The following is a 72089-nucleotide window of genomic DNA, read 5'->3' on the forward strand; positions in this document are numbered from 1 at the left end:
GAATTGTAATAGAAATTAGACCTGTAATTTTCATTGTAAAAGTGCCAATTGACATGATATGATCTCTTTATTATAATAAAGGGCTTCAGGCGCGAGACCCGGATAGCAACGGGCAAGCCGTCGCTCCGGGTCTCGTACCAAAGGGGGCGTGCTGTCGATGGTGAGTGACAGCACGCCCCCTTTGGTGGGCGTGCCGGGGGCGTGGCTGCCCAGACGGAGGCGTTCCCATGGGAACGCCTACCGTCTGGGGCCGGCCCCACTGACATCACAAGTGATGTCAGTGGGAGTGCTCTCGGCTCTGATAGAGCCGAAAGCACTCCAGGGCTTGCGGCAATGAGACCCTACCACAAGGGTCTTGTCGCAAGCCCGATGGTCACGATGGACTTGACCATCGTGACCATCTTCCTGGCCGCTCACTATAGCTGTGGGTGGTCACCCACAGCTATACGAGCGGCCAGGAGGCCGCTCTAAAAATTAAGAAGGACGGCCCTGATTCAGAGCGAGCGCTCTGTCACAGCGTCTGGCTCTGAATCAGGCCCAAAATACCTAATATACTTGTCCAAAGTCAGTCTACTTACCTCTTTACCTCTCTGTACCCAAGAAAGAACCTAGAAACTTCATTCTTATGTATGCCCTGTGTTAGGGGGTGTTACAATAGTATGCATTAATGAGTGTTTGAAGACAATTCTAGTTACTATGTAATGGTTATTGAATGATTCTCGCATGGTCAAAGTGTGTAATTACTGTGCTGGGTTCTTGGGGGTCTCCTGTCTCTCTGTTGTGATAGGAGGAGCCTGAAAGAGGAACTGCACTGATCCACACTCAAGCAAGTTCCAGAAGAACAGCCAGTACGATCCACTCAGTGACAGTTAATGCCACCTTGAGATAGTGGCCCCCATTTAACAACGGTGTTCAAACGGACCTGGCATGTCTGCGTTTCTCTGACCACTCCCCAGTCACCACTCCCAAACGCTGTCATCCTCTCACTCTGTGATGGCTTTCTTTTTGCGTGAGTGATCACAGTGCAATCGCAATGTTATCATGTGCACTGCAGTGCATACGCAATATGCACCATCAGTTGCGGGGGCGTTTTAAGAGAGGAGGGGGCCCGTGTGCAGCCTCCGTTTGGGCCCCCTCCTCTCTGACGGCAGCTCAGCAGCACTGAGCGCTGTAGATTATGGCTTCATGCCAGAATCTACAGTGCATGCGCGGGTCTCCAGGAAAATGGTGCCCGTGCCTACTTTCCTGAGGATATCTTTTCTGCGCATGCGCAGATCACTGGACAAATGGCCGCCACCATTTTCCCACTGAGTGTTTGCTGCTCTACAGCTCCAGTTCGGTGCTGCAGAGCAGCTCTTCAGTAATCGACGGAGAGGTAAGTATAATTACCTATGGGGCCCTGTGGACCACACCGCACACCTTGCACCCATTATAAAGACACCTATGATTGGTCGATCTGCGTACGTGGTTGCAATTGCGATCCATACTGTATCAGGCCCTATATCCATTATATATAGGAACTTCTAAATGGGTGATTTATTGTACAGACTACAGTGTTGTCCATGAAAAGCCCTCTGCTAAACTGTCATATGCTGTTCAAGAATTTCCCATCAGCAGTCTCTAGAATAAATTTACATGCATCTGTGATCTTTAACAAGATGGCTGCCACAGCAACACATTGACCTTTAAACTCACTAATGTGTATTATCGTGTTCCATATAACAACCTTCTTAAATACAATGTAACTTTTAAACTTTTAAAAATAAAGACACAGACAACAGTGTTGGCGTTTAAATATTTTGTAAAATTTATTTTTGACAAGTCATTCAATTTTACTATAAGTTAATACTAATAATGGTGACGGCACAAAAAGAATGCACAGGACAATAACAACCAAACAGCTCAAACAAACACATACACAAGCCAAGCATTGGTGATCAACTCTCCTTTACCTTCAACCATATGTCCAGGTGGTATAGCCATTTCCCGTCCAGGACAATTGGCTGTGGCCTTACTCCACTTTAATGAGAGCGCATCCACTAAGCCTAACTAATAACATAAACTGACTCCAAGTGTTGTTCTTTTCTGCCAAGCGAGGCCTAAACTGACGCACCGCCACCATAACTCAACCCTGTAATAAGAAATATCTCAACCAGCAGAAAATTTCCTATCAGAAAAAATATCCAAACCCGCAGGAGTAAAATGCCACTCCACGAAACAAATGTGCATCCCGGAATTGGATCAAAACATGTTCCACTACACCACCATCTTTATCCACATGTACTTCACCACTGCAGTATTGACCTTCCTCCTAGACACATCCAACCATGCACCAGAACCAGCACACCTACAAACACTTTGTTGACAATGAAGGAAGACAACAACTTGCAGCAAGGCAGAGCTTCCACTATCAAATGGATACACCGACAATAGAGCGCAAATCCAACACAGTGCGCTGACCTAAAAGATTCCCACATAGAATCAGCACCTTATAATACGGAAAGAAAAAACACAAACAAAGCAGTCACACCACAGACATACCATACCGACAAGACATGGAAAATGTAACAAAGTGCAGGGAAGGGGGAGGGGGACAACGTAGCTAACGAGACATGAGGCAAAAAACATAAAAAAACCCCGGAGTAAACTAACCATCATGCCATAGCATATAATTCAGAAGCCAATTGAGGCCCCCGGGAGAAAATAAAAAATTCCTCATAGACTCCAGCAGTAGGTCGGCGAGTGGTTAGGCCTCCGGTGAGCTACGTTGGAGCAAAAATAGCTAAACCCGGACGAATATAACGTTGGAACGCAGCAGAATGTCCCCGCTTGGATATCCCCATTGGATAAGCCAGCAGAAGCCACAGATGAAGCAGCTTCTATTCTAAATGAGTGAGTACCGAACTCGCTCAGCTCGAGCTCTGACAAAAGCCAAACAACGCTGCAAAAACCATGACAAAACTGGTATTTCGTAACCGGGATACATCCATGTGCATCAACCATTCCCGATCCCATCGCCATGCATCTGCTCAAAGGCAGCGCTTGTGACCGGGTCTGAATCAGGCCCACTGTCTACATGATATTTATGTTTTACATGTAAATGAAAGTACCATCGACTGGGACCAACTGACATATAGGGGACCCCAATATCAGCATAATTGGGAAGTATTCCATAATTCATATTTTGGCACCGTGCGCACTTGAAATGTCACAGTAATGTTTTCGTTACATATATTTTGAGTATCTTGGGGTGGTACTTTTTTGCCGTTTTATCTGCAGCCATATTCAAGTGCCATAGGCGCCAAGGATGACTGCTAATCATATTTTGTGTTCCCACCTGCCAGAGCAGCCTGAGGGGCTAATTCCTTGAACGGCAACAGTGCATCCGCAATCCCAATCTGTATACCAGGCACATGTCTGACAACAAATTGGACTTTAAGCAGCAGGCAACACAAAACAATTCATGCTAGCAAACGAACAACCGGAAGAGAGGTCAAGTGCCTGCAACGTGCCCAGGTTGTCGCAACCAAAATCATACTCCCGTTACCCAAGCAGTCACCCAAGAGTTCTAGAGCAACCACAATGGGAAACACCTCAAGCAACAGCATGTTCTTAGTGAACCCCTATGCAACCCTTGTCAACGGCCAAAGTGAAGCACACTTTTTTTTTGTAGATATTCAATGACATTCAAATGTTCCTGAGGGCGGGTTACAGGGTAGCATGCCGCAAATATAAAGAAAAAATGCCTGCCAATTATGGTAGGAGCAATAGGCCTCCTCACCCATGCCACCCACTTCCCCCTGAACAGCAAGATGCTGGCCATCCAATGGACCCGGCTATGTCTGAACACGAGAAGGCAATGGGGATGAGCAACTGCTGATGACTGATCAATTGATGACCCAGGCGTGGAAGACTGTGATGCTAGCAAAGGGGTTCAAAACCGCTGGCCCGAGATGACTGCGTATGGAGGGCAGCAATAGCAGCAGCTGGGTCAGAGGCGGGCGCCACAGAAGACAATGCACCCAGGCACAGGTGTAACAACCAGGGGAGTAGCGAGGGTGGTTACAGAGGAACATGAAATGGACAGAGGGTGCCATCCAGAGCTCCAGAATTCATGGGGTCAATACATAGTATGACGGCCGCCTGTTAGTTTTATCTCGGTTAGTTTGCACTATACCCTAAATAAGATACGGATATTTTAAAAAAATTATTAGGAGACCTGGAATAATAATAATGATGGTAGACAGAACATGATTACTAGTACCCACATTAATATAGGGCAATGTATATTTGTGAATTAGGAGCATAGCTGAGAAGGGAGCTTCCCATAGGTGTTCCCACTCCAGTGATAGCTGCTTGGGGCAGTGATTGCAGTAATAAGCTGTGCACCATGTGGAATTTCACTGTAGCACATGTATTCTGTCAATTTCTAAGTTAAATGCTCAGAATATATTATACAATCTCCTCTATTGACTGATAACAATGATTCAAAGGAGATAAAAGCTAGATCCTAGGTGCAATACATAAATAAAGCAGTGTCAAAGCAGCTACCCCTTAATGTCAGATAGCGCATCACTAAAGCATTCTATTCCCCCAATGGGACCTCAATGCCCAGCATAAAACTGCCACTGTTTGCTGTTTTTTTCTTCTTCACTCCAGTATTCCCCCAATAGCACAGTTCAGTACAGGGAGTTGGGAGAGGGGGGTGGGATTGTGGGGCTGCCTAGCTCCATGCATGAGGGACTAAATAACTTGGAGTAACAGCAGGGGAATTGGCACCCCGGCCCCGAGCACCCACAGCAGCTGATGCACTTGTCGCTGCTGCGGTGGTGGAGAGCCCACCGCTACTAGACACTTACGCAACCTCTTCGCTATAAAGCAGGGGCCCGCCTGCACCTCCCACTTGGGCAATCCTAACAGCCCTTGTTTGTAAAGGGACAGGGCTCAGTGGAAAATGCAGAATTTCTACAGAGGGGTTTCCAAATGCTTGAATTTAACATTATCTACCATTAAGAGGGCATAATCAGCACTTAAACCAGCTGTACTATACATCATACGAATTAACTGAATGAAATAATTCTGGCATATACAGGATCAGCAAACACAGTAAGCAATTATATGCAGAAGTAAAGCCATCCTGACTGAGCTGAATGTTTTTATTTCATATGTTGGCTCCATTACAGATCATTTGAGCAAGTTGGGGAATCTGGGGGAGGGCAGAAAAAGAAACAGTGCACTGCCCTGGACATACAGATGGGCCAACTAGTTTGTTGCTCATAGCGCGCTATTCAGGCCTCTGTGTCGCGTCATGGAACATTACATGAAGAATACCATGGTATTTTTCAACGAAAGATAAACTACGGCATGTAATACACCGCTTAACCACTGGGTGGCGAGTGCTCCACTGATGTAATTTGTACTGAATACCAAACTGTTAAAATGGATAGATATCACATTCACGCAGTGTATGCATGTTCGCACAACCAATCTTTTTAATATCACATAAGCTCTTAGAACGGGATGCAAATCAGTACACCTACTGTGCATACAGTAGCTGTACAGTAGTGTAATTGCCATGTTCTTATAATGGTATTTCCGATACTATACATTAATGAGATGCACCCACAGCTTTCAATGAGACAGGATGAATTATTCTCTAATGGTGGGGTACTGTGTATATATGTACTAGTATAATATTTTGAAAGGAAGACATTTTTTATTATTAAAAACATCAGCGGGTGGGTGGAATGCATAAGGATGAGCCCGCTATTGATATTGTACACATTGCCTGCTGTAATTCGCAGACGTCACATCATATACACAACAGGTGTGGTTCTTGACATGGTTGGCATGTGGGTTAGTGGTTAGGTGATCGCCTTTCAACGGTGCTTATTCTGGGTTCGAGACCTGGAAAATATATATTTTTTTAAATCTTCACTACAGAATTTAGTGATATAGTGGTTTCATTAATTCAGAAACTGGTAGTGGGCTCTGTTTGAAAGAGGGGTCTCTATATTACAAACTGAGTTTACATTTTAAAGCACAAACTTGCGGCACTGTCGGCACATCGGCGCTGTGGTGGCTGCCAGATCTAGGGGTTGCAATGAGATATCTAGCACATGCCCAGTGGAGCCACTCCATATGCCAGTCTAGCTATGCCTTGGCGTATGGAGGATCATTGCACTGCGCACGCCCAGTGGATCGGGAGCCACACACAGTGAAAGTGCAATCTCTGTATTAGAAACTGTGCGGTTGAAGTTGCACACTTGCAGCACTGTCTGCGCTGTCCCAGACTCAGGCCCTGATTCAGAGGCGCTCGCTATTTGCAAGCACTCGCTCTGAATCAGGGCGGGCCATTTTTTTTTTCACCAGCCTCCAGGCCGCTCGCTAAGTGGGTGGCCTGGCGATGGTCACGATTATCGCGACCATCGGGCTTGCGACGAGACCCTTGTGGTAGAGTCTCGTCCACCGCAAGCCCCAGTGAACTTCCTGCTCTAATAGAGCAGGAAGTTCACTACTGACATCACTGGTGATGTCAGTAGGGCCAGCCACAAGTGGCTCTGTTTGTCCAGGCACCCCCTTTGCACGCCAGCAAAATGGGGCGAGCTGTCAATCACAATCGACAACCACCCCGTCTTGTGGTGAGTCCCGCAGTGAGTGAAAATTCATTCGCTACGGGGCTCACGCACACGCAGTGCGCACGCCACGTGCGCACTGCCCGGCCATTGACTTGCTTGCGAGTGCTATGCGCTCGCGAGCAGGTCTGAATCAGGCCCTTAGACACTGTAGTGATTTCATGACTTTAGAAACTAGTAGTGGGCTCTGTTTAAAAGTGAGGTCTCTGTATTACAAACTGTACGTTTTAAAGCGCAAACTTGCAGCACTGTCGGCACGTCGGCGCTGCGGTGGCTGCCAGATCTGGGGGTTGCAATGGGATCTCTGGTGCATGCCCAGTGGAGCCGCTCCATACGCCAATTGTGCTATGCCATGGCATATGGAGGATCATAGCACTGTGCATGCCAAGTGGGTCGGGAGTCACACACAGTGAAAGTGGGATCTCTGGGCCTGATTCAGACCAGGACGCTATGCTGTGCTCACTCGCATTGAGCGATTTTTCGCAATCTGCGCATGCGTATGAGTCGCAATGCGCGTGCGAGAACCAGACATTGCGATGGGAAAGTGCATGCCCTATTTTGAGTGACAGTGCAGTTTGTGGGTGGTAATAGGGGAAGGTGCTTGTAAACGGGGGTGTGGACGTGCGAACGCAGGTGTGCCCGACCGTCAGAACGGCGTTTAATGGGTGTGCATAATTAGCAAAGTAGTGTCATTACACATGTGACTGGGTTGTATTTTAGCCAGAACTGCTCGCAATGTTGTGGTGGGAAAAGGCTACCACAAGCGCTGCGAGCATCTCCGATGGCTCTCGATGTTCCCGATTAATCCTACAACTGCCGGAGATGACGTGTGTTGCGAATGACAAAGGGGCGTCTTTACACAGGTACGAGCGCATAGTGTGGCCGCTCGCTATTACTTAGTGGGCGGCTTTACGCGACGCAGTGCGAGCACATGATTTAAATAGCCGGCCCCTTTTAGCCAGTGAGCGGCCGCAAATAGCGTCCGGGTCTGAATCAGGCCCACTGTATTATAAACTGACTGTGCGGTTGAAGTTGCACACTTGCAGCAATGTTGCCGCTGTCCCAGACTTAGACACTGTAGTGATTTCATGACTTTAGAAACTAGTGTGCTCTGTTTAAAAGTGAGGTCTCTGTATTACAAACTAAGGGCCTGATTCAGAGCTGAATGCTCTGACCAGAGCGCTCGCTCTGAATCAGGGCCCTCCTCCATGAAAATGGAGCGGCCTCCTGGCCGCTCGCATAGCTGTGGGTGACCACCCACAGCATATGCAAGCGGCCAAAAAGATGGTCGCGATGGTCTTGACCGTCGCGACCATCGGACTTGCGACAGAGACCCTGCGATAGGGTCTCCCTGCCACAAGCCCTGGAGTGATTTTGGCTCTATCAGAGCCAAAATCACTCCCACTGACATCACTAGTGATGTCAGTGGGGCCGGCTTCAGACGGTAGGCGTTGCGCGCCCCCGGCACGCCCACCAAAGGGGGCGTGCTGTCAATCAACATCGACAGCACGCCCCCTTTGGTGCGAGACCCGGAGCGATGGAAAGCCCGTCGCTCCCCGGGTCTCGCACATGCGCACGATGGAGCTCCCTCCGTCGTGCGCATGCGCAGTGGGGAACATCGACCCGCTTGCGAGCGTACTGCCGCTCACAAACGGATCTGAATGACCCCCTAAGGCTCTAATTCAGAGTCGAATGCTCTGACAGAGCGCTCGCTCTGAATCAGGGCGTCTTTTTTTTTTTATGGAGCGGTTGCCACCCACAGCTAATGCGAGCGGCCAGGATGATGGTCGCGATGGTCAAGACCATCGGGCTTGCGACGAGACCCTTGTGGTAGGGTCTTGTGGCTGCAAGCCCCAGAGAGCTTTTGGCTCAAACAGAGCCGAAAGCTCTCCCACTGACATCACTCGTGATGTCAGTGAGACCGCCCCCAAACGGTAGGCGTTCTCATGGGAATGCCTCCATCCGGGCAGCCACCCCCGGGCCCGCCCACCAAAGGGGGCGTGCTGTCACTCAACATCGACAGCACGCCTCCTTTGGTGCGAGACCCAGAGCGATGGATTGCCCGTCGCTATCCAGGTCTCGCGCATGCGTACGGAGCCGGCTCCGTCATGCGCATGCGCTCTGGGCCACCATTGACCCGGTTGCGAGCGCTTGCGACCGGGTCTGAATCAGGCCCTGAGTGTGCATTTTATAGCACAAACTTGCGTCATTGTTGGCGCTGTGGTGGCTGCCAGATGTGGGAGTTGCAATGGGATCTCTTGTGCATGCCCAGTGGAGCTGCTCCATACGCCAGTTGCGCTATGCCATGGCATATGGAGGATCATAGCACTGCGCATGCCCAGTGGGTCGGGAGTCACACACAGTGCATCAGGTCCCTTCCCCCAAAGCAAGCAAGAGCCTTTCATTACCATAATAAAGGACGCTCTGTTAGCCATTTACTGTAAGCTGTCAGCTCAAGGTTTGCCCTTGTGTCCTGAAAAGGTCGAGAAATGGTCACCATTGCCAAGGACACCATCCCCCATCTACTTGGACAACTAATATGCCACTATGAATGTGTTGGTTTCTTATAACCTGAATGTGCATTTTAAGATGCACACTCGCGGCACTGCCGGCACTGTGCCAGACTTAGGCCCTCATTCAGAGCCACTCGCTATTTGCGGTCGTTCGTTCTAAAACAAGGGGTGGCTATTCAAATGAACCGTTCGCTGTTTGCGGTCTGTTCACACCTCTAGGTCTGAACGAGCGAACAAAACTTGCGGTCGTTTTTTGAAAAAATACGCCCCCTGGCCGCTCGCATCCTACGTCATGTCCGCTATTTATTAGATTAATCGAGTACATCGACCAGGGTATGAACTGCTCGCTTTTCTTGGGGCTGGTGTTTGCTACCACAATTTTGCGAGCAGTTCTGGCTCTAAAATAACCCAGTGACGTGGTCAATGACGCTGCTGTTTTAAATAGGCACACCCATAAAATGCCCGTTTTGACCTTTAAGCACGCCTGCGATCGGATCTCCACTCCCCGTTTTCAAGCCCCTTCCCCTGTTACCACCCACATACGCCTCTTTCTGTCACTCAAATTATCAGGCATTCGCTATTTTGCGAGCACATGAATTTCGGCCGCACTGAGTTGTTTGCGCATGCGTATAACGATCCGTACGCATGCGCAGTTGGGCAAACATCGCTCGGAACGAACGAGCAGCGACTTGCGTCCGGCTCTGAATCAGGGCCTTAGACACTACAGTGATTTCATAACTTTGGAAACTAGTAGTGGGCTGTTTAAAAGTGAGGTCTCTTTTTTACAAACTGATTGTGCATTTTAAAATGCAAACTTGCGGCATCGTCAGCGCTTTGGTGGCTGTCAGCTCTGGGGGGTTACAATGGGATCTCTGGCACATGCCCAGTGGAGCCACTCCTTAGCCATGTAGCGCCCTGCTAGTCGTGCTATGCTGTGGCGTAAGGAGGCTCATGCAGTAGCACTGCACATGCCCAGTGGTTCAGGAGTCACACACAGTGCATCAAGTCCCTTCCCCCAAAGCAAGCAAGAGCCTTTCATTACCATAATAAAGGACGCTCTGTTAGCCATTTACTATAAGCAGTCGGCTCAAGGTTTGCCCTTGTGTACTGAAAAGGCGAGGAATGGTCACCATTGCCAAGGACACCATCCTCCATGTGCTTGGACAACTAATATGCCGCAATGAATGTGTCGGTTTCTTATAACCTGAATGTGCATTTTAAGACACACACTTGATGCTGCTGGCACTGTACCAGACTTAGACACTAGTTTAAAAGTGAGGTCTCTGTATTACAAACTGATTGTGCATTTTAAAACACACACTTGCAGCACTGTCTGCGCTGTCCCAGACTTAAACACTATAGTGATTTCATGACTTCAGACACTGGTAGTGGGCTCTGTTTGAAAGAGGTGACGTACACTTGCGGCACTGTCGGCACGTCGGCGCTGTGGTGGCTGCCAGCTCTGGGACTTGCACAAGGGATCTCCGGCGCATGCCCAGTGGAGCTGTTCCATAGCCATGTAGTACTATGCTGTGGCGTAAGGAGGCTCATATAGTAGTAATATGCATGCCCAGTGGGTCAGGAGTAACACACAGAGCATTACCATAATAAAGGACGCTCTGTTAGCTATTTACTGTAAGCAGTCAGCTCAACGTTTGCCCTTGTGTCCTGAAAAGGCGAGGAATGGTAACAAAATGATAATTAAGAAAAATAAAAAATTGTAGCCTTCCAGGATTCGAACCCGGGACATCCACATTGCCTTGCGCTCTCCTAACCACTTCACCATAGTTCCGCAAACCACAGTGCCCCAGCCCCCCCCCCCGCCCAGGAGGACAGAGCCGGCCCCTGCAGCCCCTTTAGGCTTTGTAAGTACTGTACACTACATTGTCTTCTTCACTCTACTATTTTTCCTTTTCACAGTGTCTCTCTCCCTCCTGTACTCCAAAGACCCATCTTCAACATCTTCTCCTTACACACATTCTTTGTGTTTTTTGTTATTTCAGTACTGCACAGTATGTTTCGGTGACCTGTCTTAAGGGGCTTACACACTAGATGATGAATGATAACAATATCGTTCAATGATACAGTAAACAGTATTGTTCATATGGTCTCTAGTGTGTATGCAGTAAATGATCAATGTGCATGCTTGCTCCCTCGGGTCATCAACAATATCCCCAGTGGGCTGTATCTGCAGCCCAATCTGGGGATATCGTTAACCATGCCATGCTGGTGAATGCAACATGACCTCCCCTCCCACCCCCGTCATCGTTCCTCGCTGCCAGCATCAGCAAGTGTGCATACACTTGACAATGCCGACACCGCTGCTGGGCCTGTGGCTCACATACAGTGGATACTACAGTGGCATAACTAGGGATTTTGGAGCCCAGGGGAAATTTAAAAACAGCAACCCCAACCCCATCAAGTAATAATCTATAAAATCCAATTATTAGCCCCACACAACCTGTAAGGGTCACATCAAATCTAATAACATGTAGCTGAAACCATACCATAAGGAATATGTCCAAAACTATACAATAGGAAAATTTAATACTCCAAAAATTACACTGGGGGTAGTTTAATTCAAACACCTGTACAGATAGGGAGATAATGTTTTTTTATTTTTCATTCCAATATATATTTCATTTATAACACTTACTATATCGCAAACCGCTGGTGTTAATTTATTTATGCAAAGAACACAGGTAAAGAGCACAAACATTGCATCAGTAACAAAAAAGATGCATTCTGGGTAAAATAATTAACATATGTAGAAATGATGCTTAGAAATAATGCACTATGCTTTTATTTTAACGACTTATGCATAAATAACAATTATGGTGCATTCTGGGTAAATGTTATTCACATATATCACAATTATGGTACCTATAATGCACTCTGCTACCATCACGCATATGTTAATATCCTTGGAGAAATAGTAATGACAACTTATTAGGATAATGTCCACCCGGCATATGCCCGTGTATTCAATTTAAGGCGAAAAGTCCTTATCTTCGATACTTTTTCGCCGATGACGTCATTTTCACCTGTTGTGACTTTCCGCCGTATTCAATTTGAAAGACTTTCTGCCTAGGTGGAAAGTCAATGTAATGTAATAGGCAGAAAAGTTTCGCCTATGAATAGCAGGCGGAAAAAAGTGCAGAATTGGGGTTTTGGGGTGCAATGTTGTGGGAACCCCCGTGCAGCCTTCAGACAGTCCCCCAAAGGTAAACTGTGTCAAAACATTTTTTAAAAACACTTAAGGACACCCCAAAAATCGCTTTGAATTTGGGGGCGAAAAAAAAAAATGTTGGTGGACAAAGTTAAAAACTAGCGAACTTGACTCTGGGGGGGTCCCCAAGTATGCCCCATGTGTTTTCCTCATTGCAGAAGATTGCGGCAGGAGGTCTTTTCACGATTTTTTTTAACTTAACTTAGCAACTTTAAAATATGCTGTCCCCCATTTTCAAGTACCCCAAATTTGCTGGGATGTTATTTTCTGCAAAAAAACCTCCTAAATACTATTCTGCACCACTTATTCAAAAACGCTATTTAGCAGCTATTGAGCCCGTTTAAAAACACCAAATACCTTCAGCAAGCCAAATCGGGGGGTACCATAGTTAACCCCCATGTCAGAGCATCTTTTGGGGGGTCTCAAGCTGATTTCCCCAAATCTGACATGACTTTCCGCTTGTTTAAGTTTCACCGAGTCCCGTTTTCGCGTACTTTCAAATTGAATACGGGGTAAAGCAGGCACGCACACGATACTTTTCCGCGTACAAAACACACGATATAGGCGAAAAGTCTGGGAGGCAGAAAAGTATCGCAGGTCCGCTCAAATTGAATACGGATCTAAATTGGAAAAATGGTAGCCCATAAGGGTCACATTCAATTCTCCATATCGCAGTGAAGACAATCCATAAGGATCATCACCACATTATAGAAAGCCCAAAAGGATCATATCCAATTTCCCACATTGAGGAAAAATTCAGAGACAAGAGCAGAGGATACAGGGGGAAGACTGGTGATTATTTGCTTCTGACGTTTACATCTGCAGTGGCAGACAGCGCCCCCCCCCCCCCCCCTTCTGTCAGCTCCCAGGGCATGTGCCCTGCTCGACCCCCCTTAGTTACGCCACTGGGATACTGGCAATAAAGTGTAATAATATTAATAGTACTGTCATGCTGAATTGATTGACATTATTTCCACATTTTTTTAAGGCAAAATGCCATATTTTTTATTTCTACAATTCCAGAAACCGAAGGGGTCCAGCACTCCCCGGCCCAGGAGTCATCAGATAGTGGTAATGATTAGTATTGTAAGGGGGGAGAGGCCGACGTGCTTGCATCCCGCTACCCATCTCTCACCCATAAAGTAGACTCAGAGACAAGGTTTTGGGATACCAATCTGGCCACAACTTTATTTTACAACTCCATTAGCATACATTGCAGGGCACCAAAATAAGCAGTGGGCAAGGCTTGCTTAACTTCACCCAATCATTTGCCGGGGCGTGCCCCGCCTACCCTGTAGGTGTCCAGGCTACGCCCATTCTGGGAACCCACCCCTGTGGCGCATATCACGCTCGTATGGCACGCCGCCCCAGCGGCCCAACCGTCTCATGCTGGAACCGAGCGTGCGGCCATTCGTTGAGGGTGAATCTGCAAACCTCGGCTGGCTCCCCCTTTACCTCTGCCTTGCGCTCTGCTTGTTTCCGGTGCCTGCTGTGACAAAATTTGACAAAACATAGCATAACAAAATGAAATAACATGCATGATACTGCAAAACACTCCAACCATAAGAAAATTATATTTTACAGAAAACACACTAATGGTCAACAGACCAAACGCCACCCTTTTCCTTTTTTTATTTTTTATTTTATGGATTACCTTGCCAACCTATGGGATGGGTGGGTGGGAAACGCTTTGTGCGCTGTTCCCGGCGAACTGCCTTGGCCCCCTCCCTCCCCCTGACTTTATACCCCTGTGCTCTGCCCAGGCTCCTGACGGCCCCTACTGGCTGCAGCCACAAGTGTGAAAAGGGCAGGCCAGGCATACCTGCCCACCCCCTCCTATTCCCACCACTTGTCCTGCAGGCCAGAGTGCGCCCCTTAAATAGCTCCGGTGCCATTTTTCGGCACCTCGGCTCCCGTAAGGGGGGAGAGGCCGACCTGCTTGTGTCCCGCTACCCATCTCTCCCCCATAAAGTGGATTCGGAGACAAGGTTTTGGGATACCAATCTGGCCAGAGCTTTATTTTACAACTCCATTAGCATATGTTGCAGGGCATCAAAATAGGCAGTGGGCAAGGCGCCCCTGTGGCGCATATCACACTCGCCTGGCACGCCACCCCAGTGGCCCAACCGTCTCAAACTGGAACCGAGCATGTGGCCATTCGCCGAGGGTGAATCTGCAAATCTCGGCTGGCTCCCCCTTTACCTCTGCCTTGTGCACTGCTTGTCTCCGCCACCCGAGGTTCTGTGGCCCGCCTCAGGACCGAAGCCCCCACCCTGCATCTCGCGCCTCATGACCGTCTCGAGCGCTTCCTGGAATGCATTGTTAAATAGCTCTATGCCGACCTCCGACAGATGCACCCCGTCCTTCCTGTATATGCCTTCTCTATTGTTCGCTATGTCCCCATATAGTATGACATCACCCCCCACAGAGGTGACCAGCTTTCTGACTGCTGTGTTTACCTTTTTCCTGGCTCTCTCCACCCCCGCTCCGTGCCATTCCTTGTCAGCCTGGGTATGATAATAGACCAGATAATGTGCACCACACTCCAGCGATCTCTAATCCATGTCAAATCCTCCTGCCAGCAGGTCGAGGGACCTGACCTTGCCCAGGTCGTCGCCTTATAGGTGCAGCACTATCGCATCTGGCCAGCCTGCCACCTCTTCTGTGAGCAATAGAGCTCTTCTTAGCTCGTACCATCTCATTCCCCCCTTCCCATAACAGAATACCTTCCCGATGTCGACTGGCAGCCTCAATTGCTTACCAAAGGGCTTGGTGGCGGCCCTGGCTGCCGCCCAATAGATAAAGGAGTGCCTGACCATCCATATCCGCCTCCCTCTGTCGTACCCTGCGGAAAATTGGGGGGGGGGGGTGTTACGGAGATATTTGCTTATTCGTTTCCTGCCGTGCTATCTCCTACAGGTCTGATATAAGCCTTGTAACTGTTAGACCTCCACCTGCTCAATGCCTTTATATTGTCCGCCGTACACCCTTCGCTTGCTGCTGAGGTTGCCGCCCCTATCCTGAAAGAGTGGGTAACAAAATTTTTTGACACATTTCTTAAATACAGCTGCAAACTGAAACTTAGTGGAGTTGCATCCTTGTGGGCGAGAAAGTTGTCGCCCTCCCTGGGTCTACTGGCTAGAAATTCCGTAACCACCATCACCGGACACGCTGTACCCTTAACTGGACCCATCTGCCCCTGCCGGCTTGGTCAGTTTTTGACCTCTGTATCTTGCACAGCACTGTGTTTTCGGCTAATCTCACATTAATGCTGTGCAGACCTGAGCCGCGGGAACACTTGAACTCTGCCACCAGTTCACTGACCGTGAGAGCTACCCTGAAAGCCATGATGAAAACTGTCTTAAACAATGTGGCCTCGCCTGCGTCTCTACATACCACTGGCACTATGCCCGCTAACTTCGGTAGACTCTCGATTCTCACTGGTTCCCTACTGTCCGGCCTCCGTACTTCTGCTCTGGCCCACCCTTTCATTACTGTGCGGACCACAGAGTCTTTGGTCACATCCATTTCCCCTATTAGCTTTGCAAAAAATGATATGCCGCGCAGGGTCGTATTCGCCCTTGCCCTGGAAAACTGTTTACCTAGGAAATCCAGCACTTTCTGGTGTGGGTCCTTACCCTCCAGTCCTCTAGCACTTGAAAATCGCTGCCACTTCTCCCAGGTGGCCTTGTATGCTCTCTATGCACCGGCACCAGGGACCGTACAACGAGGGCACTCAGGTCATGATCGGCTCGACTATCTGCCAAAGATTGGAGGGGCATGTTAAGCCTGTCACTTGGGCCTGTGGCGCTACTGCTCTGAATGCTAGATAACGCATCCGCTATCACGTTCTGCTCCCCAGGCACATGCCTGGCTTTGAACATGATGTTGTGCCCCAGGCAGGCCACCACTAACCTCCTCACTAACCTGATAACCGGTGGGGATGATGCGTGTTGATTGTTTGCAATCTGCACAACCCCCATGTTGTCGCACCAAAATTGTATCCGTCTGTTGGCCAGCCTGTGGCCACAGATGCTCACTGCTACCACTATTGGAAACAATTCCAACACTGCCAGCTTTCTGGTGAGCCCCGTGATCACCCATCTGGCCGGCCACCGCTGGGCGCACCATTCCCCTTGCAGATAGGCCCCAAAACCTGTTGCCCCAGCCGCGTCTGTGAATAACTGCAGTACCTGGTTGCACGCGGTTGGTGCCGGCCAGATACAAACGCCATTAAAATGCAGGATGAATTCCTCCCACATTCACAGGTCATCTCTAAGCTCTTTAGAGATGCGGATAAAATTATGTTTTTTCTTAGTGTCTGACGTGGCCTGCTCCAGGTGCCTTTTAAAAATCCTGCCCATGGGTATCACCCGGCATGCAAAATTGAGCCATTATGCCATTACTGTCTTCGGCCCCTCCATCTTTTCTCGCGCGATGGGGACGCCAAACTCCCCTAGCATGTTCTGCAGCTCCTGCAGAAGCTGGCCGCACTGATCTGACCGTGGGGGGCCTGATAGCAGGAAGTCGTCTAAATAATGCCCTATGGACCTTGAACCTGTGCATTCCTGCAAACACCACTGCAAGAAGGAGCAGAAGATCTCAAAGAAAGCGCAACCCATGGGCAAGCACTTGTCTATGAAAAAGTATCCATCAAAACGGAAACCCATGACTCTAAAGCTATCGGGGTGTAGGGGCAGCAATCTAAAAGCGGATTCAATGTCCAGCTTCGCCATGAGTGCTCCCTTGCCCTGGCTTTTCACCATCCGCATTGCTCTTTGTTTTTTTCCAATATATGTTTATTAGATTTAGTACAACACAATCGTAGAGGAAAAAGGGGACATAGTATAAATCACCAGAAGTCATATCATTAAAATAACCTCATATACATACAGAAATATGTAAATAGCATTACAATAATAAAAAAAAATTCTCAGCAGAAACCAAAAAGCTAAACAAACAACACTTAGACAACACAAAGGAAGGGAAGAAAGGGGAGGGAGGAGTAGGGGGGAATAGGGTTATATCATCAATAACATCACATAGTATAGATAGTATCAGTATATAGCATTGTGTCTTACAAGTACAATTAGTTGCTCAATGTGGTAAAGGTTGCAGAGGTCTTGAAATCAAGCCATGGACCCCAAACAGCCCTGAAGTCTTCATTTCTTTCCACACCCAGTATAAGATCATCCATGGTCATGTAGAGATCTAATCTGTCAAACCATTCATGTATGGTGGGTGGAGAAACAGACCTCCAGTGTACAGGGATCACCGCCTTGGCGGCACTATTAAGATGCTTAAGTAGAGACTTATTATAAGTCGCTATAGGGCCAGGGACTAGGTTTAATAACCAAAAGGAGGGGTCAGTTGGTGTGTCTCCTCCCAAAAGTATATTACATAAAGAAAAAACTTTCTTCCAAAAGGGCCTTAAAATTGAGCAGTCCCACCATATATGTAGTGGTGAACCTATCTCTTGACTACATCTCCAACAGCTATTAGACATGTAGGGGAACATTTTTGCCAAGGTCAAGGGACATCGATACCAATGGGACAAAACATTGAACTGGGTTTCTATTACGGAGTAGCTAATGGAATATGAGAAGGTAGTAAGAAAAATCTTCTGCCAGATAGTTGTAATTGCAATTCGCGTTCCCAATCTACTGTGAATTTGGATAGGGTTGAGAAAGAGTTCTCAATCAGGAGTTTGTAGCCCATGAAGAGAAAGTGCGTCGGGCGAGAGGCGCCAGACACATGTTCTCAAAAGTGGTTAAAGATCTGCCACTAGCCACTCGTAAATCTCTGCACTGGGCAAAATTTTTTAACTATAGGTAACGTCAAACCTCAGAGCTTGGCAAAGATCATGTCATCTGTAATTCACAAAGGGGCAACACACCCGCATTTCCTACCAGCTGGCCAACACGTGTCACCCCCAACCGCAACCACACTCCAAAACCAGCTGTCAACAGACCTGGAGGGAAATCAGGGTTTTCAACCAGTGGGGTCAGAGGTGAGAACAAGGAAGAGATCCAGGGTAGTCTCTGTATCTTATTCCACTGTGTCAATGTAGGGACAATAGTGGGATGGGATATATTAGAAACTTTGGATAACCAAGGATATGATGATAAAGAAATTGGAAGAGAATTATTTTCTAAGATGACCCACTGCTTTTCATCCTCAAATCTAAACCAGTCAAGTATTCTGCTTAACATAATGGCGTCATAGTATGTAGGGAAGTGTAGAAGTCGAAGGCCTCCCAAACACTTTTGTCGAAAGAGAATGTCATGTTTAAATCGAGGCCTCCGTCCTCCCTATATAAAATCTCTCACCAGTCTATGAAGGTCAGAAAACCACTGTTTGGGGATATAAATGGGAAGAGCCTGTAACAAATAGAGTACCCTCGGGAGAATATTCATTTTTACTATACCGATTCTTCCGAACCACGAAAAATGTTTACGCCGCCATGTCCCAAGTTCTAATCTAAGATTTCGGAGAAGAGGAGAAAAGTTATCCATAAAGATATGGGATAGATTGGTATTTAGAACCACCCCCAGATATTTGAAACTAGACGGATGCCACGTAAAATCAAAAGACTGTTTCAGCATGGAAACAGAATGGGGAGGAGTCGGCAGATTAACAGCTACTGATTTTGAGTAATTCACCTTAAAATTTGACAGTAGGCCAAATCTATGAATTCGGTCATAAGGTTGGGACTCGAAATGACCGGATTCAACAAAATCGCCAACAAGTCATCGGCAAATAACGCCAATTTATAGTCTTTATCACCAACAATAAAACCGAGATGTCGGCGTGCTAAAGCCTCCATGCAAAGTATGAAGATAAGGGGGGAAATAGGGCATCCCTGACGTGTGCCATTGTTAATTAGTACTGTTGCCGACAGAGAACCATTGATTTTAATGCAGTCAGTGGGGTAACCATACAATGCCATTATCCTCTGATAACAAGTTGGGCCCAGTCCCAGGTGAGTTAGTAATCCTTGCATAAAAGCCAATTAACCCTATCAAAGGCTTTCTCAGCGTCGGTGGAAAGTATTACTAATGGTATAGAGCTGCTGGAAGCCAAATGCATGAGGTCAATGATCTTGGTGGTGTTATCACAGGCCTCTCGGCCTGACACGAACCCCACCTGGTCAGAATGAATGAGCGTTGGGAGTAATGTTTTCAGTCTGTTGGCAAGCCGTTTGGCAAATAACTTCACGTCTACATTAAGGAGAGAGATTGGGCGGTAATTGGGGCACTGAGCAGGATCTTTGCCCTCTTTATGAATAACTGCAATATGTGCTTCTAGAGACTGGGCTGAAAAACATTTATCTGCGGAAATCTCATTAAAGTCCAGGAGCATTTTGGGGAGCAATATTTCATCTAAGGTTTTATAGTAGAAAACCGTGAAGCCATCAGGGCCTGGACTTTTACCAGAGGAGGTTAGTTTAAGGGCATCTTTTAATTCTGTTAGGGTAAATGGGGTGTCAAGCCAGGACTGGTCTGCTGAAGATAACTTAGGGAAATCGGACTCCTGGAGGTATTGGGCCACTACATCTCGGAAAGAGGCAGACTCCTCAGGAGTTTGGGGATTTGAAAGATTATAGAGTTTTGCATAATATGAGTGGAAGGCTGTTGCAATATCTTGGGTAAGAGTATGACTTTTACCAGAAGAGTCTTTAATCGTCTGGATGTAGGACCTAGCCCTCTGTGTACGAAGAGCCCTTGCTAAATATTTTACGGGTTTATTGCCCCACTTAAAAAAACGGTTCCTGCATAGCCTAAAATCACGCTTTATTCCATCAAAGAACAATTTATTCAGAGCGGTTCTCGTCTCCTTTAAATCTGCCAACACTGTGTCGGACGGGACTGAAACGGAAGTTTCTGTAGAAGGAGAAGTTTCTGATCCTCTTTTTCTTTTTTAAGTATAGAACCCAACTGGATTAGTTTGCCTCTCAGGACACATTTGTGGGCTTTCCAAACTGTGATCCCCGAAACCTCTGGGGTTTCATTGGGGAAAAATAATCACTAATGGTTTCGGCCACCTGTGTCTTACAACGGGTATCGGTAAGGAGAGATTCATTTAGTCGCCACGGAATCCAGGGGCAAACGCAGGATTTTTAAGGGGGGTTTCCATATTATATATATATATATATATTCCCCAGATGTGTCAGCCCCAACCAGCCAGTCCAAGCTAGCCCCTGCACCACTCAGCCTCTGTTCCAAACAGATAGCCACCCCAGCCAACCAGCTCCTGCCCCAAACAGCCAGCCTCTGTTTCAGACAGCGAGCCTGCCAGCCCCTGCCCCAACCCCGCACTTACCTGGTGCTTGTAGCTCCTCAGCTCAGTCAAAATCCGAGTCCTCCTCTGCCTCAGCCGCCGGGTCTCACGCTCTCTCCACTGCAGCATAGCAGGCGCACGGGTCAGCGGCAGCAGTGCTGGCCGAGCGGGCCCCCCTCTCTGTCCGGTCCTCGAGTTTAGTCCCTGATGGCGGCCCTAGTGATGGCTGCGTGCTGCCCGGCCACTGTTGATTCAGCCATCAGCGCTTCCGCGTCAGGTGGTATGAAAGCCACCTGATGCAGAAGCGCTGACAGCTGAACAGGCAGCGGCTGGGCTGTTCCAAGGGTGGCCGGATGATTGTGTAGAGACGGAGACAAGGCTGTTTCTGTCTCTGAAAATAAAAAAAATTAGTTGGTCAGGTGGGGTTTCTGGGTACTCAGAAACCCCCCCTGCGTGCGCTAGTGTAATCGGTAAGAAATACCGACTGATGCATGGCCAGCAGTTCGGTTCCCGGCAGCGTCAGTCCGACAGATGCAGAGATCCCGGCAGCGGCAGCCCGACAGCGCTGGAAATCCCGATCGTCCCTAGGTAAGTACAAACTAACTTAACGTAACCCCCCTAACCCTAACCCTCCTTAGGGGTGCCTAACCCTAACCTCCCCCCCCTGTGCCTAACCCTATTCCCCCCCTTCCCTGATGCCTAAACCTAAGTCCCCCGGGGGGGTGCCTAACCCTAACCTTCCCCCCGGGGGTGCCTAACCCTAACCACCCCTTCCCCTAGCCTAACCCTAACCGTCCCGGGGGGGTGCCTAACCCTAAGTCCCCCCCGGGTGCCCTAAACCTAACCCTCCCCCCCAACTGTCCGCTCGTGGCGCCCGGCGTCGGAAAAATGACAGGCATCTAGATTTAGATGCCTGTCATTTAACTCTCGCCGGGATATGGCAATCGGGAAGCCAGCTGTCAGGCTTACGTCAGCCGGTTTCCCGATTGAATACCGTTACCACATACACTGTTTCGAATAAGGGTAGGAGGTCATCAGCGTTAAAGAAATAGGAGCATGGTCAGACCATGTCATAGAGCCTATGGAAGTATGTCTAATTAAATGGAGGAATCTATGGGGCAAGAAAAAGTAGTCTATTCTTGAATAAATGTCATGTGGGGTAGAGTAAAAAGTATAGTCTCTAATGTCTGGATTCTGGAGCCTCCACGTGTCAACCAGCTGGTGTTCGTGCAGGGTGCGCCTTACCCCATGGTGAAATTTAGAGGAATGTCTGGCAGAAGTGCTAGAGACATCGAGTTCCGGCTGTACAGTCCAGTTCAAAACTCCTCCCACCACAAGAATGCCTTCCGCCAAAGAGTCTGCTTTATCCAACATCCTGTCAATAAAAGCTGGTTGATTCTGATTAGGGACATAGAAATTAACAAACGTATAAGCTTGGCCATATAATTTGCATTTGATTAAAAGAGCTCTACCCTCCTCCAGGCTAAATCTTTCCAGATCTTGGAATGGTGGCCTCCTGGAAAACAAAATGGCAACCCCTAGCGTTTTACCTTTACTATTATTGCTAAAGAAAGTCAGGGCAAAGTTCCGATCTCTAAGTGGGGGAGCGGTGCCACGTTTAAAATGTGTTTCCTGTATAAAGGCCACGTCCGACTTTGCCGCATATAGATCTCGGAGATCCATAGAGCATTTCTTGGATATATTTAAGCCCTTACCATTTATGGAGACTATTTGTATAGTCAATGCTTGTTTATCAACTGCCATCATAGATATGAAACAGTGTTAGAATGGGATAAGGGGGAGGGGCAAAGACACAAGGGAAGGAGGGAGGCGAACAAAATAGACAAAAAACATACTTAATATGAACAACAGATACATAGAATTGTGAAAAGAAGAAATCCGCATGATACTCACATCCAAGACCAGGTAAAAACATAGGCGGATCAGGGGGTCACATAAGAACATTGTAATAAGAAACCACCTCCTATGGAGGGAGAATGTAATGGAACCACATATATAAAACACAGGAATCTTTGCTAAAGGGTCAGTAATGGAGAAAGACTATAATTTATGGCTTAAGAGAAAAGCCATTTTACAAAAATATCAGCAACACATGGCATCAAATAATCATATCTTCTTCATATAGAAACATAATAAAAAATATAAGAAAGTTAGATACAACTTCTATCGAACCATGTAGATAGAGGGCAGAGAACATACTTAGTTCCCATCAGGGCGGTGCAGAGTTTGGAATATCCAGCTGATTCTTGGGAGATTTCATTCCTGTAACAGGTTGCAAGCTATTATCACCCATGGTGAGAGTCGGAGGTATAGAGTCTAGCAGATGATCGGGTCGGGTAAAGCCATCAATGGGATATCCAGGTCAGAGCAAAAGGTAGGTAAGTCATTTGGTTCCTTGAGAATAGACGTTTTGCCATTGTGGGTGACCTGTAGGCTAAATGGGAAGCCCCATCTGGATTTTATGCCTAATTTCCTCAGCTCTGCCGTAAGAGGTTGTAAGGCTCTGCGGTTTTGTAGGGTGGCCCAAGAGAGATCCTGGAAGATCTGTATGCACTGGCCATCAATATCAATTCCATCTAGGCAGCGTACCTTGCGAAGGATGTCTTCTTTCTGAGCGAAGTAATGTAAGCGGCAAATCACGTCCCTAGGGCGTTCCGTAGGAGAACTTCTCAGCCTGAGAGCACGATGAGCTCTGTCAAACATGATGGAAGAGTTTGAATCTTGCTCGAGGACTTCATTAAAGATTCTAGTGAGGAAGTCTATCAGACCCTGTGAAGGGACATCTTCAGAGATACCTCTGAGTCGCAAGTTGTTTCTCCTCCCTCTATTGTTATTGTGGAAGTTATAGAGCAAGAGGACGTCCGTCACCGAAGGTAAAGGGACACAGGGTTTCTCAGCAGCTGAGTCCGCGACCACCGTCTCTGTGGTAGACCGCAGCATCCGGGACCACCAGGGACAGTGAAACAGAGTTGGTGTAGTAGCGCTCTTATAGCACAGGTCAGGGAATCCCAAAGGGAGTATTCACTTAGGGGAACAACCACTGGGGTGCCACTACACAGTCCCTTATAATGGGAACTTCAGGAAGATGCAGAATTAACATTTTGCAGCAGGGTAGAAAGGCTGGACAGAGAGTGGAGGGGAAGACCCCGTGAGTGACTCACAGGCACGGGCTTCTCCTAGCCCCGGCGTCTGTGCTTCCAAATCGAGGATCCTCGTGGCGCCATCAGTAAGTTTAAGCTGCTATTTTTTTTCTTGTTTTTTTTACAATCCCTCCCTCCTCTCCCGAGGGCAGTAGCGCGGCAGGCGCCCGCAGACAAAGTGGAGCAGGGACCGTCGTCTCAGCGGGTGGAAGATCACTGCGGTAAACCACCGCCGGGTGTCGGCTTGAAAATTGAGGCCCCGGCTTTAGGGTGAAGGCCAGGCCGCAACTCACGGAGGGGCAACAGGTATAGCCCGGATCCGCCGTTTTGATCCCCAGGTATGCAGGGGGGTGATAGAGGCTGACACAAGTAGTCTCGTGTCTAATATGACCCTCACAGTAGCTCAGGGGTCAGTTATTGCCAATATCCCTTGGGAGCTGCTGAGGGACACGTCCAGTCATGATGGCTGTCAGGCCACGACCCCCAGCCGCACTGCTCTGTCAATGACTGGTACTGGACTGAGCACTGATCTCGGTCTAGGGCATTGTTCACCGATGCACCCTCCGGGTAAGATAGGTGCTGAATAAGTCTAAATTTGCCGGCCACCTTCTTCAGGACCAGCCCGAGAGGTGAAATCACTAGTTCTGGCATCAGTGGGGCACTGAACGGCTCCACCATACTGTCTAGAGCTAGCTCCTTTCCAATCTCGTCCAGCACCACCAGCGGTTGTTCCATGATGGATTTAAAATTCCTGGTGTTTACTGTGAATGGGACGTTTCTTTCTACTGGAATCCTAAATCCGTCCAAAAACCCCGCCCATAACAGCTCGGCTTCGTCTGGCTTGGGGTACCTGGACAGCCCCTCCAGGATCCTACCTAATTTCACTGGACTAATTGTCTTTACTAAGCCCTGCCACTGCGAGTAGCTTCTGTGGGTGACTAGCCCTTTTCTTCCTGCAGTCCCTAACCAGGTGGTTAGCGCTGCAGAATGTGCAGGTGTGTTTAAACTTGCACTGAGCCCGCGTTCACTGTGACTCATTGAATGCCCACCTTACAAGCCTCATCTGAATCTGATGAACTACCTTCCTGTGCGTTGATTTGTACTGCTGGCCACTCTCGTAAATTTTACCATAGCATAGCTAGCGTCCTGCACAACCCCTGCATTAACATTTACATTATGATCCTTGCCAGTATCTTTGCTCTCGCTAACAACCTGCGCAGACCCTGCGTTAACGTTTACCTTATGAGCATTACCAATATTATTTATCTTGCTAACATCCTGCGCAAACCCTGCATTCGCCTTTATATTATGAGCATTGCGAGCATCGATAGCCTCACTAACATCCTGCACAACCCCTGCGCTAACATTTACATTCTGAGCGTTGCAAGCAATATTGTTCCTGCTAACATCCTGCATGATTCCTGCATTAACATTTACATTCTGAGCATTGTAAGGCAATATTGTTCCTGCTAACATCCTGCGTGATCTCTGCATTAACATTACGATTCTGAATATTGCACGTTTTACGGATGTTCTCACCATTCCTGCGTGAAGCTGGATCGTCTGCCCCGCTGGAATTGGTGGCACCTAGAGGATTCATTGTGCTCTCCGCGGCGTGTTTGGCCTGCGGTACTGGTACTGGAGTCCCGCTGAATGAGGCATGGACCGTGTTGATATTCCCTTGTGCTGTCCTGTTGGGCGTGGTGAAAGTTGTGGCCCCCTGAAGGCCCGCCTGGTTTGATGCTGTAGGAGCCCAGTCAGGTGCGACGTGGGTCATGCTGCAATTGTGCTGAGATGCCCAAGCTCCCCGCTGCTTGTCTACTTACGCTGGCTCAGTGCTGTAATGCTGCTGTGGACTGCACCGGCAGTTGCTCCTACCTGTCTGTAAAAACTGCTGAACGTCCTTCTGCATGTCCTGCGGTAACTGCCTCTCTGACTGTCTGCAGCGGCAGGTCGGGTACTGCACGCTGCTCCCGTGAGGCGATGCGAACTGCTGACCAGTCGACCTTGCGGGCAATAACTAAGGGGGATGGGTAACGATGCATGCTCCTGGGGGGGATGGAAGGTATTGCGGGAATCCATGATAGTTATATTGGGTCATGCTCATCTAGCTATCCCATTGGCCATGCTGGGTCAGACTCTGCGGCCCCCTGCTCCTTGGGGTGAAAAAAGGTGGCTGCGCTGCCTTTTTAAATAGCTGCATATTGGTGAGATACACCCATGCTCCATGTGAGCCTGCTGCATCACCTTGGTCACCATCTGAATCTTCTAACCCCTGGGGTTGCCCCTCTGACCCCCTTGGTGAATCGCCGCCGTGGTCCGTGCGTACTGAAGGTCTATACCTCACTGGCCGTGCAAGAGAGCTGGGGGTGATCCAAGGCTGTGGGCGTAAGTAACAGTCCTGCTCTTCCCCCCCTGACTCGGGGCCATCTGACTCTGTGGCCACAGGAGCATCATCACCTGGCCACCCACTCACCCTGAGGGTGCTCCTCGCTGGGGAGAACTCCCGATTGTCCCATTTTCTTCTAAGCCCCTGCTGCCTGCTTGGTGCTTGGTCTCCTTCTTTTTTTCTTCCTGCACCCACTTTGCTGCTCTCCGTCCACCAGAGGGAGCTCCAACCACATGCGTCCTAGGAGCTCTCTGCTGCTGCCTGCTTCTTCCTCTCAGTGCTGCTCCGGCCTGCGCGTGTTTCCCTGCTCGGACGCCTCCCGAAAACGGTGGGGCAAGGCTCTCTTCCTCCCTGCACGTAGCTGCTGGACTTCCATGCTGTATCAGGTAAGGCTGCAAATGCTTTGTGCGCTGTTCCCGGTGAACTGCCTTGGCCCCCTCCCTCCCCCTGACTTTATACCCCCGTGCTCTTCCCAGGCTCCCGACAGCCCCTACTGGCCACCCTGCCTCCCCAGGTGTGAAAAGGGCAGGCCAGGCATATATGTCCGCCAGCCCCTTTTCCTGCCGCTGGCCCACGGGTCGGCGTGCGCCCCTCCCCTTAAATGGCTCCAGCGCTATTTTTCAGCACCTCGGTTCCCGTTAGGGACACAGTACTGTAATTTTTGGACTTGACAACATGTTTTTTTCTTTGACACACAGACTGCCTGATCATAAACACCAGCTCTCCCCAGAGCCATAAGTACAGTAGTGTACAGCACATAGTGTTCTACCACTGTGCACTTACTGTATGTTCCTTTTCAGTGTGTCTCTCTCCCTCCTGTACTCTACCTTATTGAAAGCCTTGATACAGTACTGCATAGTTAATAGTTTCCATCATGCTCCCCCCTACAGACTTTCACACTTACAGTATCTTCCATGTACAGTAGAGGCAATGTGTTTTCTTTTTCCTTTTACTTTTAGAGGAAGAGCCAATGGACACGGAGGAGGAGGAGGAGATTGAAGGTAAATAATGTAAATACTGAACAGTAATAGTAAATAATGCACTGTACATCACCGTATTACTGCAATGTAAATTATTGTTTTTCCAAAACAGTCAGAATAAGGGGCTTTTGACATACTAGCGAGATGCAGGCTGTACAGTACAGTCACATTTTTAAATCTGCAATCATGTGATGTACAAGGCAAAGCCAGGTTGTTTTCCCGTCACAATGGAAATTTTTTGCAAAGAAGCAAAAAAGACAAATATAGTGTGGCTGGTGCACTCTTAAATACTGATTTGAAATAATCATGGAAAGAAAAATAATACGTAAAAATTAGAACTTAACCTTTAATAAATATTATTAAAAAGGACTGTATAAGAGATACACTTCTTATTGGAATCAAAAACAAGGGAGAGATATATACATACAACAAGAGATATGGTAAGAACTTACCTTTGTTATCTCTGTTTCTATGAAGTCCATAGGGTCCACAGGGTTGACCTTGGGGTATAGGTTGGGAACCAAATCCGGTCACCACGCAGTTAAAGCTTTCAGCTCCCAGGATGCACTGGGTCCACTCTACCCTATAACCCCGACCCCAAGCCAGAGGCACCTCAGTTTGTAAGTAGCCAAAGGCCGGAGGAGGAAAGAGAGAGAGAGAAGACTGGAACACTCAAGAACCATCCTCACAGAGAAGGAGACGGGAAACCATTGACCAGTAACACAGCCCATATGAAGCCAGGTGCGTCAGGACAGGCGCCCTGTGGACCCTATGGACTTCGTAGAAACAGAGATAACAAAGGTAAGTTCTTACCATATCTCTTGTTTTCTACTTCAGGGTCCATAGGGGGTCCACAGGGTTGACCTTGGGGATGTCCCAAAGCAGTCCTTATAAGGGTGGGGACGCTCCTGTGCTGAGAGGAGAATCCGTCACCCAAAGGAAGCATCCTGAGAGGCAAAGGAAACCAATGCATAGAACCTTAAAAAGGTGTGGACAGAAGACCACGTGGCCACCTAGCAAGGCAGAACAGCCGAGGCACAACAGCGAGCCGCCCACGAGGGGCCCACAGCCCAAGTAGAATATGTATCAACCAAAACAGAAAGGCCTAGCCTATGTGTAGGCCCCTGAGATACAGTAGTCATACGAAGTCATCTAGCCAATGTCAATTTATTGGCAAGCCATCCTTTCCTGTGAAATCCAAAGACCACAAATAAGGAGTCTGATTTCCTGAAGGAACTTGAACGGATCACATAAATCCAAAGAGGCCGGACCCCAGTCAATGAGGCCACACCAGCCGAGAGGACTGGTGACTGAAATGTCAGTACCATATGTTCCGGAATAATATGGAACTTAAAAACCCCTTTAGGAAGAGACACAGGGCGAGTGCAACTCACAACCCTGACATGGTGGACTAACCAGAAGAGGGAGCCACCTGATGATGCTCCCAATTCCGACACTCTCCTGGCGGATGCAAACGCAATAAGAGAGAGAGAGAGCCTAAGCAATAGACCAGGTAATGGCTATCACAGCCAGTGGTTCAACTGAATGTCCCAAGAGGCACAAAAGACCACTATTAAATCCCAAGGAGCCTCTAGGGGGGAGAAAGAGAGGCATAATCCAGAAAACACCCTGAAGGATGAACCGGATACCAGAGAGTGGAGCAAATCCACATCTGAACTGCACTGACAGTGTAGAGATCTGCACTGTCAGGAAGGCCAGGCGGAGGGTGAGACCCAAGCCAGCTGGAAGGAATGCCAGAATTTCTGGAAATCCTAAACACCGGAGGATCGAAGCGACAGGTATGATACCATTATGTATGCCACAGTCTGTGGTAGATCCCAGCAAAGCTGGTCTATGTGCTCTAAACATCTCAATGATGACAGAGCCAGGGAAGCCTTAGGACCACAGTAGGGATGCAGCCAAAGACGAACGATCCAGATCCTGCGCAAAGCAAGGACCCTGAGACAACAGGTCTGGATAGTGAAGCAGCAGGAATGGAGTATCGATGGGGAGACTCTGAAAATCTATGTACCCATGATGTCTGGGGCAATCAGGAGCCACCAGCAGGACAGCACCTCCATCTCAATTGAAAAACTTCCGAAGACCTTGAGGAAGAAGGGAGACCGGAGGAAACAGGTACACAAAGTGGAAGGACCACTTCACTGACAATGCGTCACCGAAGGTTGCTTCAGTACCTCAAGAGCTGGACTCTAACACTGGCAGTGTGTGATAGAGTCAGAAGGCCATGAGGACCACCTCTGGGAGGCCCCCTCTGCTCACTAGGAGTTGAAACCTCTCTTGGAGAAGAGACCAGTCCCCGGGATGCACGTTGTGACGGCTGAGGAAATCCGCTTCCCAATGGAGAACTCCCGGAATGAACACTGCAGAGATGGCCGGGAGGAGACTCTTGGACTATGTCAGAATGTGTGACACTCCCGTCATTGCTACCCAACGACCAGTGTCTCCTAGATGTATGCCACTGTTGTGACACTGTCGGACAACCGTTTCTGGTTCACCATGAAGCCTGTGTTAGGCCAGAGTGAGGGCCCAAGACAGCTAAAAGTTCCAACAAGTTAAGTGGCAGGGCGGAAGCGACAGACATCCAACAGCCCCGAAAGGAGTGCGGACCGGTCACAGCACCTCAGAGGCTGGCATCCATAGTAAGGATTACCCTAGATGAGATGGCTATAACCACCCAGATAGAGACAGACACATCTCCGGAGAGAACATCCTAAACAGTGATCCGAAGGAGAACGTTCCATCTGGAGAGGATCAGTCTTTGCAAAGGCCTGGAATGGAACTGAGCATATACCACCCTTCTGAAGATAGACACCCCGGATTCCAGAACCCACATGACAGAGTGTATAGACACTTGTCAACTGTGGAAACATCTGCGCGCTCTTAGTTAAAGAGTGGAGATCTTGTCTGATGTTAGAAAAGATTCTCCGATTCTGAGAATCTAGCAGGGCTCCCTGATGAATTATATCCTGTGAGGAATTCAGGGAGGACTTTTTCCCAGTTGATTAACCCTTCGTGCTAGTGAAGGGAAGCAATGGATAACTGGAAATACCTTCAAAAGAATCCTGGTGATCCTGTAAAGAACAGGAGGTCGCCCGGACACAGGAGCAGTCGGATACCCTGAACAGGTGGACTGTCATAAAAACCATAAATCTGGTAAACCCCAGTGGGGCTGTGGACAGTCCAAAGGGCAGAACCTGAAAACTGGAAGAGTTGCTGTGGCACAGAAAACCTGAGCTATCATTGATGAGAGGGCTCTATAGGTACTCAACAGATGTATTCAGAGGCCTCATAGTGGGAGTAGCTGAAGGCATAAATTTGCAGAGTGAAACTGCCAACATTGTACACTGACCTGATGGTGAGGTACGCAGGGGGACTGGACCAACTGCCATCTCCGGAGATCTGCTGCTGCACCACATAGAAAATGGCCGCTGGAGACCTTAGAGGAAACGTTGCCCACGGAGGAAGCAGCTCAGCGATGCCAGACTATAGACACTGAAAGGCGCGCTGAGCTGAGGGGAGGAGCTGCTACAACAGGGAAGGCCTCCTCCCCTGGCCGGCTATTAACCTCTAGGACGCCGGCTCCCTGCGTCGATCGTTAAGTCCCTGGTGGTCTAGTGGACAAGCGGGCATGGGGGGGCCTGCCGCCACTGCCAGTGCCTCCGGTCTGTCCCCAGAGACTGGAGGCATCGGACTGCATTTTAAATGCGCGGATCACCGCAAGCAGTGACCCGCGACCTTACCTGCTCCCCGTCAATCCGGCAGCAGTCTTGGGTGCCCACAGAGTCCAGCTAGTACAGACTCTGGGGTCCCGCTGAGATCCCCAGATCTGTACTGGTGTCTCAGCGCCGGTGGGGTGATGGAGCGGTAGCTTGGACGTCCTATGGACAGTCCAACGCTGCCGCTCTGAAGAGTCCAAAAGTAAGAATAAAAAAAACTATGAACTCATAAAATAAAAATAAAGCTATGGGGCTGCTAATCAGCACCCCCTGCGTTAACGGTGACCCGATTCCAGGCGGGCACCAACTTAAACTGAGGTGCCTCTGGCTTGGGGGCGTGGTTATAGGGAGAGTGGACCCAGTGCATCCTGGGAGTTGAAAGCTTTAACTGTGTGGTGCCTGGATTTGGTTCCCAACCTATACCCCAAGGTCAACCCTGTGGATCCCCTATGGACCCTTAAATAGAAATATAAATTATACAACAGTGATACGGGCGAAAATATCTCTTCTATAACTAGTTCCCCTATATCAATGCTTTAAATATATACCTGATAATAGATAATATAAGGAGAAGTAAAATAGATTTCCACCTGGTTAGGATGTGTCATATATACATAGGTTATTGTAACACATCAAAAACGCAGCTGCTCAAAATAATATACATTATTGCTCATATGTTAATCCAATTGATGTATACATAAACAAAAGACCACATAACTGACAATATAAACATATAACATATGCAGTTAAAGAAAATTGGTCTAAATTCTGTCTGTTTAAAATCCAGCCTGACAAGTCATTCTCCTTGAGGTAAAGAGAAAAATTCAATAAATCTACCAAGAATGAATACCTTAATGAAATATGCAAGTATGTCAAACTGTTTAATAAGTAGAATACATAAAAGAGCCTATTAAGGTGTGTTACCATTCAGGCTCATACAGGCAATGTATGTTACTTTCACCAGTGTATCAAACTGTGATATATAATATACAATGTAACAGACATATGCTTTGGTAATTGAAAGCTGTGAAATAAATTGTATCCACTAAACATAAAATGGTTGATGAAATATACAAAATGTCAATTAGGTTGCTAGATAGGATACATTTATAAGCCTATTATAGTGTGTTGCCAAAATGTCTCACACAAGCAACATATGCTACTTTCAACAGTGCATCATAATATGATATTAGATATACAATGTAACAAACATAGGCTTAGGTAGTTAAAGATTGTAAGATAAATTGTATCCACTGAACATAGAGGGGCTATCACAAGGAAAAATAAACTCATGCAGAAAATGGAGAAAAATCCGGGGACAAGAAATGCAATACTACTTCTGCTGTCCCTTGTCTCTATATTCAGATAAGGGATGAGAGAGTAGTGAACAAAGGGCCTGATTCAGAGCCGGATGCAGTTAGCGCTCGCTCGTCCAGAAAATAGGGGTGGCTATTCAAATGAACCGTTCGCTCTTTGCGGTCTGTTCACGCCTCTAGGTCTGAACGAGCGAACAAAACTTGCGGTCGTTTTTTGAAAAAATACGCCCCCTGGCCGCTCGCATCCTACGTCATGTCCTCTATTTATTAGATTAATCGAGTACATCGACCAGCGTATGAGCTATTCTTGGGGTTGGTTTTTCCTACCACAATCTTGCGAGCAGTTCTGGCTAAAAAATAACCCAGTGACGTGGTCAATGACGCTGCTGTATTAATTATGCACACCCATAAAACGCCCATTTTGACCTTTAAGCACGCCTGTGTTCGGATCTCCACTCCCCATTTTCAAGCACCTTCCCCTGTTACCACCCACATACGCCTCATTCTGTCACTCAAATTATCAGGCATTCGCTATTTTGCGAGCACATGAATTTCAACCACACTGACTGGTTCGCGCATGCGTATAACGATCCGTACGCATGCGCAGTTGGGCAAACATCGGTCGGAGCGAACGAGCGGCCGCTTACGAGCGGCTCTGAATCAGGCCCAAAGTCCCTGGAGAAACAACAGTTCAAAGCGCTTCTGCTGTCCCCGCTCCTAGCAGTGTCTCCCCTCTGTTACTAAAAAGCATTGCAGAGGGAGAGTTTCTACCCGGCTTGGATGAGAGAGCGCTAGAGTGATAGAGAAAAAGAGAGATACCTCGTGTGGGAATGGAGCAGGAGGAGCAGCTGCTGTTGGTGTTTGGCTGGGTTGTTTAAAAACAAACAGTCCCGTCGGACGCGCATTTCACCTCAACTGGCTTGGTCACTTGATCAGAGTGCACCAGCAAGACTATATTTGTCTTTTTTGCTTCTTTGCAAAAAGTTTCCATTGTGATTTTCACAAATAATATCTGGTAGCACCACCAACAATAGTGTCTTATATTGAATTGTTCTATTTATGACCCGGATGTTGGTATAGTTTAATTACAATTTTTTTATTTGTCACTGATTGACTAGTGCAGGCAGAGAAACCCATACAGTACAGTATATCTATTCTCAATAGCATCAAAGTACTGTAAAATACTAGAGTGTCTCATTGTTTATATTTTAAGATTATACTGTAGATACATTTTGATGAATTGCATAAATAAAATATGTGAGAGTACACCACTAATCTCAATTTAACTTACAACCTACAGCGTCACAATACTCGTATAAATATCACACTGCTCTATGACCTACAGCATCACAATACTTGTATGAAATTGAATTTTACACTGTGGTACGCTGCAAGCATCACCATATTTGTATGAATTTTACACTGCAATATGACTATAGCATCATAATACTTGTATGAAATTGAATATTAGACTGGGGTGTGACTTACAGCATCACAATACATGTGTGAATATTACACTGCGGCATGGCCTGTAGCGTCACAATATTTGCATGAATATTACACTGCGTTATGACCTACAACGTCACAATACTTGTATGAAATTTAATATTACACTGAAGTACGGCTGATAGTTTTACAATACTTGTATGAAATTGAGTATTACACTGGGGTATGACCTACAGCATCACAATAATTCTACGAAATTCAATCTCACAATGAGGTATGGCCGACAGCGTCACAATTCTTGTATGAAATTGAATATTACACTGGGGTATGACCTATAGCGTCACAATACATGTATGAATATTCCACTGCAGTATGACCTACATCGTCACAATACTTGTATGAATATTCCACTGCGGTATGGCCTGCAGTGTCACAATACTTGTATTAATATTACACTACGGTACGGCCTGCAGCATCACAATACTTGTATGAAAATTACACTGCGGTACAACCTATAGTGTCACAATTCTTGTATGAATATTACTCTGGGGTACAACCTATAGCGTCACAATACTTGTATAAATATTACACTGCGGTATGACCTACAGCATCACAATACTTGTATGAAGTTGAATAATACACTGCAGGATGACCTACAGCATCACAATACTTGTATGAAATGAATATTACACTGGGGTATGACCTACAGCATTCACAATACATGTATGAATATTACACTGCAGCATGGCCTGTAGCGTCACAATACTTGTGTGAATATTGCACTACAGTATGACCTAGAGCGTCACAATACTTGTATGAAATTGAATATATCACTGAGGTACGGCCGTCAGTGTCAAAATACTTGTATGAATATTGCAGTGCAGTAGGTCCTGCAGTATTACAATACTTGTTTGAATATTACACTGCGGTATGACCTAGAGTGTCACAATCTGTATGTGAATATTACACTGCAGCACGGCCTGCAACGTCACAATACTTGTATGACTATGAATATTACACTGCAGTATGACCTACAGCATCACAATACTTATATGAAATTTAATATTACACTGGGGTATTACCTACAGCAGTGTTGGCTAACCTTGACACTCCAGCTGTTATGGAACTACATAACCCAGCATGCACTGCTACAGTTTTGCTATTAGGGCATGCTAAAACTGTGGCAGGGCATGCTGGGATATATAGTTCCACAACAGCTGGAGTGTCAAGATTAGCCAACACTGACCTACAGCGTCACACTAAGTGTATGAATATTGGCCTGCAGTGTACTTGTATGAATATTACACTGGGTTACGGCCTACAGCATCAGAGTGCTTATATGATTACACTGGGGTACAGACTGCAGCGTCACAGTGCTTATATGGAAACACTGGGGTATGGAAGCATACACTGGGGTAGGGCCAGCAGCATCACAGTGCTTATATGGATACACTGGGGTACAGCACAGAAAAAAATATTTAATTTTTTTTTTTTAGTTTTTACTTTTTTTACAGCCCCTGGATGAACAGCACACCACTGGATGGACGGGATGCAATCGGGAAGCCGGCTGACATACTACCGACTGCCGGCTTCCCGACTGCCATATCCCGGCATGGGTGAAATGCCCGGCATCTAGATGTAGACGCCACTCATTTCACCGATGCTGGGAGACCGGCGCCCGGCATCCCGATCAAAGGGATGACATGCGCCGCGAGTGGATGGACAGCCGCTGGGGGAAGGGCTAGGTTTAGGGCTCCCAGGGGGGACTTAGGGTTCGGCACCCCCCTGGGAGGTTAGGGTTAGGCTAGGGGGAGGGAGGGTTAGGGATAGGCACCCCCGGGGGGAGGTTAGGGTTAGGCACCCCCACGGGGGACTTAGGTTTAGGCAGCATGGAAGGGGGGGTTAGGTTTTGGCACTTAGAGCGGGGATTAAGGTTAGGCACTTGGGGGGGAAGTTAGGGTTAGGCACCCCTAAGGAGGGTTAGGGTTAGGGGGGTAGGTTAGGTTAGTTAATACTTACCTAGGGACAATCAGGATTTCCAGCGCTGCCGGGCTGCCGGGATCTGTTCGAGTGTCGGGCTAAATTACTTTGAGTCTTGTGGGTAGGATGTCAGCGAGTTGTTTGTCTTTCAGTAACAGGTGCCAATGTTTGTTGCATGAGTATTGTATTGTGTAATGAATGGGATGTGGTTCTGTGTGTCTTGTGGTCATTTTTTGTAGTCTAGGAGCAGTTTCCTGTGTTCTTGTCCTATCTGTGTGAGGGTGAGTTCTAGCTTGTCCGGTTTGTATGCCTTGTCTATGAATTGTTCCTGGTAGTCTATGAGTCTTGTGCAGTTGCGTCTAATGCGTTTGAATTGTCCTGTGAGGATATTGTCGAGCCAGGTCGGGTAATAACCACTGGTGGAGATGATATAGTTATTGACATCTACGGGTTTTTGAAAGGTTCTGGTGTGGATCTGCTGGTTGTCTATGAATATTTCCAGGTCGAGAATATTCACTGAGGTTTGGCTGTACTGCATTGCGAATTGGAGATTTCTGTTATTGTTGTTGATGTATTTGATGAAATCCAGGAGTGTGTGTAGGGGACCCCTCCAGATACAGAGGACGTATATCCTCTGTATCGAGATGTCCATAGGACCAAGTTTGCGTCCCAGCCATGACCTGTCCATATGTGGGAGTCCTCCCATCTACTCATGAACAGGTTTGCATAACTGGGTGCAAATTTGGTCCCCATAGCGGTGCCGGTACTCTGTAGGAAGAAGTCCCCATTGAACCAGAAATAGTTATGTGTGAGGATGTAGTCAATGCCTTGTAGGATGAATGTTGTTTGTTCTTGATCTAATGAGTTGTCCTGGTTGAGATAATCGCTGATGCTGTCAAGTCCATGTTTGTGATTTATGTTTGTGTATATTGTTGTGACATCACTGGTTTCCAACCAGTGGTCATCACCCCATGTGATGTCTTCAAGGATTTTTAGTACATGTGTGGTGTCTTGTAGATGTGAGCGTTGTCGTTTTACATATGGTTGAAGGTAGTGGTCAATGTATTGTGACAGATTGCATGAGATGGAATTGATGCCAGAGATGATTGGTCTGCCTGGTGGGTTTGTGGTGTTTTCTGCACTTTCAGGAGATAATAGAAGACCAGTATGATGGGGTTTGGATTGTGTATGAATTTGTATTCTACACAACCACTGCATCAGAACACACACATATTATGCAGGTAATCAAGCCATCATACCCCCAGTTACATCACAACCCATCCCTGGACTTGTCATCACAACAAACACCACAGGACTACACACATCCCCCACACAGCCCCTCTCCCTCATTGGATCCCACATGACCCACCCCAGGATTCCCCCACCATATCAGATCAACTCTCAACTCCCGTCCCCGCAGAACCACTATCCCAGCTTCCACATCAGCCCCTTGTGATCACCACCACCCGCCCACCTGCCCAACATTGGCCGCCCAAGTCACATGGCCACCTCTCAGACCCAGAAGTGCAGTATAAAACATTTACACCAGCAGTGTTCACCTTTAAGAAGGCAGACCAAAACGTGTTGGTGACATCAAAGAGACAGCCCAGCTCACTCACAGCTCTCTCCCCACCACTCGGCTCCCGTCCCACACCACGGGACCATGCCCCCATCTCCACACCCCCCCGCAGCAGCTAATCCCCAGTTGTGACCACACCAGCTCCATCCTGGCTGGCACCGCTGCAGCACCTCCATCCACCGGTGACCTGCGCCAGACCCAACTCCCAGTGTACCCAGAGGCACACCACGGCCGCGACCATCGGTTACACCAACCCCACAGACTGGCCCCAGATCCCGGACCAGCTAGCACATGTGGGCACAGACAACAGAGGATGCTTCATCGTGCTCCCCCTGCAGCTGCCAAGGTCACACACGCTACATTCAGTGTGTTTCCGCAGGGAATACCCATCCCCTTTGCGGGCAGAGAGCTCTTTACTGCAGCCAAGCAGGCCTAGGGGTAAAAGCACCAAGCACACGATGAGGGCATGCACACCCGCTGAACAATAAGACGACCCACTGGTCAAGTCTACCACCCCCCACAGTTCAACGACACACCAGCAAAGAATATCCAAGCTTCAACCGTACAACACCCACCTCTGCAACACGGCTGCACTGATCACCCATGAACTTTAAAGTACTTTTGGGGCATATCACCACCACGCGGGATACCACCTGGGTACACAAACCTCAAGCCTCATCCCCCCAAGCACACACCAGAGACTCTGAAGACTGTCGACCAAAGGTGCAGCAGGGGAGACGTGCCGGTCACTGAACCGTACGGAAAGGAGCCCCCTGAAAGGGTGCACCCACTTCCCCACCCATAGTCTCACCTGCACCCCACCATCTCCCCATGCAACACCCCATCCCGACCCCTCCATCCCCATTAGTAGTAGCATTGTGACTGCTTCAATAAAAGATTTGGCCCCATCCAATTTGTCTGGTTCTTGATTCAATCACACCACCCACCACAACCACCCGCCACACTCTCAACACCACGACATACCACAGCCCCACCATCACAGGAAGAGTGCACCTTTCCCCTTCTTTACAGTCTTGTATGTGTTGCCCATTTTCCACTATATTGTAAGCTCTCGCTTGAGCAGGGCTCTCTTTTGCCTGTGTTATTGGTATCCGGTCAGAATGTCAACAGATTGTCGACAGGTCCTGAATGTTGACAGCCAGAATGTCAACATGGACGTTATTTAGACATGTAAAATGTCTACAGTATATTTTAAGGTTAGGCTCAAATAAGCAAAAATGGTATGTTGACATACTAACCATGTCGTCATTTATGAATGTCAACATTTTCCCTGTCAACCTAATGTCCATTCTGTTGACGTTTCATTTTACATCCTATGTTACCACATTTGCATATACTGTATATTTCTACTACTTTGTACTGTGTTTTATGTTTGCTCTGTATTCCCCACTGTTCTGTTTCCCCTGCAAATCAATAACGTTAATAAAATTGATCATGTGTGTACAAGCCCTTACAAGAGTATTATTGAAAGTTTTTATGTAAAGGCAGGCAGCACAGTAAGACATAGAAGCCACAACTTGTATATACTTTTATTATAGTTTTAGGATAAATAATTTAACATTAATTAGCAACATATCTATTTACAGACAAAGATAAGGCTATTATTACTCACAAATGAAAAAGAATATAATTATTAAATGAATCACTGAATCATGGGTAGAGAATTGTTGTACATTTGTCATACTTTGACAAGTCATACAAATAAAATGTAAAAAGCTGACTCTAAGACCAGATACCCCTTGGTGTTTAGTTAACATTTTGTAATATTAGTAAAAATGCATGTGAAACAAGATTAATACGCATTAGTCATTGGAGGTATTGCTAGCAGTTATTGCTTCCCAGGACACACAGTGATTGCTAATGCGATAATAGCAGATGCTAGTACCAGCAGTAGTGGGTATGGTGACGCTAGCAACAATGGTTTCTATCATTATGTCCATTTACATATGTTTTACTAGAATTCATTAAAAACGAGTAAAAAAAGTAATTAACACCAGTGGATATGCCATAAACATTCCAAAAATAACAAACAACGTGCTGTAAAAGAAAAAAGAAAATATTCCTCTTTTTAAAAAAAATGAGAAATGCAGTGGAATTGGCAAAATAACTCTTCACTATACACTGCTAAGCATAATTATCATAGACATACGGAGGAGACACTGCAGCTTTGGGCATAGTTGGCAAACACAAGAAAGAGGTAAATAACAGGTTCTTATTGGCAGGAATGTGTAGGCACTACGGAAGCTGTACCCACATTCAAGACCTTTATGTTAGTGTGAGACACACTATAAACACTGGACTCTGGGCCTGTATCAGAGGAAGACATTGTACACAGCCGCTGTGTCTTTGTATACACAGCTGAGTCATTGTACGCAGCCGCTGTGCTAAAATATGCAAAAGCCACAGGAGGCATCTAGAGTAAAAAGACACCAACTTCTGGCTTCTCTTATTCGCTGCTGTGTCTGAAGATGCTGTGTGATCATCTGTCACCTGAGTGAACTTCAGGTTGCTCGGGATGTCCTGCAAAATCACGCTGCCCCTGTTTTCTGGAATGCTCCCTGTCGCTGCCCCCCAATGCCAGCAATATGTAAAAAAGTTTCGGCTTCTGGGCACTGTGACCGACGTAGCAGAAGCAGATCTGCACATGCTCAGGGCTGCTCCTGCACATGTGTAGTTCTGCAAATATCAGAGATTTACATACTGTACATATCGAATTGCGGTAAATCTCAGAATTAGGCCCTCTGTTAGCTAAAGAAATACAGCAATTATTTACTGCATATCTGTGTTCTGCTGAAAACAAATTCTGGAATCAAAGAAAGTCCAAAAACTGTATGACAACTTTCACCTACCATATGTTTGTGTCATCTGCAGCGAACTGTTCATTTACCAACATCAGGTTTTATGGTGAATGTTTTTTTAGATTCTGTGCACATAAATTTTTTTTATGAAAATGAATATGTTAAACTGCTTTTTATATGTAGAAGTAATTTACTAATTAAACAATATGTCTATTATCAGGTACTTTTATTGTCTTTTTTTAGTACATACTAGAGATGTACGGTTTGGTTTTACTTGGATTTACTCGGATATGTTCGGTTCTCAAAACCGGCATCATATTGGCTACCCAGCTCTCGTGTGTTATAGATAGCCAATAAGAAAAATCCAAACTAATAACCGAATAAAACCGAACCCGCACATCTCTAGTAAATACATTGTTTTATCTTACTAGCAGCTTTTTCCTTTCTTTCTTTCTGCCCAGAGGGGAGGTGAGAGTAGTAGGTAAGCATTATTCACATTATTTGCTGTTGAAGCTTCCGTATCCCAGTGGATTAGTGCAGAGGTTCCCAAACGCGGTCCTCAAGGCTCCCCAACAGTTCAGGTTTTAGAGATATCCATGGTTGAGCACAGGTGACTAAATTAGTACCTCAGCCAATTTAATTTAACCACCTGTGTTCAACCATGGATTTCTCTAGAACCGGAACTGTTGGGGAACCTTGAGGGTAGTGTTTGGGAACTTCTGGTATAGAGGGACAGAGATCAGCTTGCTGACATCTCATTCTGATTCCATTTAGCAGCCAGGGCTGAAGAATCTGATCGATTTCGGTCAGATCATTCTTGGATCTTGGCCTAATTTTGGGCACCTGGATGTGGGCATATTATGGTGGCTAGATAACCTTCAACCCATGTAATCTATCTAGAGCCTGTTTAACTTTTGATTCTATAAGTACAGTGATACCACTTCTTTTGGCACTAAAATCTTTAATGCTTAAAAATTATTTTTTATATCCTCCCAACATACAGTATGACAAACATTCGAGTTCCAATTTTTATTCTACCAATTAAGCACTGGATCTTGGGATGTGTAAAAATATGGTCAGTAAGTATTTGTATGATAGATGATGGCAGCTGCTGATCGATTGCAGATTTGCACATTTGAGCAACGCTAATAGAGAACTAAGGAGCCTATTCATTATCAATGATGGGCTAGTTTTGGAATGTTTTTAGTAACGGTCCCATTCATTATTAGGGGCCAGAAGGAGCAGCCTAATATTCAGTAGCTTTTGTAGCCTATGCCATCTTCCTATATAAATGAGCAAGGGGTTGGAAAGAGGGATCATCTGATGTTACCAATATACTTAAATGTAGCACTTGCTCTTCCTGTAGGAAACTTGGGAGGATGTCACAATCTTCAAACAGTAATATGATAGCACTGCTATGTACAGGTAAAGTATTTAATGGATCAACATACAACCATAACATAGGAGCGCGCATACCACCCAGTTATTTAGGTAAAGTATTCAGCCAAACTAAACAATAATGCACTTGCTGAAGTGTCTTCCTCTACAGAAAATAAGTTACAGCCATGGATCTCTGCACCTGTCTGCTTCATTGCAGATGCACTTATATTACCTGTAGTGAGGAGTTGTCTCATAAGACCATTTAATAAAAACTGAATACACTTACCAAAATTCAGAAAACTATGTAACCTGACTAAAATAAATGTGAAAAAACTGATTAAGAACTGTTATATAGAAAGGAACAAAATGTCCTATGACAAAAGTTAAAGCAAATCTGCAATTTACAACAATCTTTTTAAAATGAGGTTATGCCAAGAATATACCATTTAATCTGACATGCTAATTATTATCAGTACCTCACTGTGGGGCCTATTCATCATAACTAAAGTTTCCCAGGAGGTAATTAGGTTTAGAACTCGCATGGAGTTCTACCTAATTACCAGAGGAATTCATCATTCCTCCTCCCTATAACTATCTATTCCGAAAAGCTGTCATTTTTGCGATGACAGCTTTTCGGGAAATAGATAGTTATCCCTGTCTACACTAACTTACCGCAGCTGGAAACAGTGCTGCGCATGCGCTGTTAAATTCGTTAACCCAGCGCATGAGCAGCACTGCCTACACATGCGGTAAGTTTGTGTCCCCCCCCCTCCGCTCACCTCCCCCCCCCCTTCAGCACTTACCTGTCCGCGCAGCAGCCTCCGGCTCCGTCCTGCTGGTCTGTCACATGGTCTCCCAGCAGACCACAGTACAGATTAGAAGAAAAAAAAAAGTTTTTTTTTTATTCTCTAATCTTTAGTGTGTTCTGCTGGGAGAACACAGTGTCCGACCAGCCTCCGAAGCCAGAGGACGCACCAGACCGCCGGAGGAAGACGCCGGGGGACCTGTCCAGCTGGAAGCAGGTAAGTGTCACCTGCTATTCGCCACCTCACAGTGGCGGATAGTACCTCCATCAAATTCTGAAAATTCATAATTTTCGGAATTTGATGAATACCATAATTTCCAAATCCCCATACTAATGTATGGGGAGTGTGGAAATTAAAGCAGGGGGACTTAGCAAGGAGATATCAGTGATATCAGTGATATCTCCTGTGCTAAGTGGCTTCATGAATACTAAAATAACGTTATTTAAGGAAAATGTCCTTAAAAACGTTAATTTAGTGTTGATGAATAGGCCCCAGAATAAATGAATGAATTAAAATAATTATTGTTTTTTTTTCTCTGACATCAAATTCTTTCTTTGGGGGCCATTGGTTAAGTGCAAGTCACCTCAAACATTGTTTTAATGCAGCTAAAGTGCTAGAATAGGGCTTAACGATAATTTCCCCCGATGAGTGAAGTAACTCTCACTGAACTGAATGTCCCCCTATGTTTTTTATCTAATCATATTTATGTTGCAGGTGTAAACACGATGACTCTCATTTCATCTCTGCACACATATTGCCACACAGGACTACAAGACCCCAGAGGATTGTAGGTAAAAAAAATGAATGTTTTCTTGTTGCTTTCTTCTCCATATAATATATATAATCATATATGTTGATCTGAGCTTCTCTCACACGAGCACTATCAGTTCCCCATGGACAATGATGGGAAGGACAGGCAGAGAACAAAATTACATGCTACAGCAAATTATGGCATTTAGTAGCCTAATGACATTGACATCAGGGCCATTTTTCGGGAAAAATAGGTTCAGGAACTGTGGGTGGGAGCTACTGGGGGTGAGGCTATAGGACAACAATGAAATATATATATATATATATATATATATTTATATAAAGAGAGAGAGAGAGAGAGAGCAAGAGAGATATATCAAATAAGCGTATATAATATATATATATATATATATATATATATATATATAGTATTTAGAAAATAAGGCACTCAAAAGGGCCTTTAAATAAAAGTTATCTTATGGAAAATACATTTTGGTCTGGGGCATTACATCATAGTTAATGAGAGGTGCAGGAACTGTGGGTCTGATTCAGGTTGTATCGCAAGGCTGCGTTCACACACAGCAAGTCGATGATTGCATTCTGCGCATGCGTATAAGACACAGTGAGCACGCAGAGTCTTCACATGGTGATAGACAGGAAGTGACCATTTGAGGGTGGTGACGGGGGTGGTCAGAGAAACGCAGGTGTGCCTGGGCGTTTAAACGCCGTTACAGGGTCGTGCATAATTAAGCCCCTGCAATAGCATACGCTAGCAGAGGTCTAGATGGCAACAGGAAGTTTAGCAGTTTCTGCGGTAGGGTCAGGTCAATCACAACTGTGCGGATAGTTCCGATGTTACTCGATGTTACCGATGTTTTCGCTGACTTGCAGATGCAGGTCATGGGAAGTGGGTGGCTTTATACAGTGGTGGGTGTCTTGGTATAGAGCTGCGGTTTCCGTGCGATTGCATTCATTAGCATAATTTTGCAGCGAGCTGGGCGCATGCGAACGCAGCCTTGCGAACCAACCTGAATCCTGCTTGTTCCTGCTGAGAAATAGCACTGCTGCTCATCCATACAAATCCAAATAATATGGATCTAGTTGCCTGTTATTAAATTGGAATATAGTTGTTTGTTATTGTATTACAGTGCTTGTTTCTTCATGCTGATCCAGGAGGAAAGATAACATCTCTGTGGTTTACATGAGACTAATGTCATGTGTTCGGTAATGCATATATGCGTTTGGTCGTGGCTGAGGCCGAGGTATACTGAAGTCCTTTGATTGTTCAATGTCCTATAAAGAAAAAAAAATTGAATACTTTATAAAAGGCTTAAAAAACAAATATTAGCTAGTAGCTTGTGCCTTACTACAAAAAAGCTGAATATCCATTTTTGACAACATAGGCCCTCATTCAGAGCCGCTCGCTAGCGGCAGTACGCTCGTTCCGAGCGATGTTCGCACATCTGCGCATGCGTACGGTTTTTAGTACGCATGCGCGAACCAGTCAGTGCGGCCGAAAATCGTTTGTACGCTATATAGCGAGTGCTTGCTATTTTGAGTGACAGAATGAGGCGTATGTGGGTGGTAACAGGGGAAGGTGCTTGAAAACGGGGGAGTGGAATTCGAACGCAGGCGTGCTTAAAGGTCAAAACGGGCGTTTTAAGGGAGTGCATAATTAATACAGCAGTGTCATTGACCACGTCACTTGGTTTTTTTTAACTCAGAACTGCTCGCAAAATAGCGGTTGAAAAAACCAACCACAAGAATAGCGAGCAGTTCATACGCTGTACGATGTACTCGATTAATCTAATAAATAGCGGACATGACGTATGGTGCGAGCGGCCAAGGGGCGTTTTTATCAAATAAACGAGCGTATGTTTTGCTCGCTCGTTCAGACTTAGAGGTGTGAACAGACTGCAATGTGCGAACGGATCATTTGAATAGCCACCCCTTGTTTTTGAACGAACGACTGCAAATAGCGAACGGCTCTGAATGAGGGCCATAGTTTTGTATTTATCCTATGATTGCTTTTTATGGCATGTGCCCTGTAATAATCTAATAACACCACAGTGGGCATCATTAATAAACCAGAAGAAATTCAGGTCTACTAAAGCATCGGAGTGGACCCAACTCTATGCTCAGGGCTATTTTTCTGGAAAAATAGATTCAGGAACTTTGGGGTAGATGTATTAAACACCGAAGCGGCATCAGTGCACGTTATGTGCGCTGATACCGCTTCTCCCCCATGTATGATTGAGGGGCTGGGCGGTACGCATCCCTGTCATTATCAGCGCTGCTTTCTACAAGATAGCAGCGCTGATCGGCAGGTCTATGAACGGTCAGTTTGCTTGACCATTCTGCTCGCTGTAGCTATCACTATTGACAGCTGCAGCTGGCGATGCCCTATCCCCACAGCAGGGACAGCGCTGTCCCTGCCAGGGGCTGCTGGCTCCAGGGCTGCACACAGGATCTCCCGATGCTTGCAAGATCCCACGCATGCTCAGTCGAGCCAGCCGGGAGATAGAGTGTACCAGCTGTGGGCTCACTCCCCTACTCCGGCCGATGAGATGTTATTACAGCTCATCGTTAATGCTTCCTGCTTCGCCTTGGGAAAGAGACGAAGCAGGAAGCGTTATAGCGGCACGATAAGTGCCACTATAATACATCTGCCCCTTTGGGTGCAGCTATAGAAAAACTATTATATTTAGAATATATATACTTAAATTATATATAAATATACAATTAGATTTAGAATATATATAATTAAATTATATATATATATATATATAATATTTATAAAAGAAGACACTCAAAAGTGCCTTAGTTTAAAATAAAGCTTATCTTATGGAAAATAAATTTTGGCCCGGGACTTTACGTCATAGTTAATGAGATGTTCAGGAACTGAGTTCCTGCTCGTTCCTGCTGACAAATAGCAATGCTTATCCTACATTTTGTCTATCCAGTTTGATTAGTATTCCCCCCATTAGCCTTGTGTAGGAGACAACTGGATAAAGACCCCACCGTTCTAGTAAGGGGCTGCAAAATACATTTTTACTACACTTTTTAAAAGTGTAATTGGCATTTATCTAATCCATGAATTTAGTTATCTTGAAGGATATTGAAATATTAATTTGTTGTTATGCAACATTATTACCATAAGTACTATATCAACAGTCAGTCAGTAAAAATGCCCATGTCCTGACACTACGCAGACTCAGTGTGGGGTAGATGTACTAAGACTTGCAGAAAGATAAATTAAGCTTTTTTGTTTATTGTGACACAGCGCGCATGACGTCATTCCACACTGCTGAAAGACACTGCGGGGATAGCTCGAGAGACAATGGGGACCTGGAGGAATAGAAGGGGTCTGGCTGGAGCTGGGGAGACAGAAGGGGGCTGATTAGAGCTGGGGGACACTGGGGGGCTGAAGAGACAGAATGGGTATGGCTGGAGCTGGAGACATTCGGAGGCTGGCTGGAGCTGGATAGATACTGGGGGGCTGGAGAGACAAAAAGAAGCAGGCTGGAGCTAAAAGACATTGGGGGCTGGAGTAGGGGTGTAACTAGAACATATTGGGTCTCATAGCAACATTTTGAAAGGCCCTCTGTTGGCCTAACAATGTGTACGAAGAATGAACAGTGCCATCTGTTGTAACAGTAATTTTATTGTATCATACACATTTTGTTTAGACTTATGTTTTTTTAGTATGCTGCTAAGCATTTTCACTACATAATCATTACCATATATTCCAGCAGCAAATAAATGGGGAGGGGTTGAAAAGATCTGCGTGAATGGGTGACACTGCCTCAGACAGAGAGGGGGCATCTTGTGTTGTATCGGATTGTCCCTCTGGCTAGTTTCACTTTCTTATACCTCCCAAGTCCCAGGGCCAGGCCCGCCTATCACAATAACTTATGAAGGCTCTGCTGCAGTATGCGCCGGTGCACATGGTGCTCACCAGCTTTTGCAATGTTCGCCTGCTTCTTCACACTGTCCCCCAATCCTGTTTGACTATGTCACTCATGAATCTCTGGCTCCACCTACTGTATTATCACGCTGCATGCAGTCAGTCCATTCCAGCAGGGCAGTCAAATGCAGTAGAAACAGCTCTATGTTGCATGTATGGAATAAGGGCTGTAACTAGTTGCGTGTCTGAACGCTCCAGACATGGACACTGGCTGCAGCCTACAGTATACAGACCCCGGGAGCATCTGGGCACTGGCGGCCCCGCCCCCTCAGTATTATGTAATTGGGCGGAATTCAATTGATTCCTGCCCCCATCGCGCCCGACGGAGCTATTCAATTCTTGCTCCTGTCGGGCATGATCAGCTGACAGCGCTACATTTCAGCTCGCAGCCCCAGGGGGGTGACAGCTGAAATGTGCGAACAGTGACATGTTTGGGCGCCCAAATATCACTTTTCACGATCGCGCCCAGCACTTTGGTCGGGTTTAGCTGCTTTACACGGCTAAACCCGACCACTTTGGGCGCGATCAGCACGAATATCTAGAACAATTGCATAGCGGCCCGCGAACTCCTGTCACTTTAGACGGGAGATGCAGGCCGCGAAAACAATTGAATTCCGACCATTATGTCATGCGCGGGGGGCATGGCCGGCACAGCAATAACACTGAGTTACGACGCTGTATGGAAACCAAACATACTTGCTGATATACACACAAAAAAAGCATAATACAGCCTGAGAAAAATAATATACTTATCAGTGACAGTAGTGCAATCACAAGCAGGTGGTGATGATCGTCATCATTGTCTTCTAGTATTTGCACCTGCTCCTGACCATTTACAAATAATATGGCTTTCCCAGGGTATATGCGTGTGGAAAGGTATAATTCCCCTTCAGATTCTGTCCCTGGAAGTGACGTCTGTGAGGGCAGTAGTGCGGTTTCCTGCACATACAGTCCAACAAAAAAGAAACTTGTCCCCTCACGGGCTCGCTTCAGGCACAAGATTATTATTCCCCCTCTATGCCCACGTGGATGGTAGGGAATGATGTTGGACAGTAACTGATGACGTTAGGGTACAGAAATTGAAGGGAATCTATTCACTTCCATATTCTGCATTTGTCCGCAAGTACTGCACTCAGCTTCCCTCCCCATTCCGCCTCTTCAGACACAAGCAGGTGAATCACTCCGGTAGGGCCGGGGTGTGTCCACTACCTGGGCATGCGCACAGCGAATCATGCAAGATACACTATGAAAATTGTGGGGATGGATGCTACAATATTTTTATTTTTAATATGTGCAAAGACCATACTTGCTTACCCTCCCGATTTGGTCGGGAGCCTCCCAAAAATCGGGTGCCCCTCCCGACCACCCGGAAGACTAGGCAAGTATCCCGGAACCAGCCACAGCCAGCCCGCACCCACCGTTGCCGGCCACTTAGTATACAGTCTGGGGGATCAGATGATGCGATTCGTGTTAAATCGCGTCATCGAAGCCCCACCCCCGCAGTACAGTGCCTGTATTATGGGCTCTGCACAGCAGGGGCGGGGCCATGATGACATGATTGAGCCGCCACACCCCCCTGCTCTGCCCACCTGCTGTGTACAGAGTGTCGTCCAGGCTGTTCCATCCCAGAAGGGACAGCCTAAAGGTAGGCAAGTATGGCAAAGACTCAAAAGCAGTGATAAAATATGCTATTCAGTTTCTCAAACTAATATGATTATTGTATTTCATATAAAGGTTGTGGAATACTGGATATCACTATGGCAGTGTTTTCATTGAGTAAAGTATTTTATATAGGGTGGATAATTGAGAATTGCAAAGATCAGGGCTGGCTTGAGGGCCGTTGCAGCAGAGCAGCCACACGAGGGTGCCACCCCATAGGGGAAGCAGTGCGCCACCGCCAGGGCCCTGGACAGATCAAGACTGGTGGGCCTGGCAGCAACCACAGCACCAGCTGCAATGTCAATTCTAACTTTGGGCCCGGGCAGCTCTGGGCTCTTCCAGGTGGCTTAGACATGGCCCAACCAATGACCTATAAAGACTCAGCAAGATGTCATAGGTAACGTGTCCCGCGCGCACAGTGCTCAGCTGTGACTTTGTCCCTGAGGTTGCAGCCACTGATGGGTACAGGTGACACCCATGGCTGAGGACAGAGAGGGACTGGGAGCTCCTCTTTCTCCTCTCTTTTGCTACCGATAGGTCAGATAAGTGTTCTGTGGAGGCCTGGGACAATAATGAATGTATGTTTTATTTTTTTCTGTAGGGGCCATTGTCTTTTATTTATTCCCTGTGGGGGACGATGTGTGTGTGTGTGTGTTTTTTTTCCGTGGGGGACAATATGCATGTTTTTTAATAAAGAAAATAAATAATAATTAAATTATTATTTGTAAATGTAGCTTGATTGGGATGGCTACAAAATTACTCACAGGGGGTACTAACAGACCTAGGGCATGCACTGGCAAAGATGTTTAGTTTATAATACTACAAGCCAGAGTACCGGTAATTGGAATCACCTACAAAATGTGAGAGGGAAGCATGTTTGTTGCAGTACTAGTGATCTGCACAATACTTACTCTCATTGGTATAGTTGCATCAAACCGTGGTGTAGATGATGGAGAAGTCCTCCCAGAGCATGGGCCTGGTGAGAGAGAGAAGACAAAGGGACATGGTTATTATAACCTATATGGCACAGATATGTAACAGTCCATAGACCCCACTAATCCCTCAGTAGTATATCAGAGGTAGTGTTGTCAAACGTGAAAATATTCTTTTCTCACATCGATCATAAGATTCACTGAAGGACAACAGTTTTCTCTGATCCATTTTTAGTATAATTCTAAAAATGAGAATAGTTGCATGAGTGTTTATAATATTCTTTATTCCTTTCATTGAGCAGCTGATTGGTAAGTGTGTATTGTTTTACCAATCTGCCGCTTGCTCTGCAGATCCCTGGGTCGACGGATTTGTCGCCCCCATGTGTGTAACCACCATAAGTGTAGGATGAAAATAAGTAACTGTTTATGCGATTGTATTTTACCACAGAGATGGGTCACTTTGTTGGTTTACTAGTGTATAAGCGTGGTCATGGAAGGGAGCCCCATGAGTAGCACTTGTGAGCTTCTAACTGTGATGTCATTTGCATACTGGCATAGAGCCTCCATGTCTAAGGGTTAGCATTAGAGATGTGCGCTGATCTCTGCGTTTTTGTTTTGGTACTAATTCATCATAGTGTTTTGGATTTCGCAAAACCGTCTTCAAGTGTTTTGGTTCGGATTTGGTTTTGGGTCGGTTTTGGATTCCTTAAAAATCGATGAAAAGCAATAAAAAAAATCAATTTTAAATCGATAAAACAGCTAAAATCATGTAATTTGGACCTGTTTACATGCAATCCAAAACCCAAGCTCGGTTTTTAAATCCGCGTTCTGAACTGACTGCAGAACCGAACAGTGACTTGGTTGGACTCGGAACCCCAAATTGATTCCGAACTAGGACTCGATTCAACTCGGACACTCCAAACCGCACATATCTAGTATATCAGATATTATAGTATGATACAAGAGATGGCAGTGTACCAGACTCATATTGTGCAATAATAAATAATAATGTAAAGGATTATTACAATAGGCTCACCCCTTTTTATTATTTTATAATTTTGTACTTCAGTATGTATTTTTATGGTAAAAAACATTGTAATGTATCATAAACACCTCCAGAAACAGGCACACCTACCCTGTTGTACTTTTAAGGTTACACCTGTCTTTTACATTTTTATGTGTCAGATTTGGATTTGAGTCATGCTGACCTTTGCATTGGTGACGAGCTGACAAATCACCCTACAGCTGACTAGACTCACAGTATTTCCCCTATCTACTGTACATTCTGTTATTGTATTTGTTTGGGCATTACTCAGAAGCAGACACATCTTCCATTATACAGTATATTATGCAGAATAAAGTTTGTATCATGCACTGTTCTATTTTACTAAGTGCTATGGTTTCCACATCTGTATGGTAAGAACATTGCTAAATTCACTTGTCCTTTCTATAAGATGTGGGAACTGCTGGGTTATTCAATTTAATACCCTGAAGTCTATGAAGGAAGCAGGACCAGATTAAGACTTGTGGGGGCGATGGGGCAACTAAGTTGTGGGGGCCCCCACCAAGACACACAGAGCCTACCCCCATCCCCCACCACACGGAGCCTACCCCTACAACTCCTGATTATTTACCTTCTGGCTCTGTGTTGTGAATACAGCAGCACAGTCAGCGCTGCTACATAGAGCACAGAGCGGCTACTGAAGCCCAACGTCAGTGATCAGCGTCACGTACATGATGTGTCATGCGATGCTGATGAGGGGACTCGGGAGCCGCTCTGCGCTCTCTGCAGCAGTGCTGACTGTGCTGTGGCATTCAGAACACAGATCAGCGCCAGCTCAGCCCCTATCCGGGAACAGGGTTCACATACACATACTGTATATACACATAAACTAGGGATGTGCAGGCTCGGATAGGTTCTTTTGTCCAGGAATGATGATGTTTGTCCATGCAAGATGACGTTTTGCCTCTTTCTGAGTTACGTTTTTTTGGAGGGAAAAATCCAAACTCGGCGTGCAAACTCGAACCTATCCGAGCCTGCACATCCCTAACATAAACACATACATACACATATGTACACAAAAACACATATATACACAACAACACATACATACACATATATATACATTACATACATACACAAAAACACGTATATGTACACATAAACACATGCAAACACATACATACACATATATACACAAAAACACATATACACAACATATATACACAAACACATATACACAACATATATACACATAAACACACACATATATACACATAAACACATACATACACATATATATAAACAATAAAACAGTACATATACACTTACATTTTATGCAGCTGCTGCTCCCTTCATTAGGCTCCACCCCCTCGTGCCATAATCCCGCGATTCACGGGTCATATGGGGCGGGGCTTACCATAATGGCTCCGTCCCCACTTCTGCCACGATAGCAGCAGGGGAGGAAGTTGCTCCATCTGCATGAGCTAGAGGTGGGGGCCCTCCCCCCTTAATCTGGCCCCAGTGGGAAGCGTTTATTGGCTGAGAGCTTGTCTCTCTCAGCCAATGAACAGTTAGCCCATACATTTCTATCGGAGATGCAGAGGCTGACCCTTCATTCGTGGGCCCTGTGAAATCGTTTTATTTTTATTTTACCAAGGCCATGGATACCTACATGCCTACCTGGTGATGGTTGATGAAAATACGGGGAACCCCTAAATCTTTTTCCCCCCGTATTTTCACAACCAGGATTGGCTCATATAGCCCAGTGCTGGCTGTGCTTTTGGGGGGGGGAACCCACTTCATGTTTTTCTGTTTTTTTTAACACTTTAGTTCACTTTTGCACAGAAGTCTGTACAGATATCACAAGTTACAAGTTTTTACCCACAAAAACTCTCATGGACTTACATTTTTATGACACTCGCATACTACAATTCGCAAGCTATTACATAAATAATGCAACTTTATGAACAAACTCGCTGCGAAATTATGTGAGTCTGTAGTTGCACAAAAACTATTACATTTCCCCCAAAATGTCTAAATTCCCCATTCCCGAGTTTGAGCTTCCATAAGATTTGCATATAAAGCTAACAGCTACAGTATATGTCAAGTTTGAGGAACTACACAATGTGAGTGGTTGTTTGAATGTGAAACAACGCTTTTGAATGTATTATGTGTTTTTGTTGTACAATACTATTTATTTTTGCATAGAACGTGAATATTCTCTAGTTTCAAAACTCATATTTGATTATATAATAATTGATACTGTATATACAGTATATATAAAATTTTATGACACTCTACAATGAACTTAGCTATGATACTTCCATTGTACTTATTCTAATAATTCATTACATATTTAACATCTGTACCAACGAAACAGCAGTTAGCGTCTACCTGTCTAGTGTGTTAGACAGTGAAAGTAAACATCTGATTGGTTGCAGTTTTGTACCTTTGAGCACCAAAGTCTACGTATTTCATAAGGTAGGATAGGCACTATACTTTTTCCTCTCCTGCATACAACCTCTCTGTGATAGGCTTTTTGGGTGTAATATTAGAAACAAATCTCCCTCAGTGGTTTAGGTAAACTTACTATATGCTAGAAATGTGCATTTTTCAAAAGAAAGAGCCTACAAGATATTTGCTTGTTTCCCTCACAGAAAAAAAACACAGCAGTATTATTTTACATGTTATGGATGTAAAAAGTATTTTTATCATACATGAAAACCTACCTTGGATTGAATCTTCTTTAGTGAATACACGATTGTCTACTCCAATAGTTTGCCGAAGAAGACGAGGCTGGGTTTGGCATTTGTCTTTACCACAATCTGATGTGCGTCTTGTCAGCAAACAAAGCTCTGGCAACATGTACAGTATAAGGAAAACCCAACCATTGGCTACTAAAGCGATTGCTCTCACTGGGTCAGCCCACTCCTTTTCTTTATTTAGAGATAAATTTCCTCTAAGCAGCATAACAATCCAAGTCACCCAAATGCCAATCGAGAAAAACATTGTTACATAAATATGGGCACTATGTCTCACCCAGTATTTGCATGGTCCACACATACTGATCATTGACACTAGAATGGTTATAGCCATTAGCAGCAAGACATATATGAGTATGAGCACAAAGTCTCTGTTACGTTCTGGCAAATTTGGGTTAGACGGATCACATTCACTCATATTTCTTGCCAGATAGACTGCTACATACAAAATGGCTATTATAATTTGCACAAGTGAAAGGACAATGACAATGACTAGCATTAACCACCATGATATACCCTGTCCACCACGAACCAGTCTCACTAGCTTGCTGGCATGAGCCAAAAGGCAAGAAAAACAGATGGCAAATAGGACTCCAAAAAGGAAGAAACGTGTTGGACAAGTCCTTCGGTTCAGTTTTATGATGAAGGCAAATGTAAGACCAAAGATTCCAAGTGTGCCCAGGAGGAAAATTAATTGAATGGGAACCAGTGCCCGCTTGGCATTGTCACAGATACGAGGCACCATAATGATGAGTGCTAACATGAGGGCAATGGTGAATACAACCCCTGCAGCAGCTAACGTTTCCAGTACGATGCCCCATGCAGCAGTTTCACTACACAGGAATTCGTAGTCGTCATTATTACAAACCATTTTGGCTGATGTCTGTACCAGTTCCTGTTAAAAGAAATTATAAAACTCACATTTTTATTAAGTACATACACATAGAGCTATTATTAATTGTTTCTATCTGTCTGACTGTCTAGCATGGCAGATCTTAAAGTAATTATCATTAATGTAATTATCATTTGCAAACCATTTCAACTTGTATTATTTGCAAGCATAACAATATATGATCATTGCAGTTGTCAATTGTGTCATTTGTGACAAGGCATTTTTTGCAGTGTCCTTTATATTACTATTACTCAACAAGAAGTAAAGGGACACTTAAAAGTACTTATGGGTCTATTTACTAAGCAGTATTAGGACACATAGTGAAAAGTGATAAGAAAGTGATAAGGTGCCAGCCAATCAGCTTCCAACTGTCATTTTTCAAACACAGCCTGTGAGATGACAGTTGGGAGCTGATTGGCTGGCACCTTATTACTTTCTTATCACTTTTCAGTCTGCCTCCTAACACTGCTTAGTAAATAGACCCCTTAATCACATAATGGAAAGTCCTATCAAAAAATATTGGGCCTGATGCAAAGTTACCCAGAATAGTACCCTACAGTGCAAGAGCAATTTGCTTTCAGTAAATAGGCTGCAATTGTTTGTAAATGTAAGATACCTGCAGATGGTATATTCATACAGTTTATGCCAGGCATACATCAAATTACATCAAATACAGTTATGCCCGTGCTTATAGCCATTTGTTTTATTTGCAAAATAAGTAGTGACTATTAGGCATTAATAAAACGTCAAACACTTCTCTAATACATCAGGAAAAAACTCCTCATCTTGTACACAAAAAAATGCAAAAGCAATATAGGAAGGGTGAACAGCCCGGCCATCCCGAGTAACCCGAGAGTCACGCAAATGGCCAATGTTTACGCAAGTGATCCGATGCTGCATCTGTGCATGTAGCACTAGATTACCGAAGCCAGCAGGAGGCATCTGTTTACACAAGACGCCGCCTGCAGCATTACCATATTTTAGCACAGTAGTTTGCATCCATCTCTGAATCAAGCCCATAGTATTTCAGCTTGAACACGTGAATTATAAAAAAAATTAAAAAGCAGTAATTTAAGCAAGACATAGGAGCCATTTAATTTTGTCCTCACAGCTTAGATCAGGTCTGACAAAAACTGAGCCAAAGTGTCAATATGCGCAGTTGCACCTAAATTTTAATGTATAGATTTGCAGTGCAAGATTTCAAGCATCTGCCATGCAGCATATTATTACTCTAGCTGATGGGAGGAGTCATTATGAGGGAAGATTCATGTAATGAAGAGGAAACCATTCATTGAACTATGGGGGATAACCATGGGAACCAACCTTATAAAATGATTAAGGGGCCACTCATTACCCTTCTATATTATTAAGAATACAATCCATAGTTATGGATAGCGAAATGTGGGTGCTCAAGCTCTCAGAGCACCCACAACACCCTCAGAGCTGGCTGTTATGCTGATACCCTTAGAGGTAAGCAGAAATACAAAGAGAGAGTGAGTCTTGAGCGTATGGAAGCACATTGCCATAACACACAAGACTTTAGGTTTGAAGGTATCCTTTACATTTGTATTTATAATATGTAAGCACATGCACAGAGGGATTGCGTGGTCGGAGAAACGCAATAGTGCCTGTTCGCTTGAACGCCGTTGCATGGGCGTGCGTAAATTAGCCACTGCGACTGCATACGCAGCCTGAGTACTAACTGCATGCGCCAAGGTTAGCAATTTCTGAGTAAGGTCAGACCTGCTGTAAATTGGGGCATAACAAGGTATTTTAAGGCCCCATAGCAAAAGTTTGTAAGGGCCCCTATGTACCACCCAACGGTGAATAATGTATATAACACGTTACTCGGACAAGGAAGATGGGCCCCCTTCAGCTCTGGGCCCCATAACATCCGCATCCCTTGCACCTATGGTAGTTACGCCCATAGCTGTAAATGTGCAGGCCGATGTTACTCAATGTTCCCGATGTATATGCAGGACTGCAAGGTATTACGGATGTGAGATAGCAGTAGTGGGATGGCTGTGCGACGGCTTTGCAATTGCATTCATTAGCATATTTTCGCAGCAGACCTGCATGCATAATTTTGATATTTGTAGATTGTCATATATGGACATATTCATAAGAATAAATTTATGTCTTGGATTAATGACATTTTATTTATTTACACAGTGTTGTATATATTCCTTGGGATAAGGTTTCCAGGTATCACATAGTGACATATTACTTAAGGGTGTAAGTGCTTTCGGATGCATGGTATCTCTTTAAGTGTCAAGAGCATAACACTGGAGTATGTTTGTTATTTGTAGATAAATCCATATGTTAATTGTACTACTTAAAGGGAAACATTTAACTTTTTCATCTCTTTCAAAAGACTGGAAGTTGATTTATTTCATATTTATTATGCGCCCTTACAGAAAGTTAAATTGTTTTGTGCAGTAAAATGTGTAAATTGGCAAAAACTTTTTATTATTTTAGCTCATATATATTTGAAATCAGAAAAATCTACCAGAATATAAAGCAAAGCCATACAAATAATGAACTGAAATTATCAGTTGGTAGTACTACTAGAATACACTCCTTACAATATAGAAGAGCTGCCAAACTCGTGGCCACAAAAACCTCCATAAAGCTCTATCTGCATTAAATATGTATGTGCTCAAAATATATTGTGGCCCATCCCAAGAACACACCATTGCTCCACAGGGTATAATAGGAACTTCCATGGGGAGCGACAGTTATATTTAGATTTTTAAAGAAAGTTCAATATTTGTACAGGTACAAAGAGCTTCCTCAGGTTTACTAGAGTGTTCTGATAACAACTGGTTCATTTTAACACATGAAAGTATGCAATATAGTTTCCGTAGCAAATATCCCAAAAACAAATATATCTTTTGGATTCCAACCTGCCAGCACATTTTTCTTTTCCAATTATTATAATATTGAGTTGTTATATAAATTATTACAGATTCCAGACCATTTATTTTATGACATTTTTATGTACTGTTTGGGGTTTTATTGCTCTCTGGATGTTTATTGTACATTTTTATTTTCTTTTAACTTGTGTCTTGAAGTCTGCAATGGAGAAGAGTAATTTTTATACAATAGCACATATCTTTTGTCATTAAACTTCACTGTCCCTTTTTATCATGAGGAGATGTTCTATGGCCACCAATGGCATAAGGTTCATCACTCAAACTCTTTTCACCTTATAGTTAAACATTGCAGTTAAAGTACTAACCTTGTTTCAGTCGCCTATAATTTATTTAACCTAATAATTATTATATTAATATTATTATTATCTTCAATTATCCAGATTCCATCCATCTGAAAGTTGCACTCACATTTTCTCACCTATTATCTAAATACTGTACGTCCTACCACTATATAAGTAGCTCCTAATCTAAGTTTATTTGTTTTCCCATAGTAATGCCAGTAACTACTTGCTTCATGCAGTACCATCAAAACAAATGTATAAATAAATACATATTAATACATTTAATTTTCTCAGAAATAAATTCTCAATTTCTATCCCACAGTCATTTACTGTACATGATTTCTTTGGAAACTACAAGAAAATCCAATACCAGTTAAATATTATGTGCAGAGTGGAAAAGAAAACATTTCTAACATATTAAAATGAAACCTAATTTTTTAGTGCATTTAGCATATTCCAACACATCTTATCTATTCCCCAATTAGTAACTTGAGACATTTTATCTGTTTCTAGAGCTTATTTATACAAGTGATGCTATCACATACCTTGTTAGTGCTCCTGTGTTCTTACTGAATGTCTTCTAGCAATCTATAAACCCTGTAGGTGTTGCAGAGTTTCTGTCACACAAAGAGGGTGTGTTAGAAATCGGGAAGAAAAGCAAGAAAGAGACACACCTGGACCTGTCTGACAGCTCTGTAGGGTATTGGGAAAGAGATTCCAATAAAGTGTTTTCAGAATTCTGAAGCATCACTTGGTGAGAGTCCCAGAAGGATGATTAATCAATACCATATCTTTTCTGTTGTATCACAGCAACAGTGACTATATTAAGGCAACATAGTTAAGGGATTCTTAACCTATGAATAAGCCAAACACGGGATGCCTCAAAGATGTATGGATCACAATGCTTTTATGTAACAAAACTGAAATGCCATTGTAATCTATTCTTCTATTGCTTCCTTTTATACTAGTGAATTTGTGAAAATATTGTCTACTATGAATTAACCAATGGTGCTATTTTAATATTATGATTTTTTATGAGCTTCTTTATTGTTATAGCTATTCAATAACTTGCCAATTTCCACTCGTGGTAAGCCCGCAGCTAATGCATGTTATCTCATAGCTTCCATGTTGTGATCGTGATTTTCTTTCCATCCCCATGTATTTGTATATAGGTAGATATATAGATAGATAGATAGATAGATAGATAGATAGATAGATAGATAGATAGATAGATAGATAGATAGATAGATAGATCAAACAATAAGACACCACAGTGGATACATTGCATGTTGAATTGGTTATTTGTTGATTAGTAGATTTGAACCCATTTAAACCTACCTTCTGAAAAGCCCTGGTTTGTTCATCAAAAAGAACATACAGTAAATTGGTCAAATGGGTCAAAAGAAAAAGAAGACTCTTTTTTGGGGGTACTGCTTATTTGAATAGTTAAGACATTAAAAATTAACTTTTAATATTATACTTCTAAAATATAGTTGGACATACAAAATACAAAAGAAAAAGTTATCATTATTAAAGGAACAACATATGGGGAGATCCATGCCCTGCTGCGACATTACAAAGTTTGATAGCAGGTTTATCAAAGCAAAATTCCAATTATATAGATTAACAATTATTAGGCATTTACAGCATGATAATATATTGAAAAAAACCACACAAAAAACACACTGCACATGCAATTACCCCTGCTCATTCCTTGGTTATTGTAAATAGTAAATCTTAGATATAAGGCGGTAGCCTCCCAGCACACAGTGTTCTCAAATATTGACACAGTTAGGGTAGTTGTACAGTTATCAATTGCACGGTATATCTCCTATCAGGGCCGTAACTAGGGTAGTGCAGCCTGTGCCATGGCACAGGGCACTGGAGGACAGGGGGCGCTGTTTGGGCCAGTCAATTTTCTGTTTATTATCATTCTCACTTGTAGCTTCCTCTTATTTAATCCCCAGCATCTACTAGCCACCCAATCTCTTCCCTGGCTCTTCCCCATGAGGCCATGGCCCTTTTTCGGTTGTGTTATCTCCCTATTTAAAAAATAGGGGGGCGCCAATGCTCTTTCTGGCACAGCAGGGCTCTCTCTTCCATTGGGCTTATTGGGCAGTTGCCCAAGAGCCAGAAGCTTCTAGGAGCCCGCTAACCCTACCCCCTGCAGCTGTTGTTTAAAACAGAGTGGATCCTTGAGGATGCGTTGTGTGTGTTCTATGCAGGGCCGCCATCAGGGGGGACTGCAGGCCCGGACACAGGCAGAATGGGAGGGGGCCCTCTCCTACCACTGCTTCCTGCCGGCCGGCACTTATAGGAGTAAAAGGAGGAATGTGCCTGCTCCAACCTGGGAAACCCCCCCCATGGACCGATTACCCGATTCTCCTTTTCAGTCGCTGATGCTGACCACAATGAGGACGGAGCCAATGCGACAAGCCACGCCCCATACACCAGCTAATTGCTGCATTATGGAGGGGCGGAGCCTATTCATGTGAGGTGCATCCTGCTGTTGTGTTAAGTGTCAGTAATAAGTATGTACTGTATGTGTTTTAGCATGTGTATGTATGTGTCTAGTGTTAGTGTGTATGTATGTGTTAGAGTGTAATTATGTGTATGAATGTTAGTGTGTATATGTATATATATATATGTGTTAGTGTGGATGTATGTGTATATTAGTGTGTATATACAGCGAATCCGGAAAGTATTCACAGCGCGTCACTTTTTCCACATTTTGTTATGTTACAAAATTGAATAAATTCATTTTTCTCCTCAAAATTCTACATATAATACCCCATAATGGCAACGTGTAAAAAGTTTATTTAGAGATTTTTGCAAATTTAATTAAAAAAAAAAAAAAGAAATCACATGTACATAAGTATTCACAACCTTTGTTCAATACTTTGTTGTGGCACCTTTGGCAGCAATTACAGCCTCAAATCTTTTTGAATATGATGCCACAAGCTTGGTACACCTATCTTTGGGCAGTTTCGCCCATTCCTCTTTGCAGCACCTATCAGGCTCCATCAGCTTGGATGGGAAGCGTTGGTGGACAGGCATTTTCAGATCTCTCCAGAGATGTTCAATCGGATTCAAGTCTGGGCCCTGGCTGGGCCACTCAAGGACATTCACAGAGTTGTCCTGAAGCCACTCCTTTGATATCTTGGCTGTGTGGTTACGGTCATTGTCCTGCTGAAAGATGAACAGTCACCTCAGTCTAAGGTCAAAAGCGCTCTGGAGCAGGTTTTCATCCAGGATGTCTCTGTACATTGCTGCATTCATCTTTCCCTCTATCCTGACTAATCTCCCAGTTCCTGCCGCTGAAAAACATCCCCACAGCATGATGCTGCCACCACCATGCTTCACTGTAGGGATGGTATTGGCCTGGTGATGAGCGGTGCCTAGTTTCCTCCAAACATAACGCCTGGCATTCATGCCAAAGAGTTCAATCTTTATCACATCAGACCAGAGAATTTTTTCAGGTGCATTTTGGCAAACTCCAGGCGGGCTGCCATGTGCTTTTCACTAAAAAGTGGCTTCTGTCTGGCCACTCTACCATGCAGGCCTGATTGGTGGATTGCTGCAGAGATGGTTGTCCTTCTGGAAGGTTCTCCTTCTCCTTTGCCTCCTCCCTACCCCAGTACTGCATGCCCCTAACCCCCTCCTTGCCCCCCAGTACTGCACCAGCTGCTATATTCCCTTGCTGCCCCTCCCTACTCCCAGCACTGCCTGTCCTAGCTTCCTCCTTGCCCCCAGCACTGTCACAACTGCTGTCTCCACTTACCTCTCCCTACCCGTAGCTCTGCCTGTCCTTACTCACCGTTCCCCACAGCTCTACCCAAACTTCTCCCTGCCTATACCCCCAACTCTACTCCAACTGGTGCTTGCCCTTAACCCCCTCTACCCCAACTGCTACTTAACCCCAACTGCTGCCTACCCTCACCTCCCATAATGTGTGATGGGACCCAGAAACTATGGAGTAGGACCCCAATTTTTAAAAGTGAGGGGTCCCTAGGACCCACATTTTTTACCGCTCAGCGCGACCACTGTGAGGGTATAGCAATGTATCTTGGGGGGTATAGTAATGTACCTGGCGGGTTGAGTAATGTATCTGGGGGGTAAAGTAATATACCTGGCGGGTAGAGTGATGTACCTGGGGGTAGAGTAATGTATCTGGGGTGTCACCATCCGCACCGCAAAAGAAAGGGCTGAGAACGCAGCATGAATCAAGTCACTGCGCAATCCTATAATTATAACTGGACAAAATCTCACTATGACGGGGCTTATTGCTGCAATAATACCATATCATGGGTGGGTAGGGGCCCCAGTGCATTGCTTTGCCCAGGGCCCGCACTGCTTTTAACACAGCCCTGTGGCACAGGGCACCAAAAAGTCTAGTTATGGCTCTGTCTCCTATGTCTCCTCATTAATGAAAGTTTGATAAACATAGTTTGATTGCATAAATCAACAAGCACTGTATTTGGAAGTAAGCACACCTTGAGCCAAAGTATTATTAATTTATCTGTAGTGTATGCATATATAAATGTCTCTCAATAATCCCAATTGTTATAGAAAGATTCCTCAAACCTTATCTATTCAACAAGTAACATGAATTATCACTAATCCATTCAAAATACCACGTAACAAAGGTAGTTACATATTCAATTCTAAATCCTGTAAAAGGTGTACACAGTAGCTGATTACCCTGTTTCAGATGTCACATCGTCAGGAAGAGGGATGAGAGAACTCTTCTGCTGTCAGCGCTAGCCTGCCACAGTTCCCCCTGTTGTATAAAACATTGCAGGGCAGTTCTGGGTGCAGGTTGCAAAACACAGTTTAGCTTGTGCTGGGATGTTGGTAAGTGCAGATTAACCATGCTGCTACTCAATGCAGCAGTTGGGTGTGTGAGGCACAGTCGCAGACGGCTAAGGCAGCGGGGGTCTCCCTCCACGCTGCATCTCAGGAAGGTGCCCGGACGGATTTAGAGTTGAGTATGTAACGACCTTTGTTACATGGTATTTTGAATGGATTTGTGATAATTCATGTTACTTGTTGAATAGATAAAGTTTGAGGAATCTCACTATAATAATTGGGATTATTGAGAGACATTTATCTCTTAAGGGGATAAGATATTGATTGCTATTATGGGCCATATTCAATTTGAGGCGAAAAGTCAGAGGTCGGACTTTTCGCCATCATCACCGTTTTTCGCTGGGGTAAAGTATCGGGCGCGTGCCTGCTTATCCCCCTATTCAATTAGGAATTGGCTAAAACGGGACCCGATGGAAAAGTAAGTATCGAAAAGTCCTGTAGGTTTTGGGGAAAACAGCCTGTCACCACCTAGAAGATGGTCTGACGGGGGATCACTATGGGTACCCCCGATTTGGCCTGCTGAAGGTATTCAGGGTTTTTAAATAGCCGCGGCAGGTGCATAAATGCACCTGTGAAGAAGTGGTGAAGAATAGCTTTTATCTTTTTTTTTTTTTTAAATAACTATGCCCATCAAATTTGGGGTACATGAAAATGGGTGCAAGCATATTTTTAAGTCCCTAAAATGACTTTTTTAAAATACTTCAAAAATCCACCTGCCGCAACCAGTCGCATTCTAGAAAACACCTGCCGCATACATGGGGACCCCCCTGAGGCTATTTCGCTAGTATTTAAGTTTGTTCCCTAACATGTATTCTTTTGCCCCCAAACTGAAAATACCTTTTCTTGGGGTGTCCTAAGGAAGTTTTTTTTAATATTTTACATTAAGGGGACATTCTAAAGGCTGCAGGCTATATTTTTTTATTCTGCACCCCAAAATCCCAATTCTGCACTTTTTTTTGCCACCCAAACAGTGATGAAAACTTAGCACCTGCAAAAAGTCTTTGAAATTGAATATGGGGATAAGTGAAAATGGCAAAAATGACATTACCTGCGATAAATTATAGCCGATAACGGACTTTTCGCTCCAAATTGAATATGGCCCTATATATGCAGGCACTACAGATAAGTTAATAATAATTTGGCTTAAGGTGTGCTTACTTGCAAATACAATGCTTGTTGATTTATGCAATCAATCTATAATTATCAAACTTTCATTAATGAGGAGACATATAGGAGATATACCGTGCAATTGATAACTCTACAACTACTGTACTGGAGACCCTCACATCAAACCTGACACCGATCCAGGCTGACCTGCACTAAAGATCCCCATCCCCACCAGGGACCGCCAGTGCAGAAAGCTCTCAGCCCACCCGCCCGCTGGTCCGCACCGCTCACACATCCAGTGACCGTCTCCACCCCGGACCAGCCTCTATCCCCCCCCCTCCCAGGCGTGCTCAGCAACTGACTCCTGGCCAGGGTTGTCTCCACCGTCAATCCCCATTTCCAAGTGGGACCGTCAGTGAAAAGAGCACCCCGCACATCCGGCCGCAAGTCCGCACAGTCAACATCGCCAGTGACCAGCTCCATCCCAGTCACACCTTCCACATCCTCCCCTCCTCCCCGGCTTTTTTACTATCAGCATCCTGGGCAGACCACCCCCCCTCCCAGGGATGGTCCTAGCACACACACTGCAACCCAGCCTCCCAGCGGCTAACTCATCCACACCTCTGGCTCCACACCACCAGTTGCACGACCAAGAGCCAACCTCAGCTGCACACTCCGGTCGCTGACCTCCGCAGACCAATCAGAACAGCCGTGCACCTACAGCACACCAGCAACACGCTGATCCAGCTCACCAACAAAGCCGCAGCTTCCAATCTATCTGCAACGGCCGCAACGTCGACCTACATCACTACAACAAAAAACCTACCGGTAGGTAAGTACTGCCAAGACTCGCACCAACACGCGGGACGCCGTACAGGTGTCCCAACCCACTCTGCATGTCCCCCCACCCCCTGAGACTTCCTAGACTGTCGACCATAGGTCCAGCAGGGGTGACGTGCAAGGTCACTGAACCGCACGGGAAGGAGCTCCCTGAAAGGTCCACCTACCTCCCCAGTCTCATCACCGCTCATCATTGAACCCCACCCACCTGCCTGGGATCTCAACAGAGCAGCATTGTGACTACTCAAAAAAATATTTTGCCCCAAACGACTGTGTCTTGCTGGCCTCATTTTGATCCTATCTTATTCACCTTTTCACATTACTCCAAACTACACTCCATACTCAATCACACCCTCCTTCTCACTCCCAAAACACCACCACCACCAGAAGAAACATTCCAATTAACACCACTCACAAACACACACAAGTCATCACCACTACTAGCAGGGAGAGCGCACCTTACATCCCCCCCTACCCCCTAACTGTACAACTAGCCTAATTGTGTCAATATTTGAGACCACTGTGTGCTGGGAGGCTACCGCTTTATATCTAAGATTTTATATTTACAATGGCAGTAACCAACGAATGAGCTGGTTTAATTGCATGTGCAGTGTGTTTTTTGTGTGTTTTTTTAAATATATTATCATGCTGTAAATAATTGTTAATCTATCTAATTGTAATTTTCATTTGATAAACCTGCTATGAAATATTGTAATGTCGCAGCAGGGCATGGATCACATATAGGAGGATTTCCATATATGTTGTTCCTTTTATAATGATAACTTTTTCTTTTGTGTTTTGTATGTCCAACTATGTTTTAGAAGTATAATATCAAAAGTTAATTTTTAATGTCTTAACTATTCAAATAAGCAGTGCCCCCAAAAGAGTTTTCTTTTGACCCATTTGAGCTTTTTTCTGACTCCGGGGAACACCACCAACATACTAAGTACTCCACTTTGTGGCTATAAAACATAAGTTAGTTTAGATTAAACCTTACTATATTTACCTCCACCGGCCCCAAGGGACCTGGGAAAGGTAATTAGAACCAGTCCTGTGCGATTCTCACCCTTTCTTCTCTTTTGATACAGTAAATGAGGTAAGAAAACAGAGAGAAAACCATTCTTTTTTAATTTACAGCTAACCCATCACAAGTATATAATATCTATGGTGGTCGTTGGATATACAAACTGTAATTTACAGAAGATGAATAGGTTTAAATCTTCAATTCCATTAACAACGGATAATAAATTGGTGTGATCCGCACGCATCTAGGACTACCCAGTGTTGGGAGCTGCTGAGTGCTAGAGATGTCCAGTCTCTAAATAATGTCTATGCAATTCAAATAAGATACACAGAGCACTCACCTCTAGGTGTAAGAGTAACATTGTCTCAAGTATTATAAGAATATAAATGAATAAACATAAATATAGTATACCTCCCAGATGTATAAAATTAAATGAAATTATTAAATAATAGGAGACACAGTGCTCCAATATAAATGTATATATAATGCAGCATGGGACTGCAGCCGGAGAGTGGCCCAGGAGGTTAGTAGGCTAGTTTAGGGTGCATATATCCGTAGAATTCCTGGGTCCCTGTAATTTAGCTGAGAGAACTCCAGGGACCCCTTAGTGATTTGCCAGTCCAGGTGTTTCTGAGGAACAACGGAGTATGAATAATGCATGGAATAGTACAGTGATCATTAATCAGTCTCTGGTCACCTTTGTGGTAGCTTACTGTATGATGCGGTTACCTGATTTTTAATATAAACCCATTACAGTTAGTATACGTAGGATTGCAATTTTAACCGGTTTTCACAATATTGTAGTAAAAATAATATTGATAAGTATGACCGTTAATGTTATCTCATTGCTGGGCTTTCAATACACTATATTATGTACCTACTGTATCCTTTTTCCAAACAGTGCCCCAACTTTCCAGGATCCTGAAAATCATTATCAGAGTTTAAATGAGCTTAATACACTGGAAGCTGTATGTACAGTACAGTAGTGACAGCTGCAAGAACAGGAAGGAGAAAGCAGTCTGCCAACTGTCCAGATTCTACTGTCTACCTGCTCTAAGGAGCTGCTCACTATATTTAACATGGCAACCTGTGACACTGATAAAGTGAAAAACAGTGGCTATTATTCTGGCTTAATGAGGTCAGCACATCATTGGATAAGAGTGGTCATGTGATGCATTTTCAGCTCCTATTAAATCACGCTCACCTTTCAGCGCAAATTGTTTGGGGGGTCTTTATAATAAGTACAATATTTGGCACATAAGAAGCAATAATTTTGCATGACACCTATCCATTATAAACAAATCGTATACTTATATGGGATGCTGTCAATATCCTAACTGCGGGGATTCTGGCGGTCAGAATGCCGACACCGGAATCCCAAGACTAGTCAGAATACCAGAGCCAGCTTCCCGACCACCAGGATCCCGAAGGCAAATACAGGGGTTAGGGGGAGGTTTAGGGGTTAGGGTTAGGCACTAGGGGGAGGGTTAGGGTTAGGCACTAAGGGGGAGGATTATGTTTAGGGTGCAGAAAGGGAAGGTTAGGTTCAGGCACCAGGGAGGGAGGGTTAGGGTAGGGACAGGGGGAGGGTTAGGATACCTAGTGAGAGGTGTCAGTATCCTAACCCTGTCGGGATGCCGATGTTGGGATTCTGACCGCTGAGATCTTGAGCGCCGGCATGTCGTAACCATCCCAGTTATATATGCGGTTTAATTTATAAAATCACCAAAGTAAATTATAGTAAAAGCCTTCATAAAATACAAGATGCTAACCCCTGCTGTAAAATATACAGTACATTTTATAAAAAAAAAAACACCACAAAATTATGTTTTTTTTTATGATGTTATCAGATCTCATAAGTGCAGAAGACAGATTGAAGCATCTGACTTTAAGTTGTATCTGGCTGGATACATATTACTAAGCAGTGATTTGGCATTCCTCAGTGGTGAATTTAAGGGACAAGCAGCCCCCTAGGCACAACATTATTGCTCACCGCACATATACAGTAAATTACTGATAACTGTCCCTGACCCTTTTTATTCTAATCCTGCCAGTTGTGGATGATCTCCAGTCACTTCCCCCCAGTTCTCTTCATCCTCATCCTCCCTGTGCCTTTCCAGCCTCATTCCTCAAAGTCTCTACAGCTCAAAGCCCTCTGCGTCTCTCCAGCATCATTCCCTCATGTTTCTGCAACTACAGCCTCCAGCACCCCAGTGTCTATCCAGGCTCATTCCCTTGTGCTTTTGCAACTCTCTCCAGCTCCTGCCACCACATCCTTCAGCTCCAGTTCCAGTCACTTACCTTCTTGTGTGGCTTCTCTGGCTGCTGCTCCTCTTCTCACTGTGGCTCCTCTGTCATAATGCCACGTGCGCAAGCACCGCAATAAACAAAGAAACTTTATTGCACCGGTGGTGCCTGTACATGCCTGAGCCCTGCCGATCACTGCAATGTTGCAGGCAACAGTTAAAGATGGATTTATATGCAGGGGTAAGTCTGCTGTGGTGCCCCAAGACACATGCTTCATGTGTCTAGTTGCAAAACCGCCACTGCAGTTTCTACTACTTAAATACCTGGGAAATAGAAAAAAGAAAATGCAAGCTAATTCCCAAGAATATACCTGTTTATTTACTTCTGACAAACAGAAGGGAGAATATGGGTTTTTCAACATTACTCATTTAGTACTGGGTATAGGGAGAGGCTCTAGATTGCACATCCTAAGAGTAACAAAATGTGCTAGAAAGTAGAGATGTGGTTTGGTTTTGGTTTTTGATCTGGATCTCCCCTGGTTTTGGATCTGGATTGGTTTTGCCAAAACCTCACCTCCGTGTTTTGTTATTAGGTTTTGGTTTTGGATCTGGATTTTTTCTTAAAAAATTATAAAAACAGCTAAAATCACATAACCATACAGTATTATTAACCTCAATAACATTTATTTCCACTCATTTCCAATCAATTTTGACCACCTCACAATATAATTTTTTTCATCTAGTTAAGGCCAAAAGGTTGCATCGAGCTAGCTGGCTGACTAAGCTAAGCGACACAGTGGGCGGCACTAACATGTGTTATACAGTGTGGGCTGGATACACCAATAGTGCACTTACTGTGACAGCAGTGTCGGCAGAGCGGGGTTGCTGATGGCATCCTCAGTACATGGGATGACAGTGCTGCGGTGCTAGCAGTGTCCTCAGTGCAGGGTACCGGCAGCGTCAGCATAGCGGGGGTGCAAGCGGTGAATTCAGTGCAGGTTTGCTGGTTGTGTCGGCAGTGCCGGGGTTGCTGACGGTGTCCTCAGTATATGGAATGGCAGTGCTGCGGTGCTGGCAGTGTCCTCAGTGCAGGGTACCAGCGGTGTCAGCAGAGCGGGGGTGCCAGCGGTGTCTTCAGTGCAGGTTTGCTGGCTATCTCGGCAGTGTGGGGGTTGCTGACGATGTCCTCAGTACATGGAATGGCAGTGCTGCGGTGCTGGCAGTGTCCTCAGTGCAGGGTACCGTCGGTGTCAGCAGAGCGGGGGTGCCAGCGGTGTCTTTAGTGCAGGTTTGCTGACTGTTTCGGCAGTGCAGGTGGTTGCTGATGGTGTCCTCAGTACATGGAATGGCAGTGCTGCGGTGCTGGCAGTGTCCTCAGTGCATGGTACCGGCGGTGTCGGCAGAGCGGGGGTGAAAGTGACGTCCTCAGTGCAGGTTTGCTGACTGTGTCAGCAGTGCAGGGGAGTTCTCATTGCAAGGTGCCGGCAGTGTTAGCAGCATGGGGGAGCTAGTGGTGTCAGCAGTGGGGCTGCCGGTGGTGTCAGCAGTGGGGGGTACCGACAGCTGGTGTGTCAGCAGTGGGGGGGTGTTGGCAGTAGGGGGGAGCCGGCTGCGGGTGTGTTGGCAACGGGAACCAGCGCCATCTTCTTTTTGTACTTTTTCCCTGCATTCAATTGGCTTAACGCTGATTGGCTGAGAGATGTGAAAAAGACAGCTCTGTCAGCCAATCAGCACTTTGCCCATTGAAGGCAAAGAGATTTTTAAAAATACCCGCTCGAGGCAAAACCTCAGAGGATCGCGAGGTTTTGCCTCGATTAGGGATCCGGGGCAGGAGGAGAGATCCGAGGGGTGCCTCGGATCGCCCCATATCCACGAAAGTTCGGGTGGGTCCAATTCTCAGGGACCGGACCCGTTCATCTCTACTAGATAGAGGTCCAGCGAGGGTCACACCTGGGACGAAGGGCACCCCAAAAGACTTTTACACACCTGATACTTTATAACACTTCACTGTCACTCTTTTTTTGGTGTGGTGCCCTGTGGAGGTCTTTGGCTGGGCTGTCTATTGGGGTGCCCTGCATCCCAGATGTGAACCCCAGAGTGTTAGGGACCTGCTCAATGAGGTGACCTTGATGCTGGTGGACAGGCCTGTATCATTGGCCACTGATATGCTAACTAACAACCTGAAATTATATTTAATTACAAAATACATTTAAATGTGAACAGTAATGATCGCACAGTGCATCTGCAAGCTTCTTTTTCTGTGTATATCATTTAGTACTGGACAATACTAGTGAGTAGCAGGTTGGATGAGGAAGAATGAGATGTATGTGTTTTTTGTCCAAATAAAGTTTTATTTTAAACCTGTATAGGTTTATTGTGTTAATTATTTAGATATAGTGGACAGAAGTCATATAACTCCATGTTTATTATACAGTAAATGTAGTGGTAGCAAAGACAAATGTTACTAATTTTTAAAATGCCTAACACTCAGTTCCTAACATCTAAGTTGAGAAAGGGCTCAAAGAGACCCAGATTTTTGCAGAAAATGTGCTGATTGTGGTTCTTTTCTACAAGAAGCACCCAGGGCTGGTGCTATTATTAAACAGCTGCCTAAGGGCACGGCTGTGTCCACACAAAAAATATTGAAGGATGTCTCAGTCTCACACCTGTCAGTGCGGTAAAGTCAGCAATCTCCAATCCTCTCCTTTCCTCTGGGTGCCAGCCTGTCTCTCACATAGGTAACTCCGCCTACCTAGACAACATGAAAAACTGCTGCAGCTAAATGGAGCCTGGTAAGGTATCTTTTGACTTTTTGCTGAGGAGGAAGGATCAATGGGTGGGTGAGTGTGTGTGTGTGTAGGGAGTGGGAGGCTTGTGTGTGTGTTAATGAGTTCAGACAGGCTTAGTGTGTGTGTGTGTGTGTAACGAGTCCTGGCAGGGTGAGAGTGTGTGTGTGGGAAGGAGCCGTAATGGGTGCTGACATATATTGGGGCACATATGTGTGGCATAAATATGTACTGGGGCACGGATGTGTTGCATAATGTATTGGGGGCACAGCTTCAAGAATCTGGGGCATATGTGTTGCATATGTATTGGGGGCATTGTGTGGCATAATTCACAGCTATGTGGCATACAATAAATTTGGGGCACAGCTGTGTGGCATATTATGTATTGGGGGCACATATGTGTGACATATGTATTGGGGCACAAATATGTGGCATGTTTTATGCATTGGAGGCATTGATGTGTAGCATAACTATGAAGTAGGGATACAACTGTGTGGCATATAATGAATTTGTGGCACAGATGTGTGGCATATTATGAATTGGGGCAGTGTTATGAGACACATTATGATTTTGGGGCTCTGCTGTGTGGCATATTAATTGGGGCATTTCTATACAGTATATTTTGAATATAGGATTCAGTATATTATAAATTAGAGAGAGCAGGGCGGCAGGTGAAATTTTGCCTAGGGCACCCAGAAACCTTGCGCCGCTCTGGAAGCACCACACCCATTTTTAGCCACTTCAGGTGCTGTTTAATGTTGTTAAAGGGAATGCCACTTTTAGGTTCCCTAAAAACACAGTAATCTGTTAAAGTTATCTAGAAGAGGGATTTAAGAATTGCAAATGAGGGTCAGGACGGTGAAAACACTCTATGATGGTTAGGCTTAAGAATCTTGCAAACCTTGGAGACAGAATAAGCTGAGGAAGCCTTATACCTAAAAGAGACTTTGTGAATTTTGTCTTCTGGAACAGGATGATACCTTCATCATCACAGGGTGTGACAATAGAGGTGTAAGAGACTTGTCCTGCAGTACAAAGCACCAGAGATGGTCTAAACACATAACTATCAGACATCACTTCATCCGAGAGTTAGTGGAAAGTTAGTCTGTCTGTAAAGAAAATGTTGCTGATATGATGACAAAAGGACTTATATTACAAGTTCTGACTATGGGCCTGATTCAGCATGGATCACAATTGCGATCGCAGCTTTGTAATTGCACGCAATGCAGCTGCAAAAATATGCTAATGCCTGCCACAGCTTAGCCAGCATAGAGACGCCCACTGCTGCTTTCTCACATCTGTAATACCTCGCAGGCCTGCGTATACATCGGTAACATCAAAGCACATTGGCCTCTCACGCACAATTACAGCAGCTTTGACCTGTCCCAGAGATTGCACGCAGTGAGTACTCAAGCTGCGTTAGCAATTGCAGTGGCTAATTTATGCATGCGCAGTGCAGTGCATACGCATGTGCAATGGCTAATAATCATTCGATTTGTGTATGTAGTGCAATTGCGATCCGCTGAATCAGGCTCTATATTTCTAAAAGCATGAAGACTGGAATACATTTTATACGTATGCGTTTGACACCACAACATTTATAGGTTTGGGGAGCCAAGATATAATAATAATTTCATTTTGGCGCATATATGCAGTATATATATACATATATATATATATATATATATATATATATATATAGAGAGAGAGAGAGAGAGAGACTCTCAATGGACCAGCACTCTGCTAAACGATTTGGACAACCTGCTCCTGTGCCGACAGTGTAGT

General features: G+C 45.2%; 1 protein-coding gene across 1 annotated transcript; it reads right to left on the bottom strand.

The window, feature by feature from the left end:
- Positions 1-43352: 43352 nt before the first annotated feature.
- Positions 43353-54194, bottom strand: GPRC5D (G protein-coupled receptor class C group 5 member D). The gene is made up of 3 exons (XM_088468114.1): positions 53291-54194; positions 49538-49602; positions 43353-44293 (listed from the first exon to the last, which is right to left on the bottom strand). The coding sequence occupies exons 1-3, from the start codon at positions 54192-54194 to the stop codon at positions 44198-44200; spliced, it is 1065 nt and encodes a 354-aa protein (XP_088324240.1). The 3' UTR covers positions 43353-44197.
- Between the last annotated feature and the right edge of the window lie 17895 nt (positions 54195-72089).

The sequence above is a fragment of the Taudactylus pleione genome, unplaced genomic scaffold (assembly GCF_031769625.1).
Source record: "Taudactylus pleione unplaced genomic scaffold, aTauple2 ptg000080l, whole genome shotgun sequence".
NCBI classification, from domain to species: Eukaryota; Metazoa; Chordata; class Amphibia; order Anura; family Myobatrachidae; genus Taudactylus; species Taudactylus pleione.

Coding starts and splice junctions, on each gene's coding strand:
- GPRC5D (XM_088468114.1), bottom strand. CDS start 54,194: ATGGTTTGTAATAATGACGACTACGAATTCCTGTGTAGTGAAACTGCT. Junction 49,603..53,290: donor TAAAGAAGATTCAATCCAAG/GTAGGTTTTCAT, acceptor CTCTCTCACCAG/GCCCATGCTCTGGGAGGACT. Junction 44,294..49,537: donor ATGCAACTATACCAATGAGA/GTAAGTATTGTG, acceptor TTTTCTTTATAG/GACATTGAACAATCAAAGGA.